Source organism: Ursus arctos, unplaced genomic scaffold, assembly GCF_023065955.2.
Source record: "Ursus arctos isolate Adak ecotype North America unplaced genomic scaffold, UrsArc2.0 scaffold_6, whole genome shotgun sequence".
Classification (NCBI taxonomy): Eukaryota; Metazoa; Chordata; class Mammalia; order Carnivora; family Ursidae; genus Ursus; species Ursus arctos.
Genome location: NW_026623078.1, coordinates 6281432 through 6353520, shown reverse-complemented (window position 1 = coordinate 6353520; position 72089 = coordinate 6281432). Strand labels below are relative to the sequence as shown.

Sequence of the window (72089 nt, the reverse complement as noted above, 5' to 3'; positions counted from 1 at the left end):
ATCTTGGGGAATTTTTCATGTTAATGCTTAAGAGTTTCCTGACTCTTTATATGGCTGCTTATTATTCAGTTCATTAATATAAAACTTTACTTTTTCCCCTAATGAGGAAAATATAAGCTATTGATAATTTTTTGGCAATCCCAATGTGTTCTGTAATAATTAAACCTAAACGTGTCATTTTTGGGAATACATAAAGGAAAAATTCTCAGAAATATAAATAGGGGAACAATATTAGTGTGTGCGCACATGTGCATGCTGTTTTTTTCTCTAGTTTACTGAATTGTAATTTATGTACAATAAAATGAACAAACCTTCTGTATACAGTTAGATGAATTTTTGAGCATGTATGTGACTTCTGACAATGACAAAGAATAAGATATAGAGTCTTTCTAACACATCTGAAGTTTCCCTTGAGATCCTTTTCAGCCAATGACGTCCCCTGAAATAACCAGAATTCTTATTTTTATCAACATGAGTTAGTTTTATGTGTTTTTGAAAATAATGTAAATGGGATGATAGAATATGTATCATTTTGTGTCTGGTTTTTTAAATTCAATACATTTCTTTTGAGATCAATCCACATTTATTGCTGGTAAGTATTCCATTTTCTAAATATATAACAACTGAGGAAGTCTTTTTTCCCTGAATTTGGGAGAAACATACATAAAGCTAGCAAGAGCATTCTTGGGATGAATCTTTCCTGGACATTTGCTCTCATTTCTCTTGTGCGCACACTTAGGGGTTGGGTTGCTGGAACATAGGGTCAGGATATTTTTAATGCTTGAGAAAAGACCCCACTTTCTATAGTGGCTATAATATTTTACACTCCTACTGTCGATATATGAGAGAAACAACTGTTTTTTTATCTTCACAACAATTTGTATTTTTAGTCTTCTAAATTTAGCAGTTCAAGTTAGTGTGTAGTAGCATCTCCTTGTAGTTTTGATTGACATATCTTTGATGAGGAATGATAGTGAGCAACATGTCAAATGTTTGCTACTTGGATGTCATCTTCCTTATAGTGTCCTTTCAAGCCTTTTGCCAAGAGGACTCTATTTTGCACTCTCTGACCTTTTTAGTCCCAATTTCGGTTTTGCTTTGCCAGAATATTTCTCTTTAAAGCCTTGTGCATATCTTAGGAATCACTTTTGTGTATACTTCATGCTCCAAAAGCCACATCCATAATTTTTTCTGAGATAGATGTTTTTCTACTCTAAGTGTTCTTAGCTAATGTGGACAAAACCTGTAAGATCCTTGGAGATCCTATTTTCCAGCTAAGATTCTATGAGGCACTGTCTCTAGTGTTTCTGAAGGCTTATCAAAGGATCTGAGAGCCACATTATTGATTTATTCTTTATTCTTATTTCTTTCATGAAGTTTTTTTTTTCTGTTTTTGCCAGATGGAGAGGCTGTCCTGGGCTTTCCATATTTTCTCTAAAATCTTTTGAAAACTGATATAAGTATTTCTTCTTAGGATCTCTCTGTCTTCCTGTACTTTATCACACACAGTTAAAATAATCATCTAGTGCTGTCAACATTTTGTTTACAATATTCTTGAGCCATATCTTTAAGGAAATTTATACATTTTCCATATTCCATATTTATTCTGAAGACACTTCACCAAACAAGTCACCATGATATGCAAGGTGCTTCTCTTTTCCATCCTCCAATGTATCTGGAGCAATGCATGAGTGACCAACTAGATTGCTACTGGATTTCTTAAGAAGAAATTTGTTTTTTCTTAATAATGAAAAACCCCTTTCTCTAGGATGGTTTTATTTTCTTCTTTACATTTTTTCATGTTTTCAACTTTACTAAAATGAGTTATTTTAGTTTGAAATTTAGAAAAACAGTTTCTCAATTTTGAAAAATTAATGATCTCCATTTTTACAAGATGTAATAACAAACAGTCTATCTTTTATATTCAGGTTAGCAAAGAAGGGATGACTAGGTAACAATGAGATTTTAATATTTTAGGCAAGTCATAGATAGGTCTTGATAGTGTAACACAGTCTGTGACTTACAGTCTTTTTTTCTTTAATCATAAATTGCTGATATTGAAAGCAGAAGAAATCAATAGCTTGGGGGAAAAAAAGAGAAAAAGAGAGAGAGAGAAGAAATCCAAAAAGATTTAAAGAGGTGACAGAGGAGACAGGTGAGTTGTGTGGTTAAATTTGCTGTTTCACTGGCAGGTCTAGTGGCTGAGTTGGAGGCAGCAGTACCAATTACAGGAATAGCTGTGAAGTTGTTCTCTGATACCTATTTCCCCTAAACTACCCTGCCTTATCAATGCTTCTGGTCCAGCCATGTCCCCATGATTCAGGCTTGCTTACTACTTTCTCCCATTCCAGAAGTTTTCTTCTCTTTCATCTATTTTATGATGAAATCTATGTTATTTTGAACTTAGTAATACTTCATAACTCTACAATTATGTTTGTTCTTGTATAGTCCACAATGAAAATTTTTAAAAAAATATCCCTGTGTAATAGCAGTACACTGCTTTTGAAGATCATATCAGACAGTGGTCTCTTTCTAGTAACTTTAACCCGAGTTATATGAAATATAGGGTGACAAAATAAGTAGAAGTCGAGCTTGCTTCAATACAGAGATTTGATGTTAAGGTAACAGGACAAAGAGAGATACCATCATTTTATTATTTATGTATACATATATTTTTTTCTTCTTTCTTTCACTCTTTCTCTATTTCTTTTCTTCTTTCCTTTTTATTAGATGAATTTTTTAATAATAATTTTTTATTATGTTAGTCACCATACACTACATTCTTAGTTTTTGATGTAGCATTCCATGATTCATTATTTGTGTATAACACCCAGTGCTCCATGCAATACGTGCCCTCCTTAATACCCATCACTGGCCTATCCCATTCCCCCAGCCCCTCACCTCTGAAGCCTTCAATTTGTTTCCCAGAGTCCATAGTCTCTCGTGGTTCATTCCCCCTTCTGTTTATCCCCCCTTCGTTCTTCCCTTCCTTCTCCTACCGATCTCCCTGCTATTTCTTATGTTCTATAAATGAGTGAAACCATATGATAATTGTCTTTCTCTGCTTGACTTATTTCACTTAGCATAATCTCCTCCAGTCCCGTCCATGTTGCTGCAAATGTTGGGTAATTGTTCTTTCTGATGGCTGAGTAATATTCCATTGTATATATGGACCACATCTTCTTAATCCAGTCATCTGTTGAAGGGCATCTCAGCTCCTTCCACAATTCAGCTATTGTGGACAATGCTGCTATGAACATTGGGGTGCATATGGCCCTTCTCTTCACTACATCTGTTATTAGATGGTGTTTGATCCTATGGTCAATTGTTTTATCATTTCTAGGCAAAGAGGAGTTAATTCAAAATTCAGAAATCATAACTCAAAATCAGCCTTCAAGTTCTTAAAACAAAAGCCACATTACTTTTAAGGAAAGAAACACATAATCATAGGAGATAATTCAATATAAAAGGAAGAACCTTTGCATTCCACATTGCACGTTGAGAGGCAAACTGACTTCTCAATTAAAAATTGGAATATTTTTAGATGAATAGAACCTCTGAGAGTCTTCATATTAGTCATCCATTTTTCTTTATAATGAAATTGTGACAGGAATCTATTTTCCTCAAAATTTTGACACATTACCTTGCAATGAGAAGACTAAAGCTCTATCTAATTGTGTGAAATGATGTATAACTTCAATGACTGTGTTTCTCAGTTTGAACTGAGAAGTTGATATATACACTTATAAAAATGTAGACTAAAAGTCAGATGTTCTAAATTACATTTTAATTGGTAAAATGTGATTGCCTGTTGAGGTGTTAGTGCCAGGGAAAAAAAGATTAGGTAATAAATAATTTACTAGTAAATCAGATTATTTTGCCAGAAGGAACATACAAATCAGAAGATATTATTAATTGTAGTGTACTGCTAGTTTAATTTTAACACATGAGGTAAAATTAGAAATACATGAAGCTACAAAAATTCAAAAGACAAATTTGAAATTTAAAAAAAACAAATAGCAAGATATCTCTTAAGCCCAGCCAACCTAGAATTCCTTTCTCCCAGGCCTACTTTTACCTTGGAGCATGTAATTAGACATTGGCTATAAGAACTTACAGCTGGCTAGAGACCCCTCAAGGGAGAAAAAAACAGGTTTCTGGTAAAGAAACAAAGCAAAATATTGCTCTAAAATAATTAATTTTATTTCCACAATGTATCAAAACATTTTCTTTTATTGCCTGTACTGTTGAAAGGATACCATCCCAAATCCTACTTTAAACCACTTTATTTATTGCTTTTGTTGTTCTTTTTTTTTTTGCTAACCTGTTTTCAATTCTCTTTATGATATGAGAAATATCGTATAGATATTAAGATTAACTTATCTTAAATGTATAGATTGAAATTTTTTCCTATGCATGCATCTATGAAACTACTACACTTACCAAATTACAAAACATTTATCACACAAAAATTTCCCTTGGGCCCCTTCTCAGTAAATATTAACCATCAGGGCTAATGACTATTCTCATTTCTATCACTAAATATCAGTTTTGTCTATTTTTAAATTTTATTTAAATAAAATCTCACAATATGTACTCTTTTGTTTTGAGTGTCTTCTAATAAAATGTTATAGAGATGGATCTATGTTGTTGTATGTGCTAGTTTTAAAAATGTTTTTAAAATTTTATTACTGAATAGTATTCCACCGTGAATATACTCTAATCCTGTCTACGTGTCTCCTTCTTAGATGACGTAAACTAACATAAGTGGTCCTGGGAGTGATCTGAGAAAACAGGTGATAAATGGGGATTGTGGTTGGTTTACTCACCACCTGGTGTGGGACGAGGACTCCATTACAAGTGGTAGATGGGACACAGACAAGTCCTGCCATAATATAAATGCCTGATTGCTTAAGACTTCAGTGGTGGTGGGGTGCTTCACTGGCTCAGTCAGTGGAGCATGTGACTCTTGATCTTAGGGTCATGAGTTCAAGCCCCATGTTGGGAGTTGAACCTGCTTAAAAACAAAAAACAAAAACCCTAAAGATTTCCGTGGTGGTGACCTGGGAAACATCTTGGGGAAAAGGAATGCTATTGTAAGTGAATGATCCAATTATTTGAAAGATAAGGGGAGAAAAATTCTTATAAATAGTGAAGTTTGCTTATTGCTAAGTTGTATGGATGCCTTGGAATAAGAAACAAAAGACTGCATAACAAGCAGGTGTAGGCTAAGTGTAGGGACCTAAAGAACTCTTTTATAGTTTACACAGATGTCCCTATCTCCTGTAGTAGAAGTACCATAGATAGGAATAGATGGAAGATCTCACAGAATTACACAGCTCCAACAAAATATAAACACTCAGGCAAGTCATGTGTGTTATGGTAAGGTCAAGGCACTGGAGGGAAAAATCTAGGACTCTAAAATCTGGGCAGGTCTCCAGTTGAGGGGGTGTCCTAAATCTCCTTAAATGCTTCAGTGGGCCTGGTTTTGCATTCTCTGGGGGTGCAGGAGACTTTCAATTAGTTTTTTATTTTTCTCAAAAGGAATTTTTCCATGAATTGTGGATGAATTTGTGTGTTTGTGGGGGTAAGGGGGGATTTCCTATTCTGCCATGTTTCTGATGTGGCTCCTAGCATTAAGTATTGATGCATGCTGCCATGTGGTTGAGTCTTGAAAACATTAGGCTAAAGGAGAGAAGCCAATCACAAAAGGCCACATCCTTATTCCCCTCCCACCACAACTAGGTAACCATTAATCTACTTTGTACCTCTAAAGATTTGCTTATTGTGGACATTTTATACAAATGGACTCATACAATATGTAGTTTTTTGGTGCCTCCTTTCTATTACGTTACCTAATTTTTCAAGAGTCATGCATGTTATAGCATCTGTCAGTGCTCGATTCCTTTTTATTGCCAAATAATATTCCATGCTATAGATACACCACCTTTGGTTTATCCATTCATCAATTGATGAATGTTAGGTTTTTGAAAACTTTTTACTCTTGTGAATAAAGCTGCTGTAACCATTTGTGTTCAGTCTTTTGTGTGGGCGTGTGTTTTCATTTCTGTTGCATACATATTTGGAGTGAAATTGATAAGACACATGGTAACCATATGCGTAACACTTCGAAGAACTGCTAGAATTTTCTCCAAAATGGTTGCACCATTTTTATATTCCACCAGCAATGTATCAGGGTTCCAACTGCTCTGTGTTCTCATCTGTCTTTTTTGATGATAGCCATCCTAGTGGATACGAAGTGGTATCTTACTGTGATTTTCATTTGTATAGCCCTAATAACTAATGATGTTGAGCACATTTTCCTAGTGCTTATTGCCCATTTGTATATCTTCTCTGAAGACTTATTTGCTTAGATACTTTGCCCATTTTCTAATTTTTTGTCTTTCAATTCTGGAATTGTAATAGTTCTGTATATATTCTGGACCCATGTCCCTTATCGGATCCATGACTTATAAATATTTTTTTCTTCCATTTCGTGCATTGTCTTTTCACTTTCTCCCAACTGTCATATTTGTTGGGATGTTTTTGTTGGTCTCGTGATTTTTGATTGTGAGTTTTTATTTGTAAAACCTTTCTCTGAGAGTTCGGTATAACTTGTTTTCAAGGAACATTTGTTTTTCACTGAGTATTTGTGTTTACTTCTGCCAAATGCCTGAGCATATACCCTCAAGTAGCAAGTTAAAAAGAAAATTCTCACACTGATGTGCGGGAACATACAAAGGACATGATGACAAGCCCAGCCTTTGTGAAGGACCCATTTGTTTTCATTTACATCCAGAATGAAGTTTGGATAACATTTTTTTTCATGCTGTCTGCTTCTGCTAGGCAGGCTTTCTTCTAATAATCTCTCTCTCTTCCTCTTTCTCTCTCTCTCCTCCTTTTTTTTTTTTTTCCTCAGAATCTATGCACACAGCATGGCCTCCTGTCGGTCTCCATCCCTGCTAGGGCACAAAGCCCAAAACACAGTCCTCTCCCAAATTTGTAGGATCTGTGGGCAACAGTACTCTGTAGATGTTCTTAGCGTGGGCACTGGTTCAGTGCTGGTTTACCTTCCTGAAATGGAGCTGAAGCTTCATACTGGACCTTAAATGGGATTTGTTTACCTTTGTTTAAAATGATTAATTGATTTTAATGTTTATTTTAGATGACTCTAGCAGTCTTAGATGTTTTTTAACCAGAGGGGTTCAAGATTTTGAGTGTACTATACTACAGACACAAAAATCTTATGTAATGTTTTATCACATGCAATGTAATCCCATCTACCACTGGATGTGTATTTTCCCTTCTAAATGGTTTTGATTTATTTGATATAGGGTATAATAAAATATAAGACTGAAATTTTAAGTTTACTGAGTTAGGATTGAATATGAAATTTTTCATGTATTCCATATTCCTTTTCCTTATATTTCTTTTCTTTTCAAGTTTTTATTTAAATTCTAGTTAGCTAACAAAAATGGTGAAATTGGTTTCAGGTATAGAATTTAGTGATTCATCACTTACATAAACACCCAGTGCCCTCCTTAATATCCATCACCCATTTAGCCCATATCTCACCCACCTCCTTTATCAGCTCTCAGTTTATTTTCTATGGTTAGGGGTATCTTCTGGTTTGCTTCCCTCCCCCTTTTTTTTCTTCCCCTATGTTCATCTGTTTTGTTTCATCAATTCCACATATGAATGGAATTATATGGTTTTTGTTCCTTTTTGTTAATTAAAAGGCAGTCATCTCTGTAATTCAATTGCTAAATTATATGAGCAATATATGCCCTTATGTATTCTAATTTTTAACAGGTAATATTTCACAGTAAAGTGCACATATTCCTTAGTTGTAGGTTAAATTCAATAATATTCTGCTAGAATATAGTTATTTCATTTTTATTTCTTCAATCAGTAAATATGTGTGAACTGCTGGGTGCCAATATGTAGCTAGATACTGGAGATACATGGAATTTATAGCTTGAAGAAAAAGCTGACATTAACCTGTAAGTATATAAATAATTATTGCAATAATTTATGCAAAGGCTGGAAATTGCAGCATGCTATAAGTGAGTAAAATAAAGAAATCTAAACTGGCCAAGAACATAGAGGAAAAGTGTTCTAAAATGTAATGTTGTGAGGGGCGCATGGGTAGCTCTGTCATTAAGCTTCCGACTCTTGATTTGGCTCAGGTCATGATCTTAGAGTCATGGGTTTGAGCCCTGCATTGGGCTCTACGCTCAGCAGGGAGTCTGCTTGAGATTCTCTCTCTTCCTCTCCCTCTGCCCCTCACTCCCTCAAATAAATAAATCTTTAAAAATATATATTTTTTTAATATAGTATTTTGTCCAGGTTCTATACTCTAGGAGGAAGTTAGCTGGGTGTAGAAGTGAAGAAAGGTCATTCTGTGTGAAGGGAACAGCCTGGAAATAGTCCTAAATTAAGATGCCTGATACTTCGGATAATTTGAAAGAAAGTCAATGTGATGTAACATTATGAAAAAAAAAGTATATTAGGGCTAAATTCCAGAGGAAGGATGGGTTTTGATGGCCAGTGAAGGATATGAGCCTGCATCTTAATGCCACAAAATAGTTTTAGCCAGGAAAAAAACATTGAGAATTGCATTTTAATCATATCACTGTAGATGCTTGTAGAGAATGCATTCAATGGAGGAAAGAACTTATACAGTGCTGAAGAAAGAGTTAGAAGGCTGTTGCCTAGAGGAAAGAAGAAATTTTGGTGTCTTGAATTAGGAGAGAATATTTAAGTTACCATCAATGAGTGTGGGATTCCCAATTTAGCATGAACCCCTCCCTCCTTAACACTCACAACCAAATCAGATTTAGCAAATAATTAAAATAAGGATTACAAGCTTGTGAGAAGCAAATTCAAGTGTATTTTATGTAAAGCACTTGGAAAGAAAAAAGTTATATGGTATAGTACCTAAAATCAAGAAATATGCTTCTACTTTCATTTATTGAGGTTTGAAAGGCAACTGGGCATATTTATGATATTTCTTGGAGCATTTGGTTTCAAGGCTACTTTTTTTAGTTCTACTGAAGTTATTCTTGCATTGGTTCCTTCCCTTTGGTACCTTAACATTCTCTCTAGCATTTTATATTCACTCTACTGTCAAATTTAATTATTTATTCTTATTTTTTGTCTCATTAGATCAAGAGAATCATTTCTTTCTCATTGTTCACGTTATTTCACTCATTATTTGTACTGGTACTTCATTTAAAGATAGTATAAATCTATGAATGTCATTAACATATTATATCTATTAAAATTACCCCTATTAGTATCTACCATATTTTTAAATACTTATTTCTTCACTAATAAATATGTATCAAATATCTATCAAAAAGTGCTCAGTGATTTCAAATGTCTACTTTGCTATAGGTCACTCATTATCATTATGTGTTTTAGCAGCAGTAAATGTAAATTAAAATATTTTGTGGTTTTCTGCACAATGGTTCTACCCTGGTCACTCTAACACAAGAGTGAAAGCATATATTATATATAATCTATTTAACTTCTGTTAGCACGGTGTTTGAAAGTTGTGTTGATTATATATTGCTCAAATCTAGAAGTTCTGTGTAGAGATAACATGTTGGAACTGTAATTTGCTCATGGCCCCTTGCATTTTCTGATTTCTCAGGGTGTAAATAATAGGATTCAGTAAGGGTGTGATAACAGTGTAAAACACAGCAAGGACTTTATTGCCTGCGAAACTATTGAATGGCCAGACATAGATAAAGATACAAGGTCCAAAGAACAGAGTGACCACAATGATGTGTGCAGACAGCATGGACAGAGCCTTGGAGAGCCCTCCAGATGGTCTTTGTTGCACAGTGATCAGGATGACAGTGTAGGAGACAAGCAGGAGGATGAAACAGATGAATGAGAGCATCCCACTGTCAGCAATGACAAAGAATTCCAGGGTGTATGTGTCCACACAAGCAAGCTTAATCACAAGGGGAAGGTCACAAAATATATTGTCCATGACATTGGGGCCACAGAAAGGCAAGTTTACTGTCAATACCATCTGGCTCATGGTGTGTACAAACCCAATTGTCCATGAAAGTATCACAAACCCACTCAGCAGCCTGTGGCTCATGATTGTCCTGTAGTGCAGGGGTTTGCATATGGCTACATACCTGTCAAAGGCCATGGCTATCAAAAGAGTCACCTCAGCACCCCCAAAGAAGTGCATAAAGAACATCTGGGTCATGCAGCCCCAAATGGAGATGGTCTTGTGTTCGTTGAGTAAGTCTGTGATCATTTTGGGCGTGGTGACAGTGGAGAGACACATATCCAGAAAGGAGAGGTTTCTCAGGAGGAAGTACATGGGAGAATGAAGAGTGGAACTTAATGTCACTGTGACCATAATGAGAGTATTTCCCAACACAGTAGCACTGTAGATTAAGGAGAATGTTACAAAGAAGAAAATCTGAAGTTCCCATTGTCCAGAAAATCCTAGTAAAATAAACTCAGTCACTACAGATCCATTTTTAAGATCCATTTACTTGATTCAGAAAGGCTCCAGAAGTTCTTTTATACCAAGAAAATAAAAGGGTGTCTGGGTGGCTCAGTTGGTTAAGTGTCCAACTCTGGATTTCAGCTCAGGTCTTGATCTCAGTTCAGGTCTTGATCTCAGTTCAGGTCTTGATCTCAGGGTTGTGAGTTCAATCCCCACATTAGGCTCCACTTAAGGAAAAAAAAGAATGAAAAATAATAATAAATCCACAATGAGCACTGATGTTTTCCTATTTCTATTTGATGATAATAGCTGGTGATGTGAGAATATATCATTTTAAATATATTGGCATCACCATCTATAATTTGAAATTATTTTGTGGGTCACATCACTTTGAAACAATATTCTTATAGTCCTGCATTAATTAAAAAGCATTTGATGGAGTGGAGGTTTTATTTTCTATTGTTTTATTCTATCAAATGATATTCTTTTATCAATTCATCTTGACTGTCACTAATTTGCTCACTTAGAAAAATTAGGTAAGTAGTTACATTAGTATTTTTTGCCTTTTATTATCACAATTACTGTCACCTCTTGAGATCATGTTACAACAATATATAAGGAATATAGAATTTGGAAGTTTAGGAAATTGCTCACTGAAGTCATTTATGGATCATTCAGTGTTTCTAAGATAAAGGAAATGCACATGCGCATACACATACACATGATGTAGGGGCTGATTTGTACATGAAGAAAGTCTTTTAATTCATTAAAAATAATTTGCTTTTTAGTTTCTGTTGTATAGTGTTCTGAGAATTTTACAAAAATGGACTCATCCTCAGATCTTTATGAACTTATTTTCTCAATTCCTATATTACTATTGTTCACAGTGAGAAGTGTGTGCCTTGTGTGTAAATGTATGTTTGTGGTGGTTAAGAAGTAAACAGTGAAATGATTGAACACTAACATAGATTTTACGTTGGTTGTAACATATTATACTAAAGTGTCTTTACTTGGCTTTTTAGATGTTGTTCATAGGATCTAGAGTGATGAAATGAGCAATAACTATTAAGTGATTACTATGTGCTAAACTCTGTCCTAAGTGTTTCACATACATTGACGCATTCAGTGCTCATAACAGTCCCATGAGGGGAGTATTATTATTATTATCCTCATTTTGCATATAAGGGAGCTATAGTACAGAAATCTTTAATGACTTATAGGAATGCAGCTAACAAGGGTCAAAGCTGATACTCAAACCCTGTCAGTATGGTCATGATTTGGGTCCATACTAATATGCATATTGCCTCCAAAATTAAAAGAATATGTATTTATGGTTAAGTTATCAAGTATTGATTGAATTCATATGTTCCATGTGAATTCCTTAGGAGATATGCTTCAACAGGTATGTTGGAATCCTTCTATGTTACAGTTAATTATACTGTATTTTCTTAGACGGAAGGAATCCCTGCTTCACCTCTAGAGACAATCTAGAGACACATAACTATCAGACAAAAAATAGCAATAAACCAAATAAAGACATTTAAGTGAGTACATGGTGTATGTGACATATCGTAAGAATTTTTAAAAAATGTAGACCAATTCCAAGTGACACTTTCAGCTATGGCTTCAGGCTCACTTGTTGTTGTCTTCACAACACTTAAAAAGTAAACATAATCCTCATGGCCAGTACACAAAAAGGGCAAAGCTTAGAGCATGTGTGATGGTTTATGGGAAGAAAAGTTAAGAGCAGTGCGTAGGAGGAGTGGTACATTTAGAAAAGGGACCAAATGCAGATCGGAAGGTGCATAGGAAGTGTCTGTTCTCTTTTCTCCAATGACCTGTGACTTTCTCCTTGTTTTTATTTCTACTCAGGCCCTTGTCAACATGTCCTACCACCATTATCCAGCCTTAATTCCCTTGATTGCTTTCCTATCTTAGATATTTTTAAGAACTGGATAATTTGTACAAATTAAGGAAAATAAAGATGAAAGTGATGTTCTTGTCAGTCAACCTCAAGAGTAGAGAGTGGAAGTTGAATGAAGACAGTAGGTCTAGAAGAACACACACAGGACAGCCACCCACCACACCCTCTTCTAAGGGCTGTGTTTCATCATTATTGTGTGAGTGAGCAGGAATTGTGCTTTGGAGACATTCATGACGGTAATTTTGACAATTAGATGCACTGTGTAGAAATGAAATTCTTGATGATTATTAGATGAAATGAATATGCTAGCTATAATTTGGGAATGAATACATTTGCTACATGGAATTTCATGTCCCGTGATACAATGACAACAGAAAAACTTGGATACAAAATGAATAGAGTTAAGCATAATGCAATTAATATGAATAAAGCCTACATTACAGCTTTATTTCGCCCTTTCATTTTAACTTAGAGGGAAAGCTGGCATTCATTTATGTCGATAGCTTCCCCAGCATGTTTCTCTTATTCCTCTCTTTCCTTTCCCAAGCAAGTTTCTAAAACTATTTCTTTAGTTCTACACTTGATATATCTGTTCTTATGAGTGAATAAAAGCAATATAAATGAAAGGAAAGAAATGATATAGTTTAGACAGAAATTTTATTAATGAAGAAAATTTTCTTCCTCTTCAATAAGCAATTGCACATTTTGTTATAATTACTTTTACTCAATTTATGATGTGCTTTTGAGGAAATTGGAGGAAAAATAATTCTATATTAGACTAGAAGGGACTTTGTAGTCATTTATTTCTTATATCTTACTTAGCAAATGAAAAGTCTAGGTCAACATAATTAAGTAAATTTCCCATATCTTAGATGTAGGACCACCTTAAAGAAATGTGGTATTAGGTGAGATGGTGTATGTGTAAGCTTCTGGCCAGGCACAGAATGAGTAGGGAGATGGCATGTGCTGAATCTGAATCATTCATGTAAATGCAAATTACAATCCAGAGAATTTTCCATATAAATCCCCATTAGGAAAGGAACAAGCCAAGACTTGTTTTATTAAGTAGGTAGATATGAGCATTTCTGCTCTTGCTCATGCGTATACAATATATATTACTTAATCTAAAAATAACTGAATCACTTAACTATAACGAACTGAGGGTTACCAGAGGGGAGGGCCGTGGGGGGATGGGTCAAATTGGTGATGGGGATTAAGGCATGCACTGGTCTTGATGAGTACCTGATGTTGTGTGGAAGTGTTGAGTTGCTATATTTACACCTGAGACTAATATTACACTGTATGTTAACTAAATGGAATTTAAATATATATATATATATATATATATATATATATATATATATATATATAATTGAGTCAAGTAAATACTTTTTCTTTCATTGTCAGCACTTTAAGTAAAAAGAAATATTTCAATTTTGACTGATTCTATGTTTTTCAAAATCTATTTATACTTATGCTAAAGTACTAAAGGATCTCAAAAACATTATGCTAAGTAAGAAGCAGGACTCAAAAGGCCACATGTATTATTTTGTTTTTATGAAATGTCTGGTGAACACAAATCTATAGAAACAGAATGTACATTAGGGATTACCTTGAGCTGGGGAGTGAGTGTAAGTGGACAGTTTTCTCTCTGTGGTGATGAAATGATCTATAATAAGATTTTGATGATGGATGCATGACTATGAGACTATAATAATAATCATTGAAGTGTGTATTTAAAATTGGTAAATTTCAGAGTATATGAATTGTACTGAATGAAACTCAAACTATTATACATTTTTTTGCTTTTATTCTTAAATTAAAATTATTATTAATATGTTAGTTTTTTTAACAGTTTTCTAGTACTAACCAGCTGCTTTTACTCAAATATATTTCACTATGAGGTAGTTGATGATATACTGCATATCTGATCCAACTTAGGTTTCAATTTCTTTTTTTTTTTAAGATTTTATTTATTTATTTGACAGAGAGAAAGTGAGGACAAGCAGGGGGAACAGGAGGCACAGGGAGAGGGAGAAACAGGCCCCCCACAGATCACAGTCCCAGGACTCCAGGATCATGACCTGAGCCGAAGGCAGACGCTTAACCAACTGAGCCACCCAGGTGCCCCAAGTTTAAATTTATTAATGTACCCTATTTGATTTATATTTTTGACTATCTTATATATTTGGAAGCGTGCCATTCTCTGTTTTTGTTGAGGAAGTTTGTTGATATTTTCCATACTATTTTAAGTACTCATAATTGAGTTTCCTTAATTACTCACATTTTCATTCATTCCCTTGCATATGAACATTTTGTAGGGAGTTCTCCCATTTAAAAAAAAAATGAGTATTTATTTATTTACTTATTTGAGAGAGAGAAAGAGAGCCGGGGAGTGGGGGGCAGAGGGAGAATCCAAAGCAGACTCCCTACCTAACACAGAACCATATGTAGGGCTTAATGTGGGGCTCGATCTCACAACCTGGAGATCTTGAGCTGAAATCAAGGGTCAGATGCTTAACCAATTTAGCCATCCAGGTGTCCTAGGACTTCTCCCTTTTTATTTCTTTAAGATTTCACTTGTATTTGTGGTGTAATGGTCAGTTTTATAGAGATTTTCTGCCTATCTAGTTCTGGTCATTAATTTTCCCTCACCTGCTCCTTCTCCAGCTCTCATTATGATGTGCCTATTTACATGTCCTTTCAGCACCTGAAATGATTAAAAGAAAAAAATGAGTTTCTCACTATTACATTGTTTTCAATGCTAGTATGAGTTAACTGGAGGCTCACAATTTGCTTTTCTTAATTTTCATCATCATCTTTAATCACTAACCATCTACTGCCAAGTTTTACTTGTCAATATCATGCTGAGAGCATATATTCTTTAACTTTGTATAAAAATTCTTGGCCATCGGTCACTGTGAATGTGATCTCCAGTGAGAGAGAATTTGATATCTCAAAAGCCACAGTTTTTCCTTCCAGTCAATACAAAATTGATTAAAATACCATCTTCAGTATATTAAATCTCTAATGAATTAGCTCTCGATGATGTTTCCACTTACCTGTTCTAAAGACACAGTATGAAGAACAGTATGTTCAAGGGGATAATCAAAATTATAAATCTGCTTTTCACTCTCTGCGATGCTCTGTATATGAATGTATATAGTATCTTCTTTATAAAGATGTGAATCACTTTGGAGGCAGATGTGTTGGACCTCTGGGATTCCATATTTCACTGGGAGTTGTTAGAGCACAGAGGCTGCTGCCCTAGCAGGACCAGGAGAGATGTTTGCACTTAATTTCTGGCCCTGCAACATGCTGTGGTTCTCTCTGAGCATTGGCTTGATTACAGTGGGCATGAGAGTGTTGGTTGATCGGTTGTGCTATAGGAATTTTAGACATCTTTGAATTAATGGATGCTTGTTTTCCCTCATATCACTCCAAGCTATCCTCTTACCTTCCTTCTAACAACTTTGGGTAATTTTTTAGATGAATAATCTCCAGACTTCTCTAAGCATAACATCCTCAACATAAAAATAGATCTCTATATGTTATAAATTTACTACTGACAGCATATATTATGTTCAACATTAATATAGTCGGGAAGTAGAAATTTTAAAAGACAAAGTTAAAATAAATTATGCTAAGTAATTTAAAATTTGAAATGATACATTGATGATACAACTGTTTTATACTTATTAAAATTTAATTATTTATGTGATTTCCAAAGAATATCTATATGGCACAAAATAGTTTCATAATCATTGCCCCTTTTACTATAAAATATTAATATAAATTCTTGTTTTAGAGATATTGCTTTTACAAAATTAATCATAATTGATGACCTTGATGTACTTTGTACCATAGGCTTCAATAATAACTTGCCAACAAAGGTTGTCATGAATAACTTTCAAATTGGCTGATATTGCTGTCACTTATATGCAAGTTCTTATTTAATTCCAGTCAAATTCACCACTTAACCCATGGCTTAATGTGGTTTTTGTCATAGACATCGTGTTTATTATAGGAATCATTACAGTTGATGAAAGATTATTAGATACAGATGTTAAAATCATCCATACTTTTGTATAACACAAAACTCCTTCCCATAAGACAAATCTGATTCTACCACAAATCATTTAACTTGAAATCAGTAGTAGTTTTCTGTGTACTATACAATATTGTTTGCTGATAAGAAATGCATTTTATTTATTGTCATATTGCTTATGTAAGTCATTTTTACAGTGGCTGAAAACAAAAGTATTTTTCAGTAGAATGTGGCTTTTATCCTTTTGCTATTAGTAAGAAACATTCAAGAACACCTTTAGTGAAAAATTTAAACCCTTCATTTATTAGCTGGAGAGTGTTAATACTGCAAAAATTTTGTAGAGTTTTATGTATTTTGTATTTCCTTTTTAAATGTTTTGCGTATCATGATCACTAGCTAATTTATCAAGGTACAGTATAGATTGTTGAGTTCATTGTTAATAATAATGGAAGTAAATCCATATTGTAAAATAATGTTTCTTAATAATTTGGAATGTTTTTAGCCAGCTTATTGTCAGTTCTCATAGCTTCTTGTTCTTTTACTTTGTGATTTAGCTGACAAAGAGTTCATATTATGGTAAAATTGTCAACCCTATCATTTTATAATCATTTATGAGTTTTAATAACTAGAATTATCTTCAGCGCAAGGCTTATTGACACAAATTTATTTGAGCTCCTCATGAAGTTTTGGAGAACAAATCAAATTAAAATAAAATAACGTAATCTTTCAGTATCCCTTTCTCCCAATTTTGGCACACCTAAGCTATAATATATAGAAATGTGTTCAAAGCAAATAACTGCAAAGAGAACTCCTCTAAATCCATCTGTCTTTTGTTAACTCATACCTTTTCAGACAAACTTAAGTATCGTAAGTAATGTGACTAGGTATTATACAGATTAATTTTGAGTAGCAAAAATTACCTGAATATTAAATATTAGTGAAGTTTACTTATCTTTTCAAGTTTAGACACATAAATAGATATTCACATTTTTTCTCTATACTTGATGAATTGGTTATGGTCAGCTTAAAAGATATTCACCCTCCTTTGGGACAATGGGTTTAAATAAATTGTAACGACTGTTTAATTCAATCTTCTCTTGTGGTTCAACAATGGATATTGACCCAATTTAATACTCCACCAGGTCCCATACTTTCTACAGTAATAGTTCTTTACTTCTTGAATGAATATTCATCCTCTATTACTGGCCAGGGTAAAATTCTGTGATTCCTCAAATATTCCTTTCCTGTCCTCAAATGTTTAATAGTCCCAATTTCTATTGCATTGCTGTATATTCCTTGGTGGTAGGGATTGTATTTAGCATTTGCCCTTGATTTAATTTTTTTACTTTTGGCCAATTTCTTGAGTGAATTTGCTTTCTGTTCTCTAATATCCTTTAACTCTCGAGTGTTGAATATACTGCCCTTTGATTTCCTCTAAAAAAAATTCTGGGGACAAAATTTTGGTGTTTTAACTTTAAATTTATTTTCCAGCACTATAAGTTCTTATAGTGCAGATATTGCTCTTAAGATATAAGGAAACTCTTTATGACCAGTTTTCAAGTGGCTAAAGTGAGGCCTTGAAATAAGTATTGAAATCAGCAAGTCTCAAACTTTCTTGGGCCCATACTGTATGTCAGGAAACTGTCCTCAAGGATCTCAGAATCTTACTATTCAGTGCTGACCCCAAAGAACCCATCGCTAAGTATGATGATACAGGTATGCGAAAGGCAAACCTTGTTTTATGGAGTTTGAAAATGTCTCCTAAAAGAGGCTATCTTTCCCCCAAAAGGCAACTTTTGTGTTTAATGGTAGACATTGATTGGCTGCAGAGAGAAGCAAGAAGAAAATTCTAGGCAGAGATAATTATATGTAGGGAGATATGGAAGCATAGAGTATTCTGACATATTGAGTGAACAGAAAATAGCTGGTATGTTTGAAATATGTGATAGCTTGGGTGGTGAAGAAGGGAGAGTTTTCGAGGAGGACAGAAAGTTAGGTTAGAATAAGAACTTCAGGGGCGCCTGGGTGGCACAGCGGTTGGGCGTCTGCCTTCGGCTCAGGGCGTGATCCTGGCGATCTGGGATCGAGCCCCACATCAGGTTCTTCTGCTATGAGCCTGCTTCTTCCTCTCCCACTCCCCCTGCTTGTGTTCCCTCTCTCGCTGGCTGTCTCTATCTCTGTCGAATAAATAAATAAAATCTTTAAAAAAAAAAAAAGAACTTCAAAGGGTCTTAAATATCAATCAAAGTAGTTTGGAATATATTCTGTAATGAGTGAGGAGCACTTGAAATGGTAAAATAGAGACTGAAAAGAATTGAGTTTTCACATGGTGATGGTAGTAGCACTGTGAAGTAATTACTGTGTTATTTTAATAATCTAGGTAAAAAAATGATGAAATCTGACCTAAGGCTGTGGAGGGTAATGGAGAAGAGGCTCTGATTAAATTATCAGGTAGAATTAGGAAAATTTGGTAACAGAGTGTGCACAAATGATGACACATTGAACAGAGTAAGTGGTGAGTTCCATAATACTGTCTGAAGATGTTCTATGTCAGAATCAAATAAGGTAGGAACTTTTGGACTGGCAGAGTGAGGAGCCTAGTGGACTTTCTCTCCAACAAAACAGATACTTCACTCGTGAAACTTATAGAGAACGATAATGTACAGTCTCCAGAAATTGTCCAAATCATATAGAAAATAGAGAAATGACCATTTAGAACACCTACTAAGTCTTAAGAATAGCAGTCTAGCATTTAAGCCTCCCCACACCCCATGTCTCCTTTTGGAACTCCATATTGTAGAAGCGCTTTTCCGCTCTACTCTGGGTACTCTAATCTAGGCAGGTGTGGTGAAGAAAATAGGGATTCCCTCTCTGCATGATCCAGTCTAGCATTGTGTTCTTAGGTTTTACCCTAGAGTGGTAAGGACTTAAGTGTTAAACATGTTCTATTCCAGGTGAATACCAAGGAAATGAGGTTATCTTTCCCCTTTCCACACCTACTTGTAGAACAGAGGTTCCACCTATATAAGGTATTTAAAGAAGTCAAACTCATATAAACAGAAAGTAGAATGATGGTGGTCAGAGGCTGGACAGAGGAGTAAGTGGGGAGTTGCTCTTCAATGGGTATACAATTTCAGCTTTTCTGGAATTTCTGCTGTACAACAGTGTCCCTAAAGGTAACAATACTATATTGTGCACTTAAAAAATTGTAAGAGGGTTGTTCTCATGTTAAATATTCTGAGCACAGGGGGAACCTGGGTGGCTCAGTTGGTTAAGCATCTGCCTTCGGGTCAGGTCATGATCCCAGGGTCCTGGGATCAAGTTCCACGTCAGGCTCCCTACTCAGCAGGGAGTCTGCTTCTACCTCTCCCTTTGCCCCTCCCTCCTTCTTGTGCATGCTCTCTCTCAAATAAATAAATAAAATCTTTTAAAAAGTAAATAGAATATAAAAATAGCAATCATTTAAAAAATATTCTTAGCACAGCAATAAATAATAAAAACAACAACAACAACTCTATTCTAGACATGGCAGGATAAGAACACCAGGGCCCCACTTAGCACCCCTATCCTCCAGCTTACTCAATGTGGAAGTTCATGCCAGAAGCGGCAAGTTGAGATGACCAGAACCTTTGTTCTCCTAGTGCCCACTCACACAGGAGGATGTCAGTTAAGGAGAAATGGGCTGCTGTCCCTGTCCTCAGCTCTTGTGCAGTGGTACTCAGGCTCTGCACAGAAGGACAGGCATACTGTAAGGATGAAAAACTCCATAGCCCTATCTCAGGGGGCCTGGCTTTATTTGGAACAGAACTTGGAGAGTTCCATGTAACAATGCAATGTCAGAAACAGTGGAGCTCTTTGTGAAGAGCAGTTAAGAAAGCACTCACAGCATCATTATACTGGTATCAAGAAACCAAATTGCATAGCAAACTGCAGTTTAAAAGATAAAAACAGTGACAGGCACAAGAGAAACCCTACTGGGATCACAGTCAACCCTGGGGATAAGGGAGGCTGTGTGCATTCAGTGGCTGTACCCACTTAGAAGAAACCAAACAAAGGCATGGAGCAGAAATGAAAAGATTCTCCAAGCCACACATAGTTTTATCAACAAAGGGTGGAAGCCTCAGTGACACAAAAAGATTAAGGACAACCTCTGACTAAATACTGTCTGAAAAATGAGTAACACCAAACCAAGAGCAACTCCTAGGAAGCCAAGCTTTAAAAAAAAAGTCACACGAATTCCTGTTAGTCTGGAAGACAGTGTGAGTGCTGAAGTCTGTGCACCTCTTAGGAAACACTGGAGGGGGCGCCTGGGTAGCGCAGTCGTTAAGCGTCTGCCTTAGGCTCAGGGCGTGATCCCAGCATTCTGGGATCGAGTCCCACATCAGGCTCTTCCGCTGGGAGCCTGCTTCTTCCTCTCCCACTCCCCCTGCTTGTGTTCCCTTTCTCGCTGGCTGTCTCTCTCTGTCAAATAAATAAATAAATAAATAAATAAATAAATAAATAAATAAAATCTTTAAAAAAAAAGAAAGAAAGAAAGAAAAGAAACACTGGAGGCAGAGCATCCAGCTATTAGTCCCTGAATAAATGTGGGGCAAAAGTGTAAACTCTGAACTGTGATAGCAGCTTCTAAGCCATACACATGTCTACTAGTTAAGGATAAAATTCTACCTGGCCCAGGAGACTTAAGCTAAACCACCAACCAATAAGTGGCTTATGATGTCCCAAAGGTAACCAAGCTGAAGATTAAAAACAAGACAAAAAAATCTGAGCAAGGACATCATAGGCTACATACTGCAGGGACAGTACACTTTAGAGTTAATTCAGCCAAGGTACTAAACAACCAACCAATCAAACAGTTCCTATAACATCAATATGAAGAGGAGAGGGTTCAATAACCAGAGTTTCTACAATACATTATAAAAAATGGCCAGTTTGGGAGCGCCTGGGTGGCTCAGTCGGTTAAGCTTCTGCCTTCAGCTCAGGTCATAATCTCAGGGTCCTGAGATTGAGTACCATGTAGGGCTCCCTGCTCAATAGGGAATTTGCTTCTCCCTCTCCCTTTGCCGCTACACCCTGCTTTTGCATTCTCTCTCTTTCGCTCTCTCTCTCTCAAAAATAAATAAGTAAAATATTTTTAAAATAAGAAATAAATAAAAAATGTCCTGTTTTAGCCAAAACTGATGAGACATATGAAGAAACACAAAACTATGCCCCATACATGAAATAAAGGTCAATAGAAACTGCTTTTGTGGGGACTCCAATGTTGCACTTAGCAGAAAAAAAAACCTCAAAGTAACTATTATAAATATATCCAGAGAACTAAAGGAAAGCATGCCGAAAGAAGAAGAGGAAGGTATGACAATATCTCATCAGGTAGAGAGAAATTATTTTTTTAAAGTGGAGATTCTGGAGTTGAAAAGTACAATAACTCCTTCAAATGTAGAAGTCACTAAAGGAGCTCACCAGTTGATGTGAGCAGTCAGAAGAAAGAGCCAGTGACTTGAAGATACATCTGTAGCAGTTATGCAATCTCAAGAACAGATGTAATGAGAAAATGAGGAAAAGTGAACAGAGCCTCAAAAGAATGATGACACCATTAAGTGCACCAATATATATGTAATAGGATGTAAATTTTGGCTTCTAGATTGGAGCATTAATCTGATTGAGATCTTATTAATTCAAACAGGGAATGCAGGAAAAATAATAGGTTTGGGAGGTTAGGTAACTTATTTAGTTATCATGTTTTGGGCTTGAGATATTTTCGAGATACACAGGGCATGGTTCAGTAGAAAGTTGAAAATAAAAGTTTGCAGCTCAGAAATGAGGAACAGAAAAGAGAAAATGAGGGTAAGTATAAACACCTACCACCTCAAAGGCTGGATGAGCAAAAAAGGAAGAGACATTAATCAGAATCCATAAATGCTGCCGGATCAGTGTCACCATTAATGATGTTGGAACCTTTATCCTATCACTGAGTAAGAAGATAAGAGCTATGCACTTGATGAAGCTTTAGGAGCCTTGGATCCTTCAACCTTGCTGATGCTGCTGAGCCCCCTAAAATAATTCTGGAGTCCACAGTTGCCCAATACTGCTGCCGCCTGAGCCCAAAGCAGAGGAATGTAAAGCTTCTCCCTTTTTCTTGCTGTCCCATATCATGTTAACATCTCCCATTGATAGAACCCTATAGGGATTAAGTTTGCAAGGGAGTTCAGGAAATGTAATTTTCAGGCTTGTAGCTATCTCCTCTAGAGAGAGGACTATAGAGGAGCTAATAAGGGACTGAGTCATAAGAGAAATAATCAGAAGCATCTTGCCATTTGGTTGCCCAGCATCCATGCACATCACTCCACCTTTATTTAAACTTCCAATCAATGACAGTCACTTCAACCTAAAGATTCATTTATCCTACATACAGATTAAGACATTCTCCCCTTTTTCTCCAAGCGTAACACTAAATATTCTCATAAATTACTATATCCATCTCAGTGTAGTGTTGGGATCTCCTCTAGTTTAGTCATAATCCCACAGGAATATTCTGTAACCTAGAGACTAAATGGTAAAATTAATCACCAACATCTTCTTGGTGAGGAAAAATAAAAGAAAAAAAAGGAATTTGAAATTTCTTAATAAATGACATAAATACACAATTGACATAATACACAACTAAGGAGGAAAATATTCTTAGTTACTATAATCATCATTTTCCTACCAATGGGTCATGACACCCAGTTGTCCTTGGTTGTTTTCTTTTACTTCCAATTGCTTTCTTCTCTTGTCTTCATGTAATATCTCCAACAATGATTCTTTACTTGGTGGAGTGAATTAAATTTAAAATTTTATTGACTCATGCCCTTCTCACTTACTTTTTTATTGAAATACAATAAACATAGAATATTATATTAGTTTCAGGTATACAATATATTGATTCAGCAATTCTACACATTACTCAGTGCTCACACAATACATGTAGTCACCCCTAGTCACCATTAATGTTATCCCTGTGCACTGTTCTTGGGAATGTAAACTGATGCAGCCGCTGTGGAAAACATTTTCATTTGCTTTTATTACTTGATATACAAATATTATGAGGCACCAAAGAGAATCACTTGAGTCTCATACATGATTTCCCTACCCTACTGAGTAACATTAATCCTAGTATACCTTGATAATTGGGATCAGTCTTTTCAGCGGGCTTAATAAGTTCTTCTATTAAATCGGAGGTATAAAGAGACTGAAATGGCTGGTGACTTCGACCTTCAGATCAATGGGAAATTGTTTTATCCTCTTGTTGGAAAGAGTTATTTATTGAAAACACGTAAAGGAGGGGACAGGAAACAGATTTATGAATGTTACTAAAATTTAGATAGAAAATCAATCTATTAAAAAGCATAGATTTTGAAGTTAGAGGGAGGATCTAATTCTCAGTCTAGTACTTGCAATTTCTGTGGCAAGTTCATTGAATTTTATAATTCTCAGTTTTCTACTGAAAATATGCTAATAATATGCTCTATTTTCATTGTTGTGAAGTTAAGAGAAAACATATGCAAAGTGCCTCATCCATGGTTAGAACTCAGTAAATACTTATTTAGAATCTCATTTAGTTTATAAAAAACTGAAAATTACAACATGTATGAGTGGGATTATATTGGAATGGTTTGTATTTGGATGCATGATTCAGAGTGTTTTATTGCAGATATATACTTGTGTAGGGAAGGATTACCATTTCCCAAAAATGTTACTTAGGGTTGATACAAAATTGAATACCTCGGTGTCTTTGGATGATGATGATAATGGCAACAATGATGATTATAATGTTTCATTTAAAAGGTTGATCTGGAACTCACTTGCTTGGTCTTTATTTTTCTTATTGCTTTCCTCATGTCTTTGTTTCTGAATGTATAGATGATTGGATTTAAAAGGGGAGTGAAAATTGTGTAAAACACAGAGAGGATCTTATCTATGGATACCCTGTTGAATGGCCATATATAGATAAAGATGCAAGGTCCAAAGAACAGTACCACCACTGTAATGTGGGCTGAAAGAGTGGACAAAGCCTTGGAAGACCCATGGGAGGAGCGATGCCGGACAGTAATCAGAATGATGCTATAGGAGATGAACAGAAAGATGAAACAGAACAAAGAAAGTAGGGGCGCCTGGGTGGCACAGCGGTTAAGCGTCTGTCTTTGGCTCAGGGCGTGATCCCGGTGTTGTGGGATCGAGCCCCACATCAGGCTCTTCCGCTATGAGCCTGCTTCTTCCTCTCCCACTCCCCTGCCTGTGTTCCCTCTCTTGCTGGCTCTCTCTATCTCTGTCAAATAAATAAATAAAAAATCTTAAAAAAAAAAAAAAAGAACAAAGACAGTAGACCACTGAATGCAATGACTAATAGTTCCAAGATGTGTCAGTACAAGCAAGTCTGATGACCTGAGGCAGATCACAAAAAAAGCTATCCACAACATTGGGGCCACAGAATGGTAAAGTTACTGTGAACACCATTTGGCTCATCGTGTGCACAAAACCAGTGGTCCACGACAGAAGTGCAAGCCCTATGCAAACATGATGGCTCATGATAGCTTTGTAACGGAGGGGTTTGCATATGGCAATGAATCTATCAATTGCCTGACTACAAGCAACATCATCTCACTTCCACCTAAAAGGTGAAGAAAGAACATCTGGGCCATGCACCCTTCATAGGAGATAGCCTTATATTCACTAATTAGGTCACAGATCATTTTAGGAGTAGCAAAGGAGGCCAGGGTCATATCAATAAAGGAGAGGTTGGCCGGTAAGAAGTACATGGGAGAGTGTAAGTGAGGGTCCAATTTTACTATAAAGATAATAAGGAGATTACCTAATACAATGGCTATGTAGATAACGGAAAAAAAAAAAAACAAGAAAAAGCAAATCTGTAACTCACGAAGCTCTGTGAGGCCCAGTAAAATAAACTCAGACACCATGGAGTGATTTTGTTTCTCCATTTGTTTGACTGTTGGCAAATGTTACCTAAAACAAAATCAAAATAGGTTAAAATCTATGAATAAAGTTGAGAGATAAAATACATATACACTTAACTTTGCTCCCTAAAATCCACTGAAATTTGCAAAAAGAATCAAAAGTGTTGAATAACATTGAACCCAAAATTTTTTGAAAAAAGAATAGACAGAATTTCTTAGCAAAACTTATGAGGAATTTCTGCCATAAACTAAGACATTTGAAGAAAATTATAGTTGGCACTACTTAACTCATATCTGCACTCATCTTGAAAAGAGTGAGTATCTGAATAGGTGAAAGAATTGAGAAGTTCTTTGCCACCTCTTTTGAGGATAAGGTATAGATTTATTGGTTGTCCATGGGCAAAGAAGAGGATCCTTCCATCCTGAAATCTATTTCTACACTGCATTTCAGTGAAGGAGAGGCCGAAGTAGTTTTCTAACTGAAAAGCAGGACCAAGAAAAATGAAATTAAGTAGATGGAATATAGAACATGGAGAACCTAAGAATCAGTTCTCTAGTGGCTGCTCAAAGTCAGATGAGCAGTGATAATAAACACTATGAGTTTTGAGACACTTAAATATATGACTGGCCCAAATTGAAATGGCTTCTCAACTTCCTTTTCCATAAGGTGGAAGAAAGGCTCAGATGTTTTGGTCTTCTCCCATGAGCTCTGACTTTGCCTGGGGGTAAAGTCTCTACCCCCAGGCCTATGAATTTAGTAGATAGGAAGGTACAGTGTTAAGGTATGGCATAAATGGATGCTTGCTGCTGGCTTCCTACTGCCTTGCTTAAGTTACTTTCTTTGTCAGGCGGCTAACATCCTAGTGGATTTGGTATAACATCCATATCACTTATAAGAGAGTATAATTGTAGAGTTCTGATAAACAAAGGGGGATCTATAGGGAACAGATCCATGTGCTTCTAGATGACTAAAGCAGACCCATGTGGAATGACGTCCATTTAAGCATGAATGTTCCCAGCCAGAAATTCTGAAGCAAAGTATCAAGGAAGAGATAGCAGTAGCAGAACAAAATTTTTGAGGCTTAAAAAAATGTGACATCTGAAAAAAATGAAAGAATTAGAAAAAAAACACAAAAGAGCTTATATCTGACTGAAGACCTCATTCATAAAAATAGATACAATGTAGTTTTAAAATATTTTGAAATGTTTTAAGAATTGGAGAAGTATAAGAATAAAATAATTGATATATTCATACTATTATTTAGAATTAATAAATATTTGTATTTTCATCATTTGCTTCACAATTTTAAATAAAACAAAACCTGGCATAGGTAAATTTCACTCATCATCTTACGATTTTGTGTGTGGCTTATAAAAAATGAATGAATGATATCCTATCAACAAAATTCTGCAAAAAAATTTTATTTTTACTGAGGAATTGCTATTATAAAAATGTTTGTTCTCTGTATTTGTAGGTTGGATTCTGCTTTTTGTTTCTTTATTGATTTGTTTTGTTTTTTAGATTCCACATATAAAAGAGCACTCTGATGGTTGAGGGTGTTGGGGGGGAGGGTGAGCAAAATGAGTGAAGGGGAGTGGGGGACACAACTGGGATTCCAGTTATGGAATGAATAAGTCATGGGGAAATAAAAGGTATACTACAGGGCCTATAGTCAATGGTGTGGTAATAGGGTTGTACGCTTCCAGATGGTAGCTATGCCTGAGGTGAGCATAGCATGATGTATAGATTTGTGGAATCACTATGTTGAATACCTGAAACTAATATACTATTATGTGTCAAGTATACTCCAGGTTTTTTTTTAATGGTGCATTTAATGTATATCTACAAGTTTATTTACATGTGAAAGGATTTTTGAAGATTATATAACCAGAAGTAGAATTACTAGGTCATTTTCAACTAACCTAATAATGTCAAATTCTCAACAAAGGGTTGTACAAATTTACACAACCACTTCCTTACAAATCTTGGTGTTTTGTTAGCTCTCATTCTAACCGCTATTACTGTAGGAATGCAAAAATGATTCAATAGTAGGAAATCTCTAATTAATGATATTAAAGATATAAACAACAAATAATTTTAAAATGACAACAAAATAGACATCTAATAAATGGAGAGATATATTAGGTTCATAAATTGTAAATACGTCAGTTTTCTTTAAACTGATGTATATATTCAACCTACTCCCTGTGTGAATCCTAGTGACTTTGGGAAATCATCAAGTTTATTCTAAAATGTATATCAAAAGGCAAAAGGTAGGGGTGCCTGGGTGGCACAGCGGTTAAGCGTCTGCCTTCAGCTCAGGGCGTGATCCCGGCGTTAAGGGATCGAGCCCCACATCAGGCTCCTCTGCTATGAGCCTGCTTCTTCCTCTCCCACTCTCCCTGCTTGTGTTCCCTCTCTCACTGGCTGTCTCTATCTCTGTTGAATAAATAAATAAAATCTTTAAAAAAAAAAAAGGCAAAAGGCCAAGACAAGCCAATATAATTTTGAAGAACAAAACTAGAGGATTTATACCAAAATATATCAAAATCTACTATAAAGCTATATAATAAGAGAGTTTGATGTTGGCTCAAGAACCTAAAAATAAACCAATTTAATGGAAAATATCAGAAAAGCTCTACTTGATGATGACAGCCATAAGCCACATAGTAAAACACATGTGTGGTGAGACAAGCAGAACTGTTCCCTGTTGAGCCAGGAGAATTGCACTGAAATAAGATAATGGGTGCTGGTGGTCCTTCTTAGAAAAGAGGCTCTTCCTGAGAGCAGATTCTACAATATCAATAAATGCCAGCAGTTGGCTTTATTATAGTCTCCAAAAAAGCTAACTTCAAAATTCATATCGCTTAACTTCTAGAGTTTGACATTTTAATTTTTCCTTCTGAGTTTGTTTTGTGGTTTGCCTGCTTGAAAGGTGGATGGGGGAGCAGGCGAGATCACCTTCCCAGGACACATTATAAGACTGCATGCAGCCGTGACTCAGCCACTGTATGCTTCTCCATGAAATGATGGAAGAAGAGAAGAACCTTGCTAAAGTTTTACTTGTGCGTTTTCCTACCAAATCCTGCCTTTTCGACATGTGACTCTGCAAGTGACATAGTGCTGTTTGCCTTCATGCACTACTTACTCCACAGCTTTATAGGGCTACTGCATTTCAAAGAATGAGGACCCAACAGAGGAGAAAAGCAACATATAATAGAAAGTATTGTCCAGACCTACGTATATACTCATATTTAACTGTGATATATAACGGAAGTAGAATTTTGAGTCAATAAGGAAAATATTCAGTAAATGATAATGGGGCAAATAATTTGTGATCAGGGCTGAGGAGATCAGATTCCCAGCCTCATTCTTCACTGGAAAATCAACTTCAGAGATGTAAAAGATTTATCTTTGTACAAATAAAACTACAAAATGAATAAAAGCAAACACAGGTAAAAATTTTAATATAATGATGCTGACAAAACATTTTTGATATGTAAAAATTAGAATCCATGAAGTAAAGACTCAGAGTTGACGTTCTGAAAGTGAAAAAGTAAAAAGAGTAAACATAAAATAAGAGATGAGAATATATTTTCAACAAATGAAACAAAGAGCTGTTATGTGTAATTAGTAAGAAAAGGTTAAGAAAACGTGGAAAAGTGGAGAAATCATTTGGGTTGGCAATTCACAGAAGTAGAACTACAAACATCTTTAAACACATAAGTATTCAACCCTATTCATCATTAAAGAAATGCAGGTAAAAATAACAAAGTACATGATTTTATCCATCACATTAAAACAATAAATTCAATTTTGGTAAGAATGGTAGTTTGTATTTTGGCACAATATTTTTTGGAGGAAATTTGGCACTTTTTTTATTTAGGTTTTGCAATATTTTAAAAAAAGAGGCTTCAGAGGGTGCCTGGGTGGCTCAGTTAGTGAAGCGACTGCCTTCGGCTCAAGTCATGATCCCAGAGTCCTGGAATCAAGCCCCACATCAGGCTCTCTGCTCAGCGGGGAGCCTGCTTCTCCCTCTCCTTCTGCCTGCTGCTCTATCTACTTGTGCTCTTTCTCTCTCTCTCTCTCAAATAAATAAATAAAATCTTTAAAAAAAAAGAACCTTCAGTTCTGTGATTTATAGCGTAAGTTTTCAAAGAAAAATAGTCGAGTGCTCTTGGTACTATTGTCTTTAATAACCAAAAATTGGAAAACTCCTCCAAAGCCCATCATTAATGAAATGATTTAAAATGGAAATTTATATGTGCTCATATGGAGATATTTGTAAGATGTATTATTAAATTTTAAAATGTCATATTTTAAATAGATTATTATAACATTTTATGGAAAATTACATACCCATGCACAAATTTCATAGAAATCTCAGAGAAACATAGATGCATTAATGTATCAAGAGTGCTTACCTCTGGGTATATTAGCTTATAGGGTTAATGCAGAGTCCAATTTTTATAAGTCAAGTTCTGTAAAATTTCATAAAGTTGAATTAGATTCTAGCCCTGGATAAATGTTCCCCAAAATATAGTTGGTATTTAGGGGCTTCAAATCAGAAAATCATTTATGTTACATATAGCTGTAAAGGACCTTAAAAAATAATGTGTAACTTGCAGCTTGTGATAGTAACAGGCTATGCTGGTTTATCATCTACTACCTAAAACGTTTATAGTCACAGCAGCACTAAAGGTGATATTATGGATTTGGCAATCTATTACAGATAGCCAGGACTGGAAATACATTTTATGTCCTATATCCACTTGTGACAAAGCAACTCACCGATAAAGGGGAGAAGATGTCTTCTGACCTCTTTTTCCACCAGCCCTTCCACAGTGTCCTCTGAGAATTTCCAGGACAGTTCTTGAAAAGAAAAATAGACAAATCTATTGATTTTAAAATGTGTTAGAAAGTTAATGAAATGATGCTTCACCTTCCAAAGAATAGATAGATTAATAAACAGATGTAAGAAACCTGAGATTTTAGTAAAAGAGTCCTATAAATATACATTGTTTAGGATAAAGTCAGTTACTCAGGAATAAATAGGCTGGATGAGCTACACAGTCTTAAATAAAAATGAATTTTAAAACTTTAAATATATAAATAATAGTTCAAGCAATAAAGGAGAGAGAGAAATATGTAAGTGAATAACATACTTTGTTGTATTTTATAATATTGGGTTATGGTCACGACAAAGGCAGAAACCACAGAAGTTAAGGTTAATAGATTTTATTCAGTGAAGATGAGCAAGCTCTCTATTACCTCAAAAACATATTAAAAATTCTAAGAGGCAACTGGAGAAAAGTAGCCAACCAAATATATATGTCCTTAATATCAAATTCTTATAAGTTGATATGGAAAATTTCAAGAGCCCTATATAAAAATAAGCTAAGGTAAAATACAAAATGTTTAAGAAGGGGCGCCTGGGTGGCTCAGTTGTTGAGCGTCTGCCTTCAGCTCAGGGCGTGATCCCGGCATTCTGGGATCGAGCCCCACATCAGGCTCCTCTGCTGGGAGCCTGCTTCTCCCTCTCCCACTTCCCCTGCTTGTGTTCCCTCTCTCACTGGCTGTCTCTCTCTCTGTCAAATAAACAAATAAAATCTTTTTAAAAAGTTTAAGAAAATATATAAATAATGGTTGAATATATGAAAAAGAATTTAATTTCAATAAAATATACCTCAAGGTCACACACATCAAAGTGTTTTTGTGCTTTACTTTGGGTGGTATAATTATATATCTGGTATATATTTTTCTAGATTTCCTGATTTATCACAACCATTATGTATTAAACATGTTCTACATTTGAAATTGGAAGTTTTTTAAGTAAACAATTTATTCAGTGAAATGGAAACCTTCAACTTTTCTTCTCCGTACCTTATTCTTTCTTTGGGAGTTGTGACTGAAAGTCACTGAGACTCAGGAGTTCTTTCACTTGCCCCCACTTTTCTTCCATGTTCCTTTTGTGTGTCCCCACTCTAATGAAGGAGAACTCCCTTTTATTTTGAAATCACAGAAAACAACATGAGAACTTTGTCAATAATGACTCTGGGAAAACCTTGCATCCTGTAAATGAATTCCCTCAGCAATTAAAGCCATACATTTGGCAAGCCAGATTATTCAGCATCTCTCATTAGTGTATAGCTTGTCCCCATAAAAAAGAGACAGAAAACTGAATGGGAATAAATCAGAGAGGGAGAAAAACCATGAGAGACTCTGGACTCCCAGAAACAAACTGAGGTTTACAGAAGGGTGGGGGTGTGGGGGATGGGATAACTAGGTGATGGGTCTTAAGGAGGGCATATGTTGTGATGAGCACGGGGTATTATACACAACTAATGAATCGTTGAAAACTTTATGAAAAACTAATGATGTACTATATGTTGATTAATTGAACATAAAAAAGAGACAGAAAGAAGGCATTATCAACCAAATAATATAACCATATTTCTATGAGCAGACACAGCCATACAAACTGAGTGTCTCTTTAAAATGTGTATAACTTTGAATTTTCCGAAGTCCAAAGTAAGAAGAATTTAGAAACATGAGATAAATAGAAAACTTCTTATAAAACTTTGACGGTCACAAAAATCTCTTTCACTGATCCTATCATCTGAATAAAAATCTCTTTCATTAATCGTATCATCTGAATAAAGGTGAAGAGTACCATTTAATGGAAATAACTGGTTCCTAAGAGTCACATCTCTCTGATATCTTTATAATTTTCCTCTATAATTAGTTCCTTTTGGGTTTGTTAGCTCTGTTGGTACTGCATTGTGCCAGAGTACTTCATGGTTAAAATGAAAGCAATTTGCTTCTTTATTTGATCTCTTAATCAGCAATAGCCGACTAATTTCTTCTTTCTCACATCGGACTTCCTGTGTTTATGAAGTCAACAAATGGCCTATGCCCTATACAACCAACTACTTTGTCTAATTTTGCTATTATTTCAGGGAACAGCTTGGTCAACTATATCTAAAACTACTTTATTTTTGTCATCTCTGAATTGAATACTTCACCCATTGATGACTTCATACAATTGTAGCTCAGACACTTAAGAAAATAACATATTTATTAATGGGGTTCCTGTATTATTTCCAAAGCTTCTGTAGTCATTCTTGCATATTTCTTATGGGCATAATCACTCATTTGTCTTAGAGGTATACTTTGGAGTAGAATTACTGGATCATAGGGTAGGCATGTCTTTTGGAAAGTGTTAGAGAGGTGCAATGTGGTTGTACTGATTTCCACTCCCACCAGCAATGTGAAGAGTTCTGGTTGTTCTACATTCTTACAAGACTTTGGTATTCTGAAGCCTTTTTAACTTTAGCAATTTTTAAAGATACATTGGAATCCTCATTGTGGCTTAATTATTATTTCCCTGATTATTCATGATGTAACATATCTTTTCATATGGTTATTAACTTTTTGAATATTTCCTATTGTGAAGTATCTACTTACCTCTTTGTGTCTAAAGCTTATGAGTACTTGCCAAGAGAGAGAGACAAACCAAGAAACTCTGAATCATAGAGAACAAACTGATAGTCACCAGAGGAGAGGTGGGTGGGGGGATGGGTGAAATAGATGATGGGGATTAAGGAGGGCTCTTGTTGTGATGACCAATAGGTGTTGTATGGAAGTGTTGAATCACTATATTGTATACCTGAAACTAATATTACACTGTATGTTAACTAATTGGAATTTAAATAAAAACTTAAAAAAAAGAAAATTAAAAGGTGACTTATCCCAGAGAAAACATTTCAAATACATATTTCCAACAATGTTGTTATTTTGAAAATATACAAAAAAATGCAATAATGTAATATTCCTAATATATGGTAGGGTTTCTCAATCTTGGCATTATTGACATTTTAGCCTCGATGATTCTCTTTTGTGGGAGACTGCCTCAAGCGTTGATATTTAGGTGCATTCCTGGCCTCTATCCATTACATGCCAGTAGTAGTAGTCCTCACATGGGACACCTCAAAATATCCCCAGATATTACCAAATCCCCTTCGTTGAGAACCACTGATATATCCAATTTGAGTAATAATAAATACAAACATACATATGTAATTATTAAGTATAAAAATTTAAATGTAAAATTTCAAATATAAAATATTAATAAAAATTGCAGGAACAGTTCAGATAACCAAGAGAAAAAAATAGCCAGGAAAACCATATTAAAAAAACACTTAGATGATGAAATTTTAAAGATTCTAAAAACAGATCTTATTAAATAATCAGGAAATTATAGGAAAACATAAATATGAAAGAAAAGATATTAAAAAAGAGTCAAATGGAAATTTTAGGGCTGTAAAATATGATACAGAAACTGAGAGGGGCATCTGGGTGGCTCAGTCATTAAGCATCTGCCTTCAGCTCAGGGTGTGATCCCAGGGTCCTGGAACTGAGCCCCACATCAAGCTCCCTGCTCCACTGGAGCCTGCTTCTCCCTCTCTCACTCCCCCTGCTTGTGTTCCCTCTCTAGCTGGATGTCTCTCTCTCTCTGTCAAATAAATAAATAAATAAAATCTTTAAAAAAAGAAAGAAAGAAACTGAGAAATTCCATTTCAAACACAAAAGAGTATCAACAACAAAAATCCCTAGATAGAAAATAGAAGCCATTTAAGCTAAAGCTAAAGCAAAAGCCAAAAAAAATTGTGGAAAAATTAACAGAACCTCAGTGTCCTATAAAAATTATCAAATGATCTAACACATACGGTACTAGATTCAGGGATGACAGAAAAAATATTTGAAGAAATAATGTTCAAAAAATTCTAATGAAAAGTACAAATTCACAGAAAAAATTAGGTTTGAATGCGTCAGGAAAAAAGAAAAAAATCACTTCAAGAAATATAATAAATGCTGAAAATGAGCAATTTGTAACATCTTAACATCTGTTAGAGGGAAAAAGATAGATTATATACAGAAGAAAAATAAATTGACAATTCTAGACTTTTTTTCAGAAACTATGCACCCTATCTTTAAAATACGAAAAGAACGTTCTCAAAGTAGAGTTCTATACCAAAATTATCTTAAACTTAAAGTTGAAATAAAGACATTTTGAGCAAATAAGATTAAATACTTCATGTCCAGCAGAAATGTTAAATGAAGCTGTAATGATAATTTATTACATTTATAATATGTACAAATAAAAGTATGACATGACAATATAGTACAAAGGAGTTAAGAGGGTAGAGAAGTTCGGTATGCCATATGTGAAATGGTATAATATTATTTAAAGGTACTGGAATGTGATAATTTAAGTAAAGTAAATTTAAATAAAGTAAATTTAAGGCAAGTAAATTGGCCATAGGTAATTGGAAAATAAAACCACTCTCACATCAAGCATTCAGTCATGCACACATTTATGGGAACTCGAGGAAGATTAAGACAAGTCATGTAGAAACCACCCAAAAAAGGTGGTACTAAAGCAGGAGATTGGAATGCTAAGGTTTTTGTCAGATGCTTTCGGGATTCCTGAACCAGCTATTGGGAATAAGGAAATAAAATGACATGGAAACATACAAACAGAGAAAATGTGGGCATACCTCTCACCCACTGAAGCCATTAGTCCGAACACTGGACTTAACTTAGTGTCCATAGGGATAAATCTTCTGACTATGATTGTAAGCAGATTTCTCTGAAGATGAGGGCCTGCACAGAAACAGCAATGGGTTATACTGGACTCCTTCTAGAAGCCCCAATGGTCTAAAAATGGGAATTCAATGGAACTGACACCTATTCAGTGCTAGGATTTGCTAATTCTCATTAGCAAGCCTTCTTGCTCAACTCTAGACCCCAACAGTTATCTCTTATTGCACTACCTTGAGGCATTGACAATGACTGAACCATTCCAACCTCCAGACCAAAAAAACCCTATCTTGGGGCGCCTGGGTTGGCACAGCGGTTAAGCGTCTGCCTTCAGCTCAGGGCGTGATCCCGGTGTTGTGGGATCAAGCCCCACATCAGGCTCCTCCGCTATGAGCCTGCTTCTTCCTCTCCCACTCCCCCTGCTTGTGTTCCCTCTCTCGCTGGCTGTCTCTATCTCTGTCGAATAAATAAATAAAATCTTAAAAAAAAAAAAGCCCTATCTCATAGCAATGGAATGAGTAGAAGACCGCCCCCCACAGGTCCTCTTCCCTGGCATGATCAGAGACTAAACACATACTGACTCCCTCCGTGATCATGTGCTCCTTGCCTGCTCTCTTGCAGGTACTCCCCTAAACATCTCCTAGAAAACTCTAGGTGTCCATCTTTCAGGCAGAGAGGTCTATTGTAAGGCTGGAGATTACCACCTCACCCAGCCTCAGGCAACCGAACTAAATTTTTCCCTCTTTTCCAAACCCTTGTCTCTTGAGTTATTGGCTTCTCTTGCCATGAATTTATCTGGGTTTGTTTGGCAAGTGTTGGCAAACCCAGCCAGGAGATATGCTCTCAATTTGTGCAGCCCCCTCAGGGTTCCCTGGGACAGAGCAGTTGGCCCCAGCAGCATGCCAGTGCTCACCCACTCATTTCCTGAGTGAAGAGCTGTGATACATGGTTCCATAATAGCCTTACAGAAGCAGCCACCAAGAATACAATGGAAGGTTTATAATATTGGAGAGTCTATCAGTGTATTTCATATGGAGCAATTCCTCTGATCAAGAAAGGCACTTGACTATTACTAATCTACAAGAAGGACCCAAGAAACATTGGATTACGTGGCTATATCACATTTCTTTTTTATTTTTTAAAGATTTTATTTATCTATTTACAGTCGTTAAGCATCTGCCTTCAGCTCAGGGCGTGATCCCAGCATCCTGGGATCGAGCCCCACATCAGGTCCTCCACTGGAGCCTGCTTCTTCCTCTCCCACCCCCCCTGCTCATGTTCCCTCTCTTGCTGGCTGTCTCTCTCTGTCAAATAAATAAATAAAATCTTAAAAAAAAAGATTATATTTATCTATTTAGAGAGAGAGAGCGAGAGAGATTTTGTGAGTGGGGGGAGGGGCAGAGGAAGAGACAGAACCTCAAGCTGACTTGTGCTCTGAGTGTGGAGCCAGTTGGCAGGACTTGATCCCATGACCCAAGACCATGACCAGAGCCGAAATCAAGAGGCAAAATCACGAGTTGGCCCCCAACCAACTGGTTGCCCACTCAGGCTGCCCTACATCACTTGTCCTATTACCATTGGAGCAGCGGTGTCACTGAAAATGGAAACAGGCAATTCAGAGTTACTTCAAACAGGAGTGGAGAGGCATGAAGGTCTGGCTGGTAGTATGGTAAATGTATTTTTCAACTGGATACGGAGGAAAGACAGGGGATACTCCACAGGAAACATTTCCTAAAACTGAGGGGGGAATAAGGAAATGGTGGGACTACAATTCCCCAGCTTTATATTTTTATGTCTTCTGTTTCGATAGCCCCAGTTATGCTTACAATAGTGCCAGACCTAAGGTTAGTATACAGTAAATGGTAGTTATGTGTTTGTTATTGATCCTTTTAAGTATTCTTCAAGTAGGTTTTCATATTAGAGCACTCCAGACCTGATCGTGGTTTTTTATTTCCTTGATAAAACATATCAATTCAATGCCAGAAAAAGTTTTCTCTGTTGTAACTCAGGGAAGACAACATGGCTTCTTTAATAATTCCCATTGGTATTTGATCATCAGTTGGGTATTGTTAGGTCTCAAAATATGTCACTCCTTTATCACCACTCTCTCAATATATATGACTCTTTTTAGGGAAAATATTCATATATGTCATTATTTTAGGGAAATACCATTATTTTTGGAAAGGGAAGCTCTCTGGGTTTCAATGTGTCTGACTCAAGCAATGTTCTGAACCACTGTAGAACTGGTAAGTCATAGGGGAACTTTAACATACATTAAAATGGTATAGAAACATTTCTAGATAGTGGCTTTTAACCCCATTGTTCGTAGGTAGAATCAAAGCTTGAAAGTCCTTTAGGAGATGAACACTATGACAACGTTAGAGAATTCTAGAAAACATTATCATTCTAGTCATACAGACACACAGCATATTCTAATTTTAAGTGTGACAATGTGGGGCAAATTAAATAATTGAGTATACTTTGATGTACTTCAAGTGATTTTATTTTACATCTGCTAAAGAGTTCAAACGTCAAACTTCATGATGTTAATATCATTACCAATAAATATTTGAGAGCATTGCCAATCCATGCCAAACAATGCTTCCTCAGGAAGTAAGGGGCTGAATGAAATTTTGCCTTTGTTTTCAAAGAAATGTGTTATTCCTTGTGCTTGTAAACCTACCAGACCTAATACTTCAATTTATCTAGTTCTGGTCAACAAGCAGAGAAATAAAAGTCAGCTAAGTTGACTACTATCATATGGACAGGAGCATGGTGTTTGGCAAATCTGATCTAAGCCATAATTGCTTCTATTTCATATTATTCTGTGTTAAGGTTACAAATACCTTTAAAAAATACATTTTAATAAAATAAATCACTCCTATATTCTCAAGTAATTGGACAGCCTGCTCTCTGTAGATCAGGCAATTAGTAGATCAATCACAGTCTGTCTTTTCTCTTCATAATTTGATGTAGATGGTCTCCTGTGAGTAATTTTCTACTTCTACTCAGTTTAACTGCACGTGAGTCTATACATTAGAATTAAAATGTGATTTCTCTGTTTATATATCTTTCTCTTCAGCCATTTTAGAATAGCCAGAAAATTGTTTACAGTAAGAAGAAGGCTAAGGAACTTTGTTTCTGTGGGAAAGGATGATTCTGGTCAGATAACCAAAATGACTGCTTTGAAAACATAAACTTTCACTCTTTTGTCTCTTGCCCCTTGCTCATCTGGGAGCCCGCTTCTCCCTCTCCCTTTGCCCCTCCTCCCATTCATGCTGTCTCTCTCAAATAAATAAATAACATCTTTAAATAAAAAAAAAGAAAATGTGCTTTAATGGAAAATTATAGATTAGTTCAAGTTAAACTACGAAAACAGAAACAAAACATAAAAAGTGGAAAAATTATTTGACTTTGAATAAAACTATCTATTCCACAGTTACATATCACTAGTGCATTATTCCAAAAAGTTTTTCTTTCTTTTTCTTTCTCTTTCTTTCTTTCTTTCTTTCTTTCTTTCTTTCTTTCTTTCTTTCTTTCTTCTCTTTCTTTCTTTCTTCTTTTTCGTTTTTTTTTTTTTACCCTTCTGTTGTTAACAAACTTTTGGATTTACAGGAAAATTTCATAGATAGTACATTGAGTTCCCATATACCTTGCATCCAGTTTCCTCTATCATGGTGCATTTGTCACAACTAATGTATTTATATTGATACATTATTATTAACTAAAGTCCACATTTTATTCTGATTTCCTTAGTTTTTACCTAATGTCCTTTTTCTGTTCCAGGATCCTATCCAGGATACCACATTAGATTTAGTCCTCATGTCTCCTTAGGCTCCTCTTGGCTGTAACAGTTTCTCAAACTGTCATTTTTGATGAAATAAAACCATAAGGGTTTTGAGTGTTACTGGTTGTGAATCTTACAAGATGCCCCTGCATTGGAATGTGTCTGATGTTTCCTAATGATTATTCTGGGATTACAGAGTTGGGGGAGGAAGTCCACAGAGGTAAGTGCCGTTTTATCCTATCAAGGATACATAATGTCAAGGAGACTAATCACTGTTGCTAACGTTGACTTTTATCAGCCTGGCCGAGGCAGTCTTTGTCAGGTTTCTTCACTCTAAAGTTACCTTTTCTCTAGCTTTCTCATACCGTCCTCTTTGGAAGGAAGTCATTATGCACACTGACCACTTATGCAGTGGGGTACTATGCTTCACCTCTTTGAATGTGAAGTATTTACATAAATTATTTGGAATTCTTCTGCATGGGAAAATTGTCTTTTCTCCATTTATTTATTTGTTGAATTATTTATTTATACCAGTGTAGATTCATGAATTTTTATTTTACACTCTGGGTTATAATCCAAAACTACTTTATTTATTTATTTGGTTACTCAAATTGTTCCAGCTTTGACCCTTGGGAGCTCTTTCAGTTGGCTCCTGTGTCCCTTTGACATGTCCGCATCACTGTCGGGTTTTTTTTAAAGCAACCTGTTTGCTTTTTAATAGATTTTGTTCGGTTTAGTAGTAGGTCTAATAGTACTTAGCTCCATTATTCTGTGAACATTTCTCTTTTCCATTATTGAAGTAATAGACAATAATGAAAATTGAAAGATAAAAGTAGAAAAAAAGTGCAATTAAATCTTTATTACTTAAGTGTGTTCCTTTGAAGTGCCTTCTTTTTTCTTTTTTCTTACTTTGCATCCTTTCACCATTTAAAAAAAAATAAGTCTAATCATTCTTTGTAAATAATTTTATATTTAGGTTATATCTATTTAACAATACATTATGAACATTTTCCTGCCTCATTAATATATATCACTTAAAATGTTCTACATAGATCAATTAACCTTTCCTTTTAATTGATTAAAATTAGCCCATAAATATCCTCCTTGTATTGCGTAATGATGCATAGCAGGTTTTTAACATAGGGACTAAATAAATTAGCTATTTAGAGAGTTTCAATATTTTTTAATTATAAATAGTGATGAGAGGAGTGTGTATGAGCCTACAAGTTAAGTATTTTACATATTTAAGATTTCTAGAAGTTGAGCAGAGTCCAATAATAGCATCAATATTTTTGAAGCTCTTAATTCATGATTAGATTATATAAACTTGGGAAAATTGTGTGAGGCTAACCCATTGAAAGAAAGGGAAAAATATTGTCCAGACTACCCAAATAAGCAAGGGGTCACTGGTTGAGAATCTCAACAAAATGGGCTGATGGATGAGACATAAGTCTTCAGTTTTTCTTGTTAAATAATTGTCCGTTTTCACTTACTTCATCACCATCTCTATTGATGGCCTTTATAACACGTATTATGGAGAATATGGGTAATTTGTCTATTTCAAGGAGCTTAAAAATGATCTGGGGAAAGAAGAATCACAACACTAGAAGTGAGAGAACTTGGATTAGAACAGATTTGCCTAGCTCTTGTTCTAGTATTCCTTCAGTTTCAGAATATTAATACCTAATGCACATGGTATACCTGGAGAAGACGTAAATGGTAGAGCACATGAAGTGGACCATAAGTACAGTGGAAATTGTTATGGGTTTTGTACTAGGAAAGTTTTATTACATAGAAGAGAAGCCTCAAGGTGTCCCTAAGAATATGGTTATATGGACAGAGGAATTCATCTACCTAAGAAGAAGAAAACATGTATAGATAGGAAAAAATTGATGGGGAATGCAGAAAACTATGACTTTGTTTTTACCAAAGCAGAAGTTGTATTTTTGCACTATTAGAAAACAGTACTGGATATTTAGAGTGGATGAGAGGCTGATTGTGAAGGCCTTGGTGAGCTTGGGGATTGATAATGGAGTTATGTAATTGTAGGTTTTTAAATAAGACAATAATAGGATGAAAACAATTTTATGAGTAATGTTCAGTTCCTTAAAGTAAACTGTATTTGTGGGTAATTACATTGTGCATCATCAACAAAATTGAATTCTTTTTTTTTTTTAATGATTTTTTATTATATTATGTTAGTCACCATACAGTACCTCCCCGGTTTCCAATGTAAGGCTCGATGATTCATTAGTTGTGTATAACACCCAGTGCACCATGCAATACGTGCCCTCCTTACTACCCATCACCGGTCTATTGAATTCTATACAGTTGTAAAATGTAGATTTTCATGTGCTCATATGAATATATTTTTAATGTATTGACAAGGTCAAGGAAAATATGCATATGAACACTATTCTCTCAATAAATAGTATTGAACACTAATACAATAGTCTCAATAAAAAGCATATAAATGTAAATATATACTAATACCCACACCACACACAGACACACACACACACACACACACACACACACACACACACACAGAACACACACACTGTGCTAACGTGTATATTACTTTTCTCAAAGGCTATCCAGGAAACAAACTGTTAAGAGTTATCCTTCTACTATGTGTGGCATGTCTTCTTTTCCATTAGTAAAAGCTACTTTGATCTTTTTCTAAAGTAAATTAGGGAAAAATACATACTTCTAACATTTTTTTTTAGAATAGTTATTCTGTTTCTGTTTAAAAGTGCCTCAATATTCAATTTGGCACTTTTTAAAAAATGTACTTAAAGTTCCTAATTTACATGGGCTTTTGCTTTAATACTGACTTTAATCTAGATCCTGAATATTCATTATACATTTCATTCATTCATTCACTCCTTCAATTGATATTTGAGTAGTCATGGAGTATTCCAGATGCCATATGTGTATAAACTACTTCATGTATATTTGAAGGTTGTACTGTTGTCTTTATATACAGTTTCAAAAATGAGGTTTCAAAAAAGCATTAGTATGGATCTTTAAAGGATTAGCTATAAACCTGAAAGGAGATATAACCATTCTAGACACAGAAGAGAATAACTTAACATACTAAATAAGACTTAGCACTTTGCATCAATCCAAGGTTCTCAGAGTAGGAAATCAGCTAGAGGATATGTGTACATGGGGAAAAATAGATCTTCTGTTGGATAAATGTACCCATGGGATTGTCTCAGAGAAACAGAGTGTACAGCATCATGATGCCTCTTCCTTCTGTCTCTGATGATTGGGAATGTAAATTGCAGGAAATAGATGTGAGTACAAGATAAGGACATGCAAGGCTATTTTGGGGATTCACATGAGGCACATTCCCCTGAAAGTATTTTCTCCACTCTGGTAAGTAATCATGGCACAAAAGGAAGGCTATACTTTATTTTTTGAAGGAGCTTTATAAGAATCTAGATAATTGAGAGACCATTAATGATGAAAATATTTTTTTTAGAGCAAAACCAGTAAAACCAGTGCTGTTATAAGAATGGGCTGATGGGAATGTTATAGCATAAATTTAGACGCATGTACTGAAAGAACTGTATTTCTATTACCCACATAAATCAGTTACTGAAAGAACTGTATTTCTATTACCCACATAAATCAGTTACTTCAAGCCACCTCATTTTGTCATTTTGAAGCTTATGATGAATAAAAATGCACAGTCCAAACAGTAATCCTTTTTATAGCAATAAACAAGTGAATGAATGAATACAAACTGAAAATGAAATAAATTCAGTTCCATTTGACTATGGACTTTCTGCATCCATGGTATTTCCTAGAAGAGGGGTGCCTGGGTGGCTCAGTCCTTAAGTGTCTGCCTTAGGCTCAGGGCGTGATCCTGGAGTTCTGGGATCGAGCCCCACGTCAGGCTTTTCCGCTGGAAGCCTGCTTCTTCCTCTCCCACTCCCCCTGCCTGTGTTCCCTCTCTTGCTGGCTGTCTCTCTCTCTGTCAAATAAATAAATAAATAAAATCTTTAATAAAATAAAATAAAATCCTAGAAGAGACATTTGATGTGAATGATGTTAAATGTTGAGTGAATAATTTATACATGGTTAATATATATAATAATATATGGCACATATATAATTACATGGTTTAACTCTTACAAAATGTGTAATGACCATCACTGATACTAGCATGAGCTATGAGGGTTTCATGCAGGAATGGAGCAGGAAAGAGGAGAGGTACATTTCTCAGGACCCAAAAACTTACAAGTAAGACTTAATTTAAGGTTTAATTAATAATTTTTTACCAGAATTTCTTTCAAAATACGGGTCTTTAGAATCCCTGCTGTATTTTCTACATTTATCATTTCCAGAATAAGAAACTCAGTAGTATCCTATGAATGTAGAACCCACCATGATCATTATCATATTTATGAACGTCTTTATAACACAAAGAGGCATTCAATATCGTGTTGTCTGATTGTTTTTAGTTTCTTTTACAGAGGAGAAAACTAAACCCTGGAAAGGAGATACTTGTCCTATGTTGCCCCTAGTGAGTAGCTCGGCTAGGTGTTGTATTGAGGTCTTCGGATTCCAAGTTCACAATACAGTGGTGATTTCATGTGCTGTTTTTTATTTTTGTCTTTCAGAAACATATATTCTGAATTCTCCTTGCTATTGGTACACTTCTCTGGGCCATTTCAGAAATCACTGGCTAACAAAATCACCCCCCAAAACTGGGGTGTGCTTTAAGTTCAGGTGCCCAGTCTAAGTATCAAAATTAGACACCGACATGAATCACCCTTTCTGTAACCACAACTTTCCTTCCCACGAGTCTCACTCATTTTGATTATGATGGGATAAAGTTGACAACATGGAAAGGGCAAGCCATTCGGTGGTGTCTGAGTTCATTTTGCTGGGACTTTCCAAATCTCAGAATCTTCAGGTTCTCTTCTTGCTAGGATTCTCTGTAGTCTATGCCGGGATTGTGTTAGGAAAACTCCTCATCTTGGTCACTGTGACCTTCGACTCATGCCTTCACACACCAATGTATTTTCTGCTTATCAATCTCTCCTGTATTGATATGAGCCTGGCTTTTTTTACTACCCCTAAGATGATTGTGGATTTCCACCGAAAACAGAAGACCATCTCTTGGTGGGGATGCTATTCTCAGATGTTCTTAATGCACCTCCTAGGTGGGAGTGAGATGATGTTGCTTGTAGCCATGGCAATAGACAGGTATGTTGCCATATGCAAACCCTCCATTACATGACCGTCATGAGCCCATGAGTGCTCGTTCGGCTGCTGTTATCCTCCTATGCGGTTGGATTTGTGCACTCGTCTAGTCAGATGGCTTTCATGTTGAACTTGCCTTTCTGTGGTCCCAGTGTGGTGGACAGTTTTTTTTGTGACCTTCCCCTTGTGATCAGACTTGCCTGCAAGGACACCTACCTGCTACAGCTGCTGGTCATTGCTGACAGTGGCCTCCTGTCCCTGGTCTGCTTCCTCCTCTTGCTTGTCTCCTACACGGTCATCATATACTCAGTCAGGCACCGTACGTACTGCCAGTGGTTCGGCCAAGGCCTTCTCCACTCTGTCAGCACACATCACTGTTGTGACTCTGTCCTTTGTCCCATGTGTCTTTATCTATATGGCTCTTCAGCCGATATTCTGTAGATAAAATTCTTTCTGTGTTTTATACGATTTTCACACCTCTCTTAAATCCTATTATTTATACATTAAGGAATCAAGAAGTAAAAGCAGCCATGAAGAAGATAAGGACTCGACATATAAATTCAAAACACACTTTGTAGAAGATGCTTCTGAAGAAATCATCTCTTGTGTGGACATTTTAAGGAGCAAACTTTGAAGCTATTTCACGTTCTGTAAAAGGAACCAGTAGGTGTTAACTGTTAAAGAGAAACCCCCCCCCTTTTTTTATCACTGTCAGTGGTTAAACACATGACATGTACAGTCTGGAAGACATGCATTTAAATCCTCTCTTCACTAGTCCTTCTCATGCAAATTTGAAAAAATGAATAAATTCTCTTCATCTACTTAGTTTATCTACAAAACTTCTTTATGTGTTTTTTTTTAAAATTTTGGCATGTTTTTATCTTTACAGTTATTCTTACTACTTCTATTATGCTTGTAGTTATTAGTGCTGCTATTATATTTGTAGTTATTATTGGGAATCTATATGTAGAAAATGCACACAGATGATGCCTCACATAGCCATTTCACTGAGTTACTGTTTGCTGCTAGAAAAATACATTTTGTAGATAATCCCTAGTTAATGTGTATTAACTTTTAGATACTCTATGCCCCAGATACAGTGCCTCCAACCAAGCTTCACATATTTTGTGAGCCCACAGTGTGCCAGGAGGTATATCCAGGGTTTCAGGAAGCTTAGAGTCCTTGGATGGAAAGAGTGAACTAAATTTGCAAACATGTTGTGCCATGGACAGTACTATGTTACATGGTTAAAAGTCCAACACAACTTTATCAGTAATAACACTAATATTTGTCTCTTCCTTTTTTCTGAATCCATGGGTAAATTGATTCAGAGCGCACAGCGGGTAAGAGGTGATTGATACTCCTGAAAATCTACAGTCAATTCTTGGTAGCAGTATCAAGCTTTATTTTCATTTTTAAAATACAGTTTACAAATAGAAAATAATCACTCTCTTTATTATTTATTTATATTATTTTTTTGAGGAAGAGAGAACTCGGGTGTGCACAGTTGGGGAGGGGCAGAGGGAGAGGGAGAGAGAATCTTTAAGCAGGCTCCACATCCAGTGCAAGCCTGATGCAGGCTCGATCTCACGACCTTGAGAACATGACCTGAGCTGAAATCAAGAGTCGGACATTTCACTACTGAGCCACACTGGTGCCCCAAGAATCACTGTCTTTAGTGTAGGATTCTGTGAGTCTTGAAAAATGCACAATCGTGTAACTGTCATAATGAGAATATAGTAGAATTTCATCAACCCTCAAATTCCTCTGTGTTCCTTTGTGGTCCACCTCTCTCTCTCTCCTATCTTCTGGCTCTGAAAAAAGTGATCTTTTTTTATACCTAGTTTGCCTTTCCTAGGCTGCCACATAAGTAGAATCATATAGTACGTAACCTTTTAAAAAAGTTTTTATTTAAATTCTAGTTAGTTAACATATAGTGTAATATTAGTTTCAGGTGTAAAACAGTGATTCAACACTTCCATATAACACCCAGTACTCATCACAGCAAGGGCCCTCCGTAATCCCTATCACTCTTTAACCCACCCCCCAACCTCCCCCTGCTAACCATCAGTTAGTTCTCTATAGAAACGAATCTGTTTCTTTGTTTGCCTCTCTTTCTCTTTTTTTTTTTCCCTTTGCCATTTGTTTTGTTTCTTAAATTTCACAATGAGTGAAATAATGGTATTTGTCTTTCTCTGACTGACTTAGTTTGCTTAGCATAATACTCTATCTCCATCCATGTCATTGCAAATGGTGAGAAGTCATTCTTTTTTATGGCTAATATTCATATATATATAAATTGTGTGTGTGTGTATACACACACACACACACACACACACACACTCGCACAAACATATATTCTCCTTCTTCCTATTCATTCATCAGTCATTGGACACTTGGGCTGTTTCCATAATTTGGCTATTGTAGATATATATATATATATATATATATATATATATATATATATATATATATAGTGATTAACTATTTTTTTATTCTTTGGGTAAATACCTAGTAGTGCAATTGCTGGATCATAGGGCAGTTCTATTTTTAATTATTTGAAGAACCTCCATACTGCTTTCTAGAGTGGATGCACCAGTTTGCATTCCCACCAACAGTGCAAGAGGATTCTCCTTTCTCTACATCCTCGCCTGCACCTATTATTTCTTGTATTGTTAATTGTAGCCATTCCGACAGGTGTGAGGTGGGATCTCTGTAGTTTTGATTTGCATTCCCCTGATGATGCGTGATATCGATCATCTTTTCATGAGTCTGTTGCCACCTGGATGTCTTCTTTGGAAAAATGTCTATTCTGCCATTTTGTAATTAGATTATTTGGGGATTTTTGTTGTTGAATTGTGTAAGTTCTTTATATATTTTGGATACTAACTCTTTATAAGTTATGTCATTTGCAAATATCCTCTCCCGTTCTGTAAGTTGTCCTTTAGCTTGTTTATTGTTTTCTTTGCTGTGCAGAATAAGTAGCCTATGGCTTCTTTCACTCAGCATAAAGCCTTTGAGATTCATGCAATAGCAAGTTGTGTTTATCATTATAAATCTATGTTACATTTTAAGATCTATTAAGTATCCTCATTGCTATTCTTCCACAAATTGTCTTGAACCAGTTCAGTTATTCATTGATATTAACTGGAATGTTTTTATCAAATGACATGAATACTAAGTAATTATATAGACATTAATTTTATACATTGATTTTGGCAGAAATATGATATTGACAATATTGGTCTTTTTAATCCTAGAATGTGGTTTATTTCTGCACTTATTCATGCCTTCTTTTGTGTCCCCCAGTAATGTTTTAAAACTTTCCTCAAAAAATACTGAAACTATTAAACTTATGAATTATTTAATTTTATTTTAATCTTTGTGAGGTCATTTTTGCTCATAACATTTTGATATTTCTGGAATGAAGGAAAGGTATATTTATGTATATATTTACTTGAAATTAGTCGTTGATCTGAGCACTCTAATTCATTGAAATTTTTAGTCAATTTTTTGGGCTTAGAATATGTTTCAGCTATGATAATCTTATGTACTCCTGCTATTTTTCAACATCTTATTTCATATTTTAGCCCATGACATGTCTAGGACTTGATACCATTTTGAAATTTGTCCTGAATGCTAAAGAACAAAATAGATGTATGTCACAAAAGGTCTGACACATCTGTACTCTAAGAAGGAGAATTACTGATTTTAATATGTTTCTACAATATGGTGAGTATTTTACACATTTTTATAACTATGACACATATTTGGGAGGCTAACAACCACAAATCCCACTTGGCTTATTTGACATGGAAATATTTGCTAATTTCATCGGAGCTATTATGAACATTTCCAAAGGGTAGAGAAATCTTTTATAACTGTGGAAGAAATCTAAGAAAATGAATCTAAAGTTGGTGTTAAAACTGAGCAAATCCTGGAAGAAGTTTACAAGAAGCTTGCCTGCCACCTAGTGGTGGCAATCTCCTGTGTTTCTCTTTCATGTTTTAACGAAAACCAGGAATTAGGAAGGAAGGTTTGTAAGAATGGTTGGCAATGGATATGCAGCCAATGCCTTCCAAAGAGCTGATTACCATCTCACCATTACCCAAAGTAGGCATTTTCACAGACAAATTTTAATGTTATTTTAAGGGCCTCCCATCCTCTAGTACCCATCTGCTAAGTCCAGAATTCCGGGGGATTTCACAACTCATTAAGTCACCATTAGGAGTTAGAGTAGTCTGTAAAAGGCAAGGCAGACTAGCACCTAGAAATCATCTGTATGTCAGAAGCATTGTTCATTATTTTTAAATCTATTACCTGCCATAGATTTAGAAAACTAAGTCTTTAACTTCCCTGAAAATATGGATGATCCTTCCAAATTTCAAGAGGAACTAAAAACATACATATTACTTCTCATCATTTTAATTTTCAAGGCTGAACCCTTTGCTCAGAATTGTTCTGCCAACTGATTTTACTTTGAGCAGAAGTGGTCAGATAGGTTGGTGTGCCTAAGGGAAATTAGGACTTGTTTGAGGCTACTAAAGAGAGAGTGGCCAGAAGCAATGTCTGTATCTAAAAGACAGTATTTGAAAAATGAATTAAGTAAATAATTAGGCTGTCTAGGGAAGTCTTTGAGTTACTCAGTCTTATGAGCGAGGTGCTGTTTTCATCCTCATTTTCTGTATGAGGGAACGGAGGCAGAAGGCTTTGATAACGTACTTAACAGCTAGAAGGGAAAGGAACAGATTCCAACTAGTCTGTTTTTAGAAGCCACGAACGTCTTTATAACTCAATGCTACCTCTAACAGTATTAACCAAATTCTGGAAACACATTTGTAAATTACGTCCTTTCCAAATCCAGAAATTGTTTAAAATATAACAGAGGGCTGGGAAGCTGACTCCATGGAAGATAACGCAAAGGCTAATTTATTGCTCTCATGCACTTGAGTCAAAGAAAAGTGATGTAGAAACTTTCAACTCTAAGAGTTACTCAAAGGAATTGGGTTTTAAAAATGACTACATATGGTGCACCTGGGTGGCTCAGTTGTTAAGCATCTGCCTTCAGCTCAGGCCATGATCCCGGGGTCCTGGGGATCAAGCCACGCATCGGGCTCCCTGCTCAGTGTGAAGCCTGCTTCTCTCTCTGCCACCCCCTTGCTTGTGTTCCCTCTCTTGCTGTGTCTCTCTCTGTCAAATAAATAAAATCTTTAAAATTTTTTTTAAAAATAAAAATTAAAATGACTACATATAATAAAGAGGATGAAATTTATAAGTAGTGTTGATTGAAAAAGATAAACCAAAATAGTAAATGGTCTATATTTCTACCCATAGAAAGATTAAATAGAAGTGAAGTCTTTACCAAATTCAAACTCATCCTTGCACCCGATGTTCAGTAAGCCAAATTCTGAAACACTGTTTTTGAAGCAAAGGAAGCTTTATTTTGAAAAGGCAGCCCAAGGAGAAGGCAGGGAATCATTCTCAAAGCTGTCTTGCCCTGTTTGGCCTAGTCATAGCTTACATACATGAGAGGAGGGTAATGGGTTTCTTTTCTTTCTTTCTTTTTTTTATAATAATATTTTTTTATTATATTATGTTAGTCACCATACAGTACATCCCTGGTTCTTGATGTAAAGTTCCATGATTTACTTGCATATAACACCCAGTGCACCATGCAATACGTGCCCTCCTTAATACCCATCACCGGCCTATCCCAATCCCCCACCCCCTCCCCTCTGAAGCCCTCAGTTTGTTTCCCAGAGTCCATAGTCTCTCGTAGTTCATTCCCCCTTCTGTTTAACCCCCCTTTTCTTCTTCCCTTTCTTCTCCTACTGATCTTCCTACTTCTTATGTTCCATAAATGAGTGAAACCATATGATAATTGTCTTTCTCTGCTTGACTTATTTCACTTAGCATAATCTCCTCCAGTCCCGTCCATGTTGCAGCAAATGTTGAGAAATCATCCTTTTTGATAGCTGAGTAATATTCCATTGTATATATAGACCACATCTTCTTAATCTAGTCATCTGGGTAATGGGTTTCTTGAAAACTTGGTGGGGTGTCCTTGAAACAATCTGGAGGTAGACATTCTTCTGGACAACGTGGCATTATTGGGAAACCTGGTATGATCAGATATGTCAAGACAAATGATACTTTTCAGCCCCCATAAGTTTCTATAATCAGTGGGTAAACAGGGAGTAGTGGTGAAAAAAAAAAAGACAAAACTAATGATTGATTGTGCATGTTGATAAGAGGCGCATAAACTGTAATTAAGTAGGGAACAAAACAGGCCATGGAGCCAGGTTAATAATGCAACTATTGTTCTGCTTATGCTTTCAAAACAGGTCCAGGAACCAAGCGCCTGCCTCAAATCCCCATTCTTATTTTATGGTTCCTCAAACGTGGGGAATAGGGATAATGACTGCTCTAGCTGCTTCCTGCTAATCAGGGGCGAAGAGCGATAGCCAGGGAAGTGGAAGCGGGAAACCTGCCCTCAGAATTATTCTGGAGTGTCTGAGCACAGGGCTTGGACCTTGCTTTTGATGTTACTGTGTCTCCGGGAGACTGTTTCTCGTGTCTTCCTGAGGCGGCAGCAGCTAGCAGAGTAGCATGCTTTGCTATTTTTGTTTGTTGGTTGGTTTCTCTGTTTTCTGGACTTGACCCCATTTATTAGAAACCTTAAAAGCATTTCCTACCAATGCCCAAGTAGCCATCCCTAAAGCTACCTCTGCTTTTTGTAATTTCCTTTGACTCTCTGGGGCACTTTGCTAACAAAAGTCGTATTTATCTCGTTTAAGTTTCTGGTGCTTCAGGATCAATGTCAGCGTATTGATGATAAGCTTGAAGGAATCATTCAAGAAAAGATGAGGGGTCTTCTTGAAGCATCTAACTTGTCGTACCTTATTTAGAATCCTTTGTCTAGGTACTCCTGTTTTTACTCCTACCAGGATAGATCTTGGTATTTTGAAGTCTGGGGAGTCCCCCTGCATTTATATCTTGATTGGGGTCACATTTGGCACCTACTCTGGTGGCTCTGATGCGTCCGGCCTGGCAGGATTGCTTGGAGCCAGTAGATGAAGCCCGGTTAGTTCAAGTCAAAAGAATGGGGAAAAAATGGGAAACCTTAGTTGGGAGAGTCACAGACAGATATTCGAAGAAACCAGGAGAATTTAGGATATGGCCAGTGGTTTAGGTACACAACAAATATGCAAAGACAACCAGAATTAGAATTTAACATCCATGAAGGGGTGTTATTGAAATATATTTTTTTCTCTCTAAATTTACCCTCATTTTTATTGAAGGTAGCCATATTAAGACTAATTTGTTTGCAAAATAAATCCAGTTTTAACAGACTTGGCCTAATGGTTTACATAAACACAATAGTGATCAGCCACGTAGGTTCTTTTAAATCTGCTTTGCTGGATCTATTCAGAAGGAATTTCAGATTGAACTTTTAATGGTCTTTGAGGCCAGAAGCCAAGCCAAATACTTGCCATTAGATTTGTGTGTGATACCTGTAGACATGGGTTATTTTGTCTCTTTTCGAGGTCCCCCAAATACCCTGAGGTTCCTGCACCGACCAGCCGATAACATTCTCTACTCTCCTAGTAAGGCTCCTGGAGATTCCAGAAGCAAGACACCAGGCTCACATTTCCAAGGGGCTTCACTGGCATTATAAAATCAACCTTGGTTCCTTAAAGCTGTCTGGTCATATCTGAGTTTATGCATGTCTTTCTAAAATACGGCATTCCAGCCAAAGCCTTCATAAAATAACCAGCATTTCCAACGATGTTCTGTTAGAAGGAGAACAGCTCTTATTGAATTTCTGGGAGTAACTATACTGCTCCAAAAAGAAAGAACACTGACTGTGAGTTTCTGGTTTCTGGAGGGTTCAGGTAGGGAGAAAAAATCAATTTGTTCACAAAGGTGTATTTTATTCGAATCTCTGTAAGTCATAGATCTCTTAGGAGAAAAGTTTTCTTAAATCTGGAAGAGCAAGCAGTACAGAAAGAGTAGTTTCAAATAAGACTCATAAAAACTGTGACTCTAAAAGACACGTCTGTTTTCATTAAACCAACAAACTCAAGCTTTAATTTAACAGAGATTATCACAGATTATATGAACGAGAGAAGCATTTGAATTAGTTTCTACCTCTGAGTGTTAGGATGCCCTATTCTTATAAGTGCTTGTCTTCAACTAAATAGGACTCTTTTATAATTAACATGATAATACCATCCAGATGTAGATAATGCCATATGAGGAGACATAAACAAAAGACTTTACAGTACAGATTTGTATTTATCATTGACAAATAACCTTATGGAAATTGTGAGCTAGATTTTTTTTTTTAAGGAGAGCTTGAACCCATGACCTGACCTGAGATTAACAGTTGGATGCTTAACTGACTGAGCTACCCAGGCACCCTGTGGGTAGATTTTGAGCAAGGGTGTTTTTCTAGCTGTTTGTACTTTTAAAAGGCCTCTGTTCTCCTCCCTTTTCTTTCTTCAGTCTTAGGAATGGGGAATGATTTCGATAAGTTGTTCCCAGAGAGGTCGAAGGACTTTGAATTGTTTCTGGAGAAGTAGTGCTACTTTTGCAAAAGCACTGTTCCACTTGTATTGTGGCCAAGCTACATCACAAAAGAATATCATTCTTTTCTTTTTGTTCTTAGCAGCATAACTAAAAGAAGATCAGATTTGCATAATGTAACCCAAAGCACTACATTCTAGATTGAATTGGTGTTTCCCATATACAGGTAAGACAGACAGACAAGACAGACAGGACTAACAATATGAGTGCCCTGGGAGGAAAACAAAAGCAAATGATCCATCAACAAAAGAAATTCAGGATGGTTGTATGACTGTTTTGTCTTGCAAAATGTGAGGGCCTTTCTTTAAAGGTCTTCTTAGGAAAGAGTCCTAAGAGAGGAAATGTAGTTGCTGATTGTGTGCGCACAAACTCACCCTCAACAAGAGAAGTTCTTCCAGAGCTCATGGAAGGAGTTGTTCCTTCAACTGAGGCATGGCCTTGAGAAGAGGCCAGTGTAAGTCTGGAGGGCAGCCAGGGGAATTTTCTTGGATTCAGTGGTGATCCACGCACCTGTGGAAAATTCCCATGAAGTTATCCTTGTGGCCAAGACTGACCTGCCACAGGCACAAGCCTCCTGGCTGGCTCACCAAATTTGTTAGGGAACTCAAAACTTGTCCATGCACCCAAGGCACCAATGTTTGAGACCTAGATTCTGAAGCAAAGACAGCTTTATTATCAGAAGGGCAGCCCAATGAGAAGGCCGGGGATCCTTCCCAAAGCTGACTTGCCCTGTTGAGCCTAGGAACAGCTTATATACATGAGAGGAGGGTAATGGGTTTATTGAAACCTTGAAGGGGGTGGGTTGGGGCAGTGTAGAGGGAAGTGCTTAAAACAATCTAGAAGTAAGCATTCTTCTGGACAAGGAGTCACTATTTAGGACCTGGTATGATCACATATGTCAAGACAAATGTTACTGACTGGTCCCCACTTAGTTTCTACAATCATGAGTAAACAGAGAATAGGGGTAAGAAAGGCAGAGTTATTGATTGATGGTGCATGAGGTTAAGAGGTGCATAAACCGTAATTAGGTAGGGAACAAAACAGAAGGTGATGTTAAGTTAACAAAGCAATTAATACAATGATAGCTCTGCTATGCCTCCAAAACAGCCCAGGAAACAAGAGTCTGCTTCATTGTGTGTAGAATAGTGTCCCCCAAATTTTATATCTACTTGAAACTTCAGAATGTGATTTTACTTGGTGAGGGTATTTGCAGTGCTAATTAAGGTAAGGATCTAAATGAGATTTGGCTGAATGAGGGTGGTCCCTAAATTCAGTGAGAGTGCCCATAAGAGACAGGAAAGAATATACAGATACACAGAGTAAAAGCCACGTGAATACACAGCTAGGCAGAGTTTAGAGTTATGCAGGAAAAACCAAGAAACTTTTGGGGCTGTCCGAAGCTAGAAAAGCCAAGGAAGGATTCTTCTCTAGAGCCTCCTGAGGGAGCATACCCTGCTGACACCTTGATTTCATACTTCTGCATAAAGAATGGGAACTAATACATTTTTGTAGTTTTAAACTATATCATTTGTTGTAATTTGTTATGGTAGCCCTAGGAAACTAATACAACAGACAAAACTAACTTCTTTTTTAATTAGCCAATATATATCATTATTTTCAGATGTAGACTTCAATAATTCATCAGTTGCATATAACACCCAGTGCTCATCACATCACGTACCCTCCTTAATGCCCATACCCAATCACCCCATCCCCCCACCCACCTCCCCTCCAGCAACCTTCAGTTTGCTTCCTATAGTTAAGAGTCTCTCATGGTTTTTCCTCCCTTTCTGATGACTTCCTATTCAGTTCTCTCGCTTATCCTATGATCCTCTGCACTGTTTCTTATATTCCACATATGAATGAAACCATATGATAACTATCTTTCTCTGACTGACTTATTTCACTCATCATAATACCCTCCAGTTCCAACCACGTTGATGTAAATGGTAGGAATTCATCCTTTCTGATGGCTGAGTAATATTCCATTGTATGTATCATATCTTCTTTATCCATTCATCTGTCAATGGATATCTCAACTCTTTCCATAGTTTGGCTATTGTGGACATTGCTGCTATAAACATTGGGGTGCAGGTGCCCCTTTGGATCATTACATTTATATCTTTGAGGTAAATACCTAGTAGTGCAATTGCTGGGTCATAGAGTAGCTCTATTTTTAACTTCTCGAGGAACCTCCATTCTGTTTTCCAGAGTGGCCGTACCAGCTTGCATTCACACCAATAGTGTAAAAGTGTTCCCCTTTCTCCACATCCTCACCAACATTTATTGTTTCCTGACTTGTTAATTTTAGCCATTCTGACTCCTGTAAGATGATATCTTGTGATTTGATTTGTATTTCCCTGATGCCAAGTGATGTTGAGTACTTTTTCATATATCTGGTGGCCATTTGTATATCTTCATTGGAAAAATGTGTACTCCTGTCTTCTGCCCATTTCTTGACTGGATTATTTGTGTTTTGGGTGTTGAGTTTGATAAGATCTTTATAGATCTTGGATACTAGCCCTTTATCTCATCTGTCATTTGCAAATATCTTCTCCCATTCTGTAAGTTGCCTTTTACTTTTGTTGACTGTTTTCTTTGCTGTGCAGAAGTTTTTATCTTGATGAAGTCCCAAGAGTTCATTTTTGCTTGTTTCCCTTGCCTTTGGAGACGTGTCTAGCAAGAAGTTGCTGAGGCCAAGGTCATAGACATTGCTGTCTTTGTTCTCCTCTAGAATTTTGATGGATTCCTGTCTCACATTTGGGCCTTTCATTCATTTTGAGTTTTCTTTTTTGTGTATGGTGTAAGAAAATGGCCCAGTTTTATTCTTCTACACGTGGCTGTCCAATTTTCCCAGCACCATTTATTGAAGAGACTTTCTTTTTTCCATTGGATATTCTTTCCTGCTCTGTCGAAGACTACTTGACCACAGAGTTGAGGGTCCATTTCTGGTTTCTCTATTCTGTTTCACTTATCTGTGTGTCTGTTTTTGTGCCAGTACCATACTGTCTTGATGACTAAAGCTTTGTAATAGAGCTTGAAGTCCGGCATTATGATGTTACCAACTTTTTTTTTTTTCAACTTTCCTTTGACTATTCGGGATCTTTTCTCCTTCTATACAAATTTTAGGATTATTTGTTCCAGCTCTGCAAAAAATCTCCATGATATTTTGATAGGGATTGCATTGAATGTGTAGATTTCTCTGGGTAGCATAGACATTTTAAAGATATTTATTCTTCCAGTCCATGAGTATGAAGTGTTTTTCCATTTCTTTATGTCTTCCTCAATTTCTTTCATAAATGTTCTATAGTTTTTAGAGTATAGATCCTTTACCTTTTTGGTTAGGTTTACTCCTAGGTATCTTATGGTTTTTGGTGCAATTATAAATGGAATTGATTCCTTAATTTCTTTTTCTTCTGTCTCATTGTTATTGTATAGAAATGCAACTGATTTCTGTGCATTGATTTTATATCCTGCCACTTCGCTGAATTGCTGTATGAGTTCTAGCAATTTTGGGGTGGAGTCTTTGGGTTTTCCACATACAGTATCATGTCATCTGTGAAGAGTGAGAGTTTGATTTCTTTTTTGCCAATTTGAATACCTTTTATTTCTTTTTTTGTCTGATTGCTGAGGCTAGGACTGCTAGTATTATGTTGAAAACCACTAGTGAGAGTGGGCATCCCTGTTGTGTTCCTGATCTTATGGGAAAAGCTCTCAGTTTTTCGCCATTGAGAATAATTTTTGCTGTGGGCTTCTCATAGATGGCTTTTATGATATTGAGGTATGTTCCTTCTACCCCTACACTTTGGAGAGTTTTAATTAAGAAAGGATGCTGTACTTTGTCAAATGCTTTTTCTGCATCAATTGAGAAGATTTTATATTTCTTGTCCTTTCTGCTATTAATGTAATGTACCACATTGATTGATTTGCAAATGTTGAACCACCCTTGCAGCCCAGGAATAAATCCCACTTGGTCATGGTGAATAATCCTTTTAATTTAGTGTTGGATCCTACTGGCTAGTATCTTGATGAGAATGTCGGCATCCATGATCATCAGGGATATCAGTCTGTGATTCTCCTTTTTGGTGGGATCATTGTCTGGCTTTGGGATCAAGGTAGTGCTGGCCTCATAGAGCAAGTTTGGAAATTTCCCTTCTATTTCCATTTTTTTGAAACAGCTTCAGAAGAATATGTATTAGTTCTTAAAACATTTGGTAGAATTCCCCTAGGAAGCCATCAGGCCCTGGACTCTTGTTTGTTCAGAGATTTTTGATTACTGCTTCAATTTCCTTGCTGGTTATGGGCCTCTTCAGGTTTTCCATTTCTTCCTGTTTCAGTTCTGGTAGTTTATACCTTTCAAGGAATGCATCCATTTCTTCTAGATTGCCTAATTTGTTGGCATATAGTTGTTCATAATATGTTCTTATAATTGTATTTCTTTGGTGTTGTCTTTCTTTGGTGTTGGTCATGAGCTCTTCTCTTTCATTCATGATTTTGTTAATTTGGGTCCTTTCTCTTTTCTTTTTGAGAAGTCTAGCATGGGGTTTATTGATTTTATTAATTCTTTTAAAGAACCAGCTTCTAGTTTTGTTGATCTGTTCTACTGTTCTTTTGGTTTCTATTTCATTGATTTCTCCTCTAATCTTTATTATTTCTCTTCTCCTGCTTGGCTTAGGCTCTATTTACTATCCTTTCTAATACTTCTTTGGGTTGTAAGGTTAGGTTGTGTATTTGAGACTTTTCTGGTTTCTTGAGAAAGCCTTTTATTGCTATGTACTTCCCTCTTAGGACCACCTTTGCTGCATCCCAAAGATTTTGAAAAGTTATGTTTTCATATTCATTTGTTTCCATTAATTTTTTTAAATTCTTCTTTGATTTCCTGGTTGACCTATTCATTCTTTAGTAGGATGCTTTTAACCTCCAAGTATTTGAGTTCCTTCCAAATTTCTTGATGTGATTGAGTTCCAGTTTCAAGGCATTGTGGTCTGAAAATATGCATGGAATAATCCCAATATTTTGGTAGTGGTTGAGACCTGATTTGTGACCCAGTATGTGAAGTATTCTGGAGAATGCTCCATGTGCACTTGAGAAGAATGTGTATTCTGCTGATTTAGGATGGAGTGCTCTTTATATATCTGTGAAGTCCATCTGGCCACTGTGTCACTCAAGGCCCTGTTTCCTTGTTGTTCTTCTGCTTGGATGATCTGTCTATTGCTGTTGAGTGCTATCTTAAAGTCCCCTACTATTATTGTGTTATTATCAAAATGTTTCCTTAATTTTATTAGTTGGTTTATATAATTGGCTGCTCCCAAGTTCAGAACATAAATATTTATAATTGTTCCATTATGTCATGCAAGACCTTCCAGGTCTCTGTGGATAGGTCTGCTGCCAATCTAAAGTTTCTACCCTTGTAGGTTACTGACCTCTTGTCCCGAGTTGCTTTCAGGATTTTCTCTTCGTCTCTGAGGTTTTTAAGTTTCACTATTATATGTCAGGGTGTTGACCTATATTTATTGATATTGAGAGGGGGTTCTCTGTTCTTCCTGGATTTTGATGCCTGTTTACCTCCCCAAGTTAGGGAAGTTCTTTGCTGTAATTTGGTCCAATATACCTATTGCCTTTCTCTCTCTTTCCTCTTCTTCTGGGACCCCAATTATTCTAATATTGTTTCACCTATGGTATCACTTATCTCTTGAATTCTTCCCTTGTGATCCAGTCATTGTTTATCTCTCTTTTTCTCAGCTTCTTTATGCTCCATTATTTGGTCTTCTATATTACTAATTCTCTCTTCTAGCAGTTAGAGCCTCCATTTTTTATTGTATCTCATTAATAGGCTTTTTGATTTCAACTCAGTAGATTTTAGTTCTTTTATTTCTCCAGAAATGGATTCTCTAGTGTCTTCTATGTTTTCTTTTTTCAAGCCCAGCTAGTATTTTATAATCATTATTCTGAACTCTAGTTCCAACATCTTATTTATGTCCATACTGATTAAGTCCCTGGCAGTCAGTACTGCCTCTTCTTCTCTTTTTTGAGGGGTGGTTTTCCATCTTATCATTCTGTACAGGGAAAAATAGATAAATGAGAGAACAAAATACTAAAATGGCAACAACGACCCCAGAGAAATATACACTAAACAAATCAGATGAGACCCAAAACCGGGGAAAAGAAAAAAAAAAAGAGAGAGAGAGAGAAGGAAATAATCAGACAGGTGAGCAGAATAGAATAATACACTGGATTCGGTGTGTATTTTGGTCTGTTTTTTAGAAAACTAGATCCCAAAATTGTAAAGAAAGAAAAACTTATATATGTATAAAAATAAAGTTAAATACAATGAAAGGATAGAATGTAACTGTAAAAATGCAAAATAAAAGATAAGAAAAAACAGAAGAGAGAGAGAGAGAAAAAAAAGGAAGGGACATAAACAGACAGGTGAACAAAACAGAGCAATACACTATCTCTTGAGTGTATTTTTGTCAGAAGAAACCAGATCTCAAAATTGTAAAGAAAGAAAAATTTATATATACAAAAATGGAATTAAATACATTGAAAGGATAGAATGTAACTACAAAGAAAAAACTAAAAAAGACTTTAAACAAACAAACAAACAAAACCCAAACAAACAGACAAAATTCCCCAGGGACTCCATCAGGCCCTGGACTCTTGATTTTTTGGGAGGTTTTTGATCACTGCTTCAATCTCATTACTGGATATTGGCCTATTTAAATTGTCCATCTCTTCCTGTTTCAGTCTTGGTAGTTTATACGTTTCCAGGAAGGCATCCATTTCTTCCAGGTTGCTTAATTTATTGGCATATAGTTGTTGATAATAGTTTCTAATGATTGTTTCTATTTCCTTGGTATTCTCTCTCCTTCCATTCATAATTTTATTAATTTGGGTCCTTTCTCTTTTCTTTTGGATAAGTCTGGCCAGAGGTCTATCAATCTTATTAATTCTTTCAAAGAACCAGCTTCTAGACTCCACCCCCAAATTACTAGAACTCATACAGCAATTCAGTAATGTGGCAGGATAAAAATCAATGCACAGAAATCAGTTGCTTTTCTATAGACTAACAATGAGACTGAAGAAAGAGAAATTAGGGAATAGATTCCATTTACAATAGCACCAGAAACCATAAGATATCTCAGAATAAACCTAACCAAAGAGGTAAAAGATCTATACTCTAGAAACTACAGAACACTGATGAAAGACAGTGAAGAAGACAAAAAAAAAAAAAAAAGACGGAAAAACATTCCACACTCATGGATCAGAAGAATAAACATAGTTAAAATGTCTATGCTACCCAGAATAACCTATACTTTCAATGCCATCCCAATCAAAGTACCAATTGCCATTTTTCAAAGTGCTGGAACAAACAATCCTAAAATTTGTGTGGAACCAGAAAAGACCCTGAATTTCCAAGGAAATGTTGAAAAAGAAGGAACAAAGCTGGGGGCATCACATTGCCTGATTTCAAGCTATACTACAAAGCTGTGATCACCAAGACAGCATGGTACTGGCACAAAAATACACATATCAGTGGGACAGAATAGAGACTCCAGAAATGGACTTTCAACTTTATGGTCAACTGATCTTTGACAGAGTAGGAAAAAAACATCCAATGGAAAAAAGACAGTCTCTTCAATAAATGGTGCTGGGAAAATTGGACAGCTATATACAGAAGAATGAAACTCTACCATTCTCTCACACCATACACAAAGATAAACTCTAAATGGATGAAAGACCTCGATGTGAGACAGAAATCCATCAAAATCATAGAGGAGAACACAGGCAGTAACCTCTTCGACATCGGCCACAGCAACTTCTCGCTAGACACGTCTCCAAAGGCAAGGGAAACAAAAACAAAAATGAACTTTTGGGACTTCATCAAGATAAAAATCTTCTGCACAGCCAAGGAAACAGTCAACAAAACAAAGAGGCAACCCACAGAATGGGAGAAGATATTTGCAAATGACACTACAGATGAAAGCCTGGTACCCAAGATCTACAAAGAACTTCTCAAACTCAACACCCAAGAGATAAATAATAAAATAAAAAATAGGCAGAAGATATGAACAGACACTTTTCCAATGAAGACGTACGAATGGCTAACAGACACATGAAAAAAATGTTCAGGGAAATTCGAATCAAAAAGACATTGAGGTACCACCTTATACCAGTTAGAATGGCAAAAATTGACAAGGCAAGAAACAACAAATGTTGGAGACGATGTGGAGAAAGGGGAACCCTCTTACACTGTTGGTGGGAATGCAAGTTGGTACAGCCACTCTGGAAAACAGTGTGGAGGTTCCTCAAATGTTAAAAATAAAGCTACCCTATGACCCAGCAAATTCACTACTAGGTATTTACCCCAAAGATACAGATGTAGTGAAAAGGAGGGCAATATGCACCCCAATGTTCATAGCAGCAATGTCCACAATAGCCAAACTGCGGAAGGAGCTGAGATGCCCTTCAACACACGAACGGATAAAGAAGATGTGGCCCATATATACAATGGAATATTACTCAGCCATCAGAAAGAATGATTACCCAACATTTGCATCAGCATGGATGGAACTGGAGGAGATTATGCTAAGTGAAATAAGTCAAGCAGAGAAAGACAATTTTCATATGGTTTCACTTATTTGTGGAACATAAGGAATAGCAGGGAGATCATTAGGAGAAGGGAGGGAAAATGGAGGGGGGGGAAGAGAGGAAGAGATGAACCAAAAGAGACTATGGACTCCGGGAAAAAAAGTGAGGGTTTTTCAATGGGAGGGCAGTGGGAGGATGGGCTAGGCCAGTGAAGGGTGTTAAGGAGGGCACATATTGCATCGAGCACTGGGTGTTATACACAAACAATGAATCATTGATCACTACATCAAAAGCTAATGATGGTGACTAACATATCATAATACAAAAAACTAAAAAATAAAATTTAAAAAAAGAAGAGAAAAAGAAAAAAATGAAAAAGAGAATATGATCAGACAGGTGAATAGAACAGAGCTATGCACTAGATTCTGGGTGTATTTTGGTCTGTAAGTAGAAACTGCATCCCAAAATTGTAAAGAAAGAAAAACTCATATATATACAAAATAAGATTAAATACAATGAAGGAAGAGAGTGTGACTGTAAAAATGAAAAATAAAAAAGATTTTTAAAAGGAGTTGATAAAATAATAAACTGGTTGAAAAAGGAAAGAAAATTTTTTTTTAAAAAGTTAAGGTTGAAAGACTAAAGAATCGTGGGAAAAAAGCCATGAATTCCATGTGCTGTATTCCCCTAGCCCCAGAGTTCTGCAGTTCTCATTGATTGGTAAACTTGGCCTTGGCTGGATGCTCCGGCTCATCTTCTGGGGGAGGGGCCTGTTGCATTGATTCTACAGTGTCTTTGGCCCCAGCGGAGCGGCACCGCCCTTACCAGGGGCCAAGCTAAGTAATCTGTTCCAGTTTGTTCTATGTGGCTTTTGTTCCCTGAAGGCTTTTCACGCCGCTTTAGAGGATGGGAATGAAAATGGTGGCCTCCCGGTCTCTGTCCCCAGAGCTGAGAGCTTGGGGTGGGGGGCACTCCTTCGTGTACCCTCAGGGAAAAGAAGTTAATCACTCCTGTTTCCCTGGTCTTTGTCCACGCTCCATGGTCACCTGGTCTGTGACCGAGCATTTCTATCTCAGGCACACAACCCCGTTTCGAGTCTCCAAACCCAACAGACTCCTGTGGTGTGCTCCTGAGTTACTCCTCACAGGGAAAGAAGGGGGTTCTTGCTAGTTCTGCCGTTTGTGGGGCTCCTGCTCGGAGAGCCCGACTGTGCTGTGGTTCCTGGTTTATGGCAACACTGAGCTAAGAGCCCACTCCTAGGCTCACTCTTCGCAGCCAGCTTTCCCGCTCTGATGCCTGAGAGCTCTGCTGCATTCAGGCACCCCCAGTCTTCCTGTCCCCGAGGATCCTGAGACTACACTGTTGCAGCTAGGATTCTGCCCCCGCATAGCAGCCCGAGCAATGTCCCTCACCAGAGCAGACTTCTAAAAGTTCCGATTTTTGCTCCACTGCTACATCACTTGCTGGTAGCTGGCTGATGGAGTTTCCTCCCGCTGTGGTCTGTCTTCCCATGAATCTCCTCAGATTCACTTCTCCACACCTAATACCTTGCAGAAAGTGGTCGCTTTTCTATTCCTAGAGTTGCAGCTATTTTCTCTGATCTCCAGTTGAGTTTGCAGATGTTCAGATGGTTTGATAGCTATCTAGCTTCTTCCTGGGACCAGACGAAATTAAGGTCTCCTACTCCTCTGTCATCTGCGACTCTCTCCAAGTAACTGGAATTTAAATAAAAACTTGAAAAAAAAATCTTCAGGAAATCCTATTGGCTGCAGTTTCAGAATATATCTGGAGTCCGACTACTTCTGTCTTCCAGGGTACATTTGTGGAATGAGCCATCGTCACAGCTGGCCTGAATTAGTGAACTTGCTGCTTACCTGGCCTCCTAGCCTCCATCCTTGCCTTTTCCAACGGGAGCAGTTAGGGCCGTCCTAACGCCTAACCTCTACTCCAAGCTCACACTCAGCACCTCACTCAGAAGGGAAGGCCATGTGCTGGTAGTGTCTACAGGGCCCTACAGGATTTATGCACCACCCACAATCGCTTATCATCCCAACCACTTTCCACCTTATTCCACTTTAGTCACAGGAGTTGCGTGAACATTGTCAGGCAGCAGCCACCTAAGTGCCTCTGCACTGGCTGTTCTCTCCGTGTTTGGCTTTCCCCAGATGTACACATGGACGCTCCCATGTCCTCCTCTAAGTCTTTGGTCAGAAGTCACCCTCTCAACGAGACCTATTCTTAACATCCTATTTCACATGAAAACTCTGGCATTCCCACTATCTCTTACCCTGCTTGATTTTTTTCCTTAGACTTATTATAAATTACCATTTTGTTTGTGTTCAGTTGTCTGCATTTTCTGTGAAAATGTAAGTACCCTGAGGAAGACAATTATGGTCGATTTCATTCACCAGTGCATCGGAGAATGGGCACTACACGTATAGCTTGGTGTCCCCCCCCTTTTTGTTTAAAGAAAACACCATGGACCTTTCTTAATATATTGAAATGTGCATTGAAAATATTATTTTTCTTGTCATTATTTTCTATCACATTTTTAGTATTGTGGCAGAATTAAATTGTTATAATTTTTTATTTATTAATCCAAACCTCTTAATAGACATCTTTTATCATAGAAATACTAAGTCAAGATCTATTGGCAGTTTTCAAGGAGCCTGATTTATATTTCCAAAGTGTCTATCAAAAATTTATGCTGATTTACATTCTTTTTTTTAAAAGATTTTATTTATTTTATTTGTTTGAGAGGGAGAGAGAGCATGAGCAGGGGTGAGGGGGAGAGCGGCAAAGAGAATCCCAAGCAGACTCCTGGCTGAGTGCAGAGCCCAACTTGGGGCATGGTCTCATGACCCTGAGATCATGACTTGAGCCAAAACCAGGAGTCTGACACTTAACCAACTGAGCCACCCAGGTGCCCCCTGATACATATTCTTATTAACAGTGAGGGAAGCAGCATTCCACAGCTTAAGAATATAGATTCTGGAGCCCATGCACCTGGGTTAGAACATCGACTCTGCCACTGACAGTGTGTGTGTCCAAACACATAGCCTCAGTCTCCTTATTTATAAACTGGTAATGATGGTGTTTCTCTTATTAGACTGTTGTGAGGATTAATTGAAAGAATCAATCTGGGGTGCCTGGGTGGCTCAGTCATTAAGCGTCTGCCTTTGGCTCAGGGCATGATCCCGGGGTCCTGAGATCGAACCCCACATTGGGCCCCACCGCTGGGAGCCTGCTTCTTCCTCTCCCACTCCCCCTGCTTGTATTCCCTCTCTTGCTGGCTGTCTCTGTCTCTGTCAAATAATTAAATAAAATCTGAAAGAAAGAAAGAAAGAAAGAAAGAAAGAAAGAAAGAAAGAAAGAAAGAAAGACTCAACCTGACATAGTCCTGGCATAGAGAGAGATGTCAAGTGTTATTTAAATTTAAATTGCTATTTTTATTATGAAATTATCCATTTTCATAAGACCTGACCACGAGTCTGATGTATTGATTCCAAATCTGAAATGTGAATAAAGTATGCCTTGTTAAGTTTTGTTTAGTGAGGTCAACTTTTTAATGTTTATTGGCCTATTAGACCTCTTCCTTTTAAAAATTAATTTTCTTAAGTTCTTTCCTCTTCTTTCTCTTCAAGTTTCTCTCACTTACTGATTTATAAATACTTCTTCTGTGTTAAGGATATTAGGGCTATGTCATCAGGGCTAAAATAACCACACTGGAACTTTGTGTGGATTAGGAAAAAGTGCTTCCAAGGGGCAAACCCAGGCCTGGTTAGGACATATTGTTTGTTGGATGGGTGGGGCACAGGCTGGATGTCAGCCTCCATAGACCCTTTGGCCAATACTTAAAGTCTACACAACTCTATGTAGTGACTTTGGGGTCACAAGATTGGAAATACAGTTAACAAGTTTGTACTTCGATTTAAATTCTATTGTGATGCTTCCTAAAATACAAAGATTTTTTTAAATTTTACATATTTTTGTATATTTTGCTTTCTGAATTCTTCTATTACTGACTTTATATTTACGGTATCTGTCAGGGATTTCGGGTAAAAGAAAGGGAAGGAGAGAGAGACAGAGACAGACATAAAGAGAGAGAGACAGAGACAGAGACAGAGTGACAGACAAAAAGATGGAGAGAGAGAGAAAGAGGGAGAGATTTATTACAAGGAATGGCTTATATGTTTTAAAGAGCCTAGCAAGTTCAGAATCTAAATCTATGATGTGGACTGGAAAGCTAGAGTTTCAGAAGGGTTGATGGTGCAGATGAAATTCAAAGACAATCTCCTAGAGTTCTGTCTTGCTTGGGAAGGCTGGTCTTTTTCTTCTATTCAGGCCTTCAACTGATTGGGTAAGGCCCACCCACCTCCTGGAGGGAAACCTGTTTTACTCGGAGTTCGTCAATTTCAATGGTAATTTCATTCAACAACATTCCCCCAGATTGACACATAATATTAATCATCATGTTTAGGAAATCTTTTCCTAACTCCAAATCAAACATTGACTCTGTTGGTTATCAGAAGCTTCTCAGCAATTCTTGGCTTTACCTAGTATGTTGGTATCCACATAATGACTGTATATCAAAAACAAATGACATTGATGCATATAGGTTACTTCTACAATTTTTATTCAGCAATTATTCTTTGTGTGTTTTCAAAAGAGAAAAAAACTTAGAAAAGTTTTGTGATTCCTTTTAAGAGAAATACAATTATTTAAGCCAATATAAAACATGAGACTTTTTACTATACTTAGATGCTGTCTTGTCAGTGAAATCCCTTATAAATTGGGTTGTACTTATACACCTAATATGGAATTGAATGCCATGTGAATTGTTGTAAATGTGATTATCATTCATCGGAAAATTCTAAGATTTTTGTAATCAGCATACAACCATCAGCAAAAGAAACCTGAATTAACCTCAAATGATTTGGGGAGGTAGGTGAGATGACAATTATAAGTGGTGTGCAAAGTAACCCAGATACTAGGAGATTTCATTATTCATGAACATATAAATCTGGAGAAAGCAAATATTTTGGCACATATAAATCTGATGTTCCAAAGTACTATGCTTGATCAAAGTTACATAAAATAATGTGCAAGGTTGGCAGATTTTCAGTATATTTTTAAAATGTAACTTGTTAATTTTATTATCTAAAGGAGAGGCACATTTTACAGTCTATTAACTGGATAAGGGTACACATTATTCTGCTTAAACTATTAAAATAACTGTACCTGTGTTTATAGAACCTGATGTCTTTAAAATCTTTCTTCTTTTGTCACTCGGGGAAATTAACCTGACTTATTAGCAAAAATTTCCACTTGAATATATTCCCAAGCTCCATTATGGTAATTGGCTATCAATGTCCCATCTTTAAGGAATTCTTTATTTGATGGGAGAGAGGATATAGATATTTATATCTAAGGTCCAAAGAAGACTCAAATCTGAACTTCTCTAGCTTCTTAAAGTGATGCTTTTCTGTAATTATTTTCCAGGATGAGGAGGAAGAGAAAAAGATTATTAAATCCTCTATAGAATAAAAAATTTGTATGTCTTCGAAAGTTCCATTGAAGGATAGTAGATTTGAAATACAAGTTGAGGGGTCAGCAGCACCAGCAGTGACCATCTAACGCCAGGTTAGTAAATAGCCTTTGATAGACATCTGGTGAATGTATGTCCAAACATAGAGGTCAACCAGAGACTAATTCATCCCATTATTTTTTACTTTAAAATTGTTGGAGGAAATAATATTAGCTTGTCAGTTAAAATCAAATTTTGTCATTGTTGTATCTGTTTCCTAAGTAGCATTTGTAGGTATACAAAATCAACCTCCTTGTTTCTGATTATAAACTTAACATTTAACAATCTTTAAAATGCCTTAGTAAATGATAGTGTTCTCTGAAATCAGAGCCCTATGTAAGTTCATTTATTCCACTTATTTCAGCATCCATTTTCAAAAGTGTTTTATTGATATATCATTTACATACTTTAAAGTCCACTCAATTCCAGGGTACAATCCAATGGCTTTTAGTATATTTACAGAGTTGGTCAACCATCACCAGTATCTGATTTCAGAGCATCTTTAATTTAAAACATTTCTTTATTTTTGTTTCCCAAGTTTTCCATTTGGGAAATCTCTAGAAAACACTAAATGAAAGCCAGTTATGTTTTAGGTTTACATGTGAAAATTCTCATGGCCATAGAACATAAATATATCAATAAAAGAATGGCCGTTGTGGTCTGTAATATGTATGCTAGTTTGTGTCAGGGTCATCTAACTAAACTGGTTTAAGAGATCCTGAATTGTGAAGATTTCCGTCTTGTCCACAGCAGTGTTTAACAGTAAGATACATAATCCCATTCTAAAGAGGGGTAGCACCTCTTCCTAAAAAGTCCTGCAATTAAATCTTTTAATATAATCCAGTTAGAAAACTTCAAGATGAACAAAAGATTCTGAGTTCCTGTTATCCTTACAAAAACCTGGTGGAGACTGGTGCTATTTGAGTGGACTAAAACAGATACAATAACCATGAATTCCTCTAGATTTTTTAATTCTATCACTCTATCATGTTCACATCATTAGAATATTTCAGATCTGGAATGTGTAACTTTAGCTCCCTGTGAGAAGCCTTGCCAAACGATTATTTCATGTTATAGTCTTCAATTTTGTAAAGGGCCAACATAATACAAGTTCATGCAAAGGACAGTTCTGCATCTTTTGTGAAATCACTCATGAAGAATTCTGTTCAATATCTTTATAAAAACGTTTATACAATATCTTCCTCCTAGTGAGAGGACTGGGGTACCACCTCATTTCTCATGATAAACTGATAGTGAGACCTATCCATCGCATCTCAGTTCTTCTGGAAGTTCAGAACTATGTTTTTAATCAAATGCTGAACTTATCGGTACTCATGTATACTGTGAAAGCTACCCCCCCCCCAAATTATTGCATAGTCTTATGCTCTGGCCCTTGTCGAAAGATCTTGAAAAATATTTCTTTCATTGAAGCCATTCTTAAATCCTGTCGTAAGTCATCAGTTTATACACAATAAATCTACAAATGAATTGGATCATTGGCTTTTTAATCCCAAACCCAATTGATTAATAGAGATGACAAGAGCAGTAATAAAATGTGGGATTTGGAGAACTGTATGAACCCTAGGTTAATTGATTTATTTCCCTTTATACTGAGTGCTTTATTAACTGAATGAGAATGGGAAACTGTCAGTGTTACATAGACCTGGTCTGAATGAGTGAGCTTGTGAGTGAGCAAATGAATACGGAAGGAGGAGGTGGTTCCACTACTACCAGGAGAAGTCCCTGAAGGAGTCTGGATTGTCAAGATTTCAAAGCAAGCATTGTGGAGATGGCTGCACCAGCAGCCTTAACGTGGGAGAACCTCAAACTCTATTGCTGGGCTTGGCTTTAATTGTTCTTGTATTGTATTTTATACTATGTCTTACAAATTAAGATTGTATTCAGATAAAGTTTAGGTGATCACTTTCATGTGTCTGGTAGTTGACAGGCCCTTTCATGTCCACCTCTTTTCTTTATATAGATTCAGAACTGTCTGAAACTGGAGATAATGGAGTTGCAGAATTATTCCTTGGTGTCAGAATTTGTGTTGTATGAACTCTGCACTTCACAACATCTCCAGCATTTTTTCTTTATATTTTTCTCTGGAATCTATGTGGCCACTGTGCTGGGTAACCTCATCATTGTGGTCTCTGTGATTTCTGACCCCCACTTGCACTCCTCTCCTATGTACTTCCTGCTGGGAAATCTATCTTTCTTAGACATATGGCTCACCTCATTTGCCACCCCCAAGATGATCAGGAACTTTCTTAGTGATTGAAAGCTCATCTCCTTTGGAGGATGCATGGCTCAAATCTTCTTCTTGCACTTTATTGGTGGGGCTGAGATGGTACTTCTGGTTTCCATGGCCTATGACAGATATGTGGCTATATGCAAACCTTTGCATCACATGACCATGATGAGCCGGCAGACTTGCATGGGGATGGTGTTGGTTCCATGGGTCACTGGATTTGTGCACTCCATCAGTCAAGTAGCCTTTACTGTGAATTTACCTTACTGTGGCCCCAATGAGGTGGACAGCTTCTTCTGTGACCTTCCTCTCATGATCAAGCTTGCCTGATGGACACCTATGTCTTGGGTATACTTATGATCTCAGACAGTGGGTGGCTCTCCATGAGCTGTTTTCTGCTCCTCTTGGTCTCTTGTACTGCTATCCTTATCACTGTCTGACAGCGTGCTGCTGGTGGGGTAGCCAAAGCACTCTCTACTTGCCCTGCACACATCATGGTAGTCACGCTCTTCTTTGGGCCCTGCATTTTCATTTATGTGTGGCCTTTCAATCGCTTCTCTGTGGACAAGCTCCTGTCTGTGTTTTACACCATTTTTACTCCACTCTTGAACCCCCTTATCTACACATTGAGAAATAAAGAGATGAAAACAGCTCTGAAGAAACTGTGTAACCAACATGTGACTTCTTACTGAATTCCAGCTTTCTACAAACCTACATGTTCTTACTCATTCAGGGGATATCATTTCTCTCATAAGATTTCTGCTTAAAGATTTCATTCTGATGTTTTATGGATGTAATTCATATTGTGTTATATTACAGAGAAATAGTTGTGGATAATAAAAAAAATCATGTATATAGTTTTATGCTATATAATTTCATACTTCAAACAAAATTTTACAACTTTATAGTATCACTACCTTATAATGTAAGATTTATATTACACTATAATAATTATTATAATTGTATTATGTCATTTTATATTATAAATGTAATTTATAAGTATAATATAACTGCATTGTAACATAATTTAGTATAATCACATAGTAATTACTATGCGATATAACTTTATGTAAACAGACATACATGTACATACACATTCAACCCCACACATTCACTTTGGAATGGACTTTCAATTTTCCTTCTCTCTTTGTTAAACCAGATTTCTCTTCCTAGTTTATTTTGTCTACAATATTTATAGAAAGTGATTTTAATTTCCTAATCATAGTTTAGTATAGCAAGAGCTGTCATTTTGTAAGCATTCAGGACAGGAGACATTCAGCAGAAGTAAGCTAGTGTGAGAATAAAATGCTCTATGATTCTTTCTCATGGTTGTGAAAGCCCAAGAGGAGGAAAAAGACACTATTTCAAGATCCTATTGATTTAAAAAGTATACTTTTTCTTGGGAATTATGTGTGTATTATGCTTAAACTTTCAATTCAATTGTGAAATTCAATTACAGAAGTTAATTTTCACATGGGGAATCAGTATTTTATGGCTCAATATTTCATGGTGTAAATTAAGCTATTGTGTTACTATTTAAAATGCATTGGATTAAGAAATTAATAAATTTTAACCCACAGACTATAAATAAACTCTACATCTACATTGTATCTTACCGAGTTGATTCTGTCCCTTGTGGCGTCATCTATTAGCAAGTGTGTTTGAGTACCACAGCGTCAGATTTTACGCTGAGTTTTTAAATGTCTTTGGATCCTGAAAAAGACAATCATAAGCAACAGTTGACTTCTGTATTAACTAAACTAATGTCAAAGAATTCAATGAATTTTCTTGTATGTTGATTCCAAAACATCAAACGAAAGGAGAGAAATGGGCAATGATTGGATTACTTGAGTAACTGGATGAAACTTCCAATAATTTTGGACAATGTTTTCAATAAGGAGAAGCATGTTCCTGGGTACTTCTGGCTTTCCTTATGCCTGTAATCTCATACATCTTCATAGACACTAAAAACACAGATTGAAAACTGCCTTGGTAAAAATTTCTCAGGAATCTTCTTGCTTGCCACTGTAGTAATACTGTGTTTTGATTTTATGGACTTTGGACTTGTCAAATTTTATGACCAATTACACCCATATATGTGAACAATTAAGGAGCTTAAAAGCTCCACTCTATTTTCACTGCAGCATTATTTACAATAGCCAAGATATGGAAGTACCCCTGGGTCTAAGGGTGGATGAATGGAAATACAGAATATTAATCAGCCATTAAAAAAGAATGAAATGTTACCCTTTAGACAAAATGGCTAGATCTAGAGGGTATTATGGTAAATGAAATAAGTCAGACAGAGAAAGACAAGTACCTTATAATTTCACTTATATGTGAAGTGTAAAAAAAACAAAAGAAACAAAGTAAAGAGAAACAGACTTACAAATCTAGAGAACAAACTGGTGGTTCTCAGATGGGAGCAGGATGGAGGTGGGCAAAGTAGGAGAAGGATATTAAGAAATACAAACTTCCAGTTATAAAATTAATAAATCAGGGATTTGATGCATAGCAAATATAGTCAATAATACAGTAATAACTTTGTAAGTTGACACTAACTAGACTTTCTGAGGGGATCATTTTATAAAGTATAAAAATATTGAATCACTCTGATGTATACCGAAACTAATAGAGAATATTGTATGTCAATTATACTTCAATTAGAACAAACAAAGAGTGGGTACAAAAATACCTTTTAGGAAGATGATACCTTACTCTTCTCTTAAATTGTTTAAGAGAGCAAAAGAAGGCTTAAAATATGAAGGTTAAAAGTTGTATTTTTATAAGCATGCTAGAATACATTGAAATAAAAAAGGAGGAAAATATATTGTTTCTTTATAACAGGTTAAATCCTGCTATAAATGAACATCATTTCTATGGGAGTCTATTGCATGTTTTCCTCTTAATGCCTTTATTTTAAAATTTTGTGGGGACTTTTGAATTTCCCTCTGAACAAATGGGAAAAAAGTGTTGGGCATCCCGACCCCTCTCCCCCGCCCTCCAGCCCAATAAGGCCCGGCTGGGAGGGCATTTCTGCTGCCTCTGAAATCTTG

At 36.4% G+C, this 72089-nt stretch overlaps 1 protein-coding gene and 3 pseudogenes across 1 annotated transcript; 2 read left to right on the top strand and 2 right to left on the bottom strand.

The window, feature by feature from the left end:
• Positions 1 to 9583: 9583 nt before the first annotated feature.
• LOC125283056 (olfactory receptor 4L1-like) lies at positions 9584 to 10522 on the bottom strand. Its single transcript, XM_048221675.1, has one exon. It carries the CDS (start codon positions 10520 to 10522, stop codon positions 9584 to 9586), a length of 939 nt encoding a protein of 312 aa, XP_048077632.1.
• A 13750-nt stretch (positions 10523 to 24272) lies between these two features.
• On the bottom strand, positions 24273 to 25430 carry LOC125280900 (olfactory receptor 4K13-like; annotated as a pseudogene).
• Positions 25431 to 43655: 18225 nt separating this feature from the next.
• On the top strand, positions 43656 to 44595 carry LOC125283053 (olfactory receptor 4K13-like; annotated as a pseudogene).
• Positions 44596 to 68766: 24171 nt separating this feature from the next.
• On the top strand, positions 68767 to 69725 carry LOC125283052 (olfactory receptor 4K14-like; annotated as a pseudogene).
• Positions 69726 to 72089: the final 2364 nt, after the last annotated feature.

Bases quoted from the DNA above. Each gene is read 5' to 3' on its own strand.
- LOC125283056 (XM_048221675.1), bottom strand. From the start codon at position 10,522: ATGGATCTTAAAAATGGATCTGTAGTGACTGAGTTTATTTTACTAGGA.